This window comes from Desmodus rotundus, chromosome 10 (genome assembly GCF_022682495.2).
Source record: "Desmodus rotundus isolate HL8 chromosome 10, HLdesRot8A.1, whole genome shotgun sequence".
NCBI lineage: Eukaryota > Metazoa > Chordata > Mammalia > Chiroptera > Phyllostomidae > Desmodus > Desmodus rotundus.
The window spans coordinates 11,751,867-11,819,602 of NC_071396.1; the positions used below are offsets into that span (position 1 = coordinate 11,751,867).

Sequence of the window (67,736 nt, forward strand, 5' to 3'; positions counted from 1 at the left end):
AAGAGAGAGGGAAGGCGAGGAAGCCACGACACTTTTTAAGACCTGAGTACTGGAAGCAAGTCACTGAATACAGACAACACCGAAGGGGAGAGGAATTCACTTCCACTGTTTGAGGAGAGAATTATCAAAAATTGAGGACACGTTAAAATCACCACACCCACATGCAACAAAATTTTACATGTCAAAGTAGAGGTTTCACAGATTCCAGATGCCCTTTGTGGAATCACTAAGTTAAATACCTTTAAGATTCCTTCCATCTCCAAAAGATACAATCTAATAGCCCATGATTAGGGAAAATGCAAGGACAGGGAAAAACCGGCCAAGCAACAAAAGTCTTGATTCCACCCCAGCCATTGTTCAGGCCCTTGCTTTCACAGTTTACCTTTCTCTTCCTCCTTCTGGATTTTCCATCCACGGTCCTTGCAACTTACTTTGTCATTGTATTTCATCCCAGAGGAGAGCAGAGGTGCCCAGCCACCGGCATCGACAAATGGGGAACTCAGACTCCATTCAAGAGAGAGACTGGCTGAGGTTTCGAGACCTTGCGCACTTTGAGACGTAATACAAGCAGGACCATCAATATTGCAAGTAAGGGCTGGTTCTTATGGTCTAGTCAGAGAAGATGAGGGACAGCTGGGTAAGAGAGGCACTCCGATTCATTCACTGGGTCCCCGACACCTTAATTTGTCCATTTATGTGCTTTCTATTAAATATGAGTAATTTCCAAGGTTGTGATTCCACGACGGTTCCTTGCAATAAAAATAGATTTAATTTTTCTTCTTGGGTGTTTTTCAAGGCTTTCTACAAAATCATTTCTTGGTAATGATTTTGTTTTCAAACTGGGGAGGGAAGTATTTAAAGTATTCAAAGGCTTCTAGATGGAAAAAGGCTTTCTCGATCCAGTGCTGTGATGGATCCAAGGGGTAAAATCTAATCTATGTGTTCGCTGCCCTTGAAATGTCTCAGCTGAGCACTGGGGCAGAATACCAACAGAGCACAGGGCTTTTAATACAGGGTCCAGGCGTTTTTCCCGACCTGGAAACGCTGACTTTACTTCCGGTGGCCCTTCTGATCGCCTTTGGAACAAGCAGGGCTGTGAAGGGGACAGTCGCACTCAGCCATTGCCTTGGTTTCCTCGGAGATTTGAGTTTTAACGGGAGGTGCTGGCAAGATGGGGTCTGTCTGTGGGAGGGGCCTGCCATCACAGGTCCTCTTGGGATGGGAGCGGACGGGGTTTGTGGCATGAAGACACCGCAGAAGATGAACAACGAGCCAGCTCCTCGGGCGGCGGACACAACATACCACCTGTTGATATCTCACATGCAGGAATCAAGCCTCTGCGTGTCCTCACAGTGGGGGCTCCCCACTGCTCCTGAACAGCGGGCACCACTGATCCCTGAGCTTGAAGGAAGATGTAGCAGAGCAGGGCCTGGGGCGTTAACTGGACACACAGCACCCGAAGGGGGGAGATCCTTGGTGTTACCCCGGCCTCCTCCCCTCCGAGCGAGGCCTGGGCTGGCCTCTCCACCTCTTCCCCTTGGAGGGCTGAGGATGGGGGCCCAGACTCCCTTGCTTTCCTCTTTCTTGCTACTATTAAGACAAATAGACCCTTTCTCATTTCAAGAGTTTTCCCACCAATCATCATGGGAGCAGGTAACAAACATTTAACTGCTGGGGCCGATGTGGAAGAGTTCCCAAGGTTCCGGAACTTCACCAAGGTCTTACAGTGGGGACCCCCCCCCACCCGTCTGGTTTTCTCTTATCCTTACTTAGCCAGCAAAGCTCACTGAGTCCCTCCCCTTGGAGTCCACCTTTGACCTTGTGGAACTTTTTCTCTTTAAAAGCCAACTTCCCAGCTGGAAAAGGCAGTCGGTCCTTTGTGAGTGGTTGGGGAGGAAAATGAGTGCCCTTGCTTCCCTCTGGTGGGCCACACACCCCATGGGCCGGTGGAGACTGGACAGTTTTCTTAGAAAGGGAGGCCCACTGCAGTCTTTCAGTGCATTCTGGAAGTAAAGGCAGCAGCTGCTTGCAGATGACCAGCCCTGCCTGTGCTGAAGTGCCTAAGGAGCGAGCAGGTGGCTGCCTTGGTGAAGGGGCACCAGCAGAAAGCCACCCATAGGCCCTGTGTGCCTGGCCACAGTGCCTTCTGTCTGGGGCTGAGGGAACCCAGAGTTTGTCATGGGGAAAGCTGAAGAAGACTTCAAAATACAACAGGTGTGAGGACCCAGCCAGGTGGCTCACTTGGCTGGAGTGTTGTCCGGGTTCGATGCTCCGTCGGGGCACACACCTAGGTTGCAGGTTCAATCCCCAGTTGGGGTGTGTACGGGATGGATGTTTCTCACACTGATGTTTCTCTCTCTAAAATCAATAATCATATCCTAGGGTGAGGATTAAAAAAACACAACATGTATGAAAAGGAAGCAGTCTGTGAGAAGAGTGCTAGGACTGAGGGCCCTCAGCCGGGTTGGGATGGAAGGGGGTCAGCGTGTGGAGACAGCATTTCGTAAGAAGGCTGTTTTAGAAGAAACCTGTGCCACGAGCCCACCCCCTGCCTCTACCAAGGAGCAGTGGTGGCTGTCTCCTTGGAGGGCTTATCTGTAACTCTCAGCTGGGAACCTGGGGGGCCGGGGTCTGCCTTTCTCCTGGGAGAGACATGGGGCTGACCTGCTTGGCAGGAGAGGTTGGGAGTGCCATGGCACTGGGGAGTGGCCATGCCCCTGGAGGTGGTCAGAGCAGGGGATGTGTGGGTGACCCAGGGAGCCTGGAGGCAGGAAGCTGGAGGGGAATGCCTGGGCGTTAAGACCTGCACAGGTGACAAGACAGGCACCTGCCAGACTGAGGGGTCCAGTAGGGACCTCCTGAAAGGCTGATGAAAGCACCCTAAGGGCTTTACCTGCATGAGCCAGGGGTCAGTACAGGGAAGATCCTTCCTATTGCCCAGTCTTTGCCCCCCTCACCTCCCAGGGGCCCCCAAACTGCCTAGAAACTGGGGCAGGAAGTTGAGAGGCCGAGACACAGGAGAGCAACTGCCTCTTTCCCACCGCAGGCCTCCAGCCTGAAGCAGGTCCAGCTGCGCCAAGGGAGGGAGTCATGGTAATGCTAAATTAGGTTCAGAGATTTGTTTGTGATCTTGTGCTGGGCTGAAACCGTTTGAATCTTAGTCACCGTGGGTGTAAAAGACCATCTGCCTTCTACAGAGGGGAAGAGTCACAGGGCCTGCCTGCAGAATTTCCTGCCAGTGACAGGAGATTCCCTCACTGAACAATCTTAGAAGGGCAGTGGGAAAAAAATCAATGGTTTTGATCCAAAGTTGTGCTTGGTCAACGTAATGTAGATGAGACAGGTTTTGTCAAGCGTCCGTTAGTTTGGCAGGGATGTCCAATGTTTCCTCAGTTGCTGCCCCAAGCCAGGGCCTGCCCGGAGGTGGTCCCCGCAGTGGGGAGAGCGTGGGAGGTGCCTGAGACCAGGCTGCAGCCCTGGGAGATCTGATTGCCACAGCCAGCTGGAGCTGTTCCCCAGTGTTCTGGGCACCACCCCAAGGAGGAATGGAATCACCACCAGTACCACTGGAATCTGGCAAAGGATTTCGACTCCAGACAAGCAAGGCCGGGCTGTTCTCTGGGCAAGGACGCTAGGGTTCAAAGCAAAAAACCCCACAAAAACAGCCTAAGGAGAAAAAGCTGAGTTTGGTTGTCCCTGGGGCGCCTGATAATGGCCTCAGCAGTGTCATCGAAGCCTGTGAGATTAGCACTAAGCATTGCTATTGAAACTATTCTGGGTAACTGTTTCTCTTTCTGGGATGATTTACACCTTTCTTCATAAAAATCACAGAATGTGAGAGCACCTGAGGGAGTCGTAGTGACTCTCTATGGCTGCGTTTCTGGAAGTCTTTGCGCTCGTGGGGGTGACATGTACTCAGCCATTCTCGACGCTTTTGGTCCTTAATGGTAGACAGAGCCCACCTTCCCCTAAATAGGCTGAAAGTATCAGGTATTCCATGTCCAAGCTCCCTTGCAGCTGGGTCGCTGGCATGTGTCCCAATCCTCGCCAATGAGATTGGTCCACCGGGAGTGATGGAGACAGTTTTTCTCTCTGGAACAAAGAGAAGGAGGAGAGGCTCTTTCCTTCCCTGCCTTTGGATGTCGATGCTAGAAGTCCAGCTGTCATCTTGCAACCACGAAGGGTAGACCAAGAGAAATACTGAGCTGAATCAGCTAATCCTGCTGCCGTCCACTTCTTGACAAGAGATCACGTGTGTCTTCATGGTTGAGCTGTTGTTGGTTGGACTTCCCTTTTCTTGCAGCGGAAAGATTTCCTGATGCCCACACCAAGCATCTTCTGTGAGTTCACAGACCCAGCTTAGGAAGCTGTGAACTCGAGTCTGGTCTCCTCATCCTACTGATGTCTTCTCTGGTCCTCAGTTTTCTTCAGTGACTTGTCAGCGTAGAGAAAGGCAAGGGCAGCTGGAAAACAGATCTCCACCTTGCTGGGAAAGTTTCGTACACGGGGAGGTGGTGGTGATGAGTAAGAAACATCATTCTGGGAAATACAGGTTTTCAAGCTGCTCAATTCCCACCTGTACTGGGGCCCTGAATGGCCTCTTTCTCTGAGCCTCGTCTCCGTATCTCCCTACCTCATATAAGGTTGTCCTGAGGTTCTCATTGGCATCTCTAGTCCATTTCTTCCTGATCACGGTTCTTCCACAGCATCAAAAGGCAGCCCATCCTCCAGCAGTGAAAGTTTAGAGGTTGGAGTGGGAAGTTAATGGGCTGGCTTTCTTCTTTTGTGTTGACAAAGAGAACAATGAGGTCAGTGTACCCAGGACACTGAGGACCTGCCACCTGCCTGCCGTCAGTAACAGCAGGGCAGGAGCTGGAGTCACCATCTGCTCCTCGTGGTCCCCCTGGCTTGTCCTCAGAACCCCACAGCCTTCACTGCCTGCTGGTTCTATAGTTTTGGTTTTTGTTGGTTCAGAGAAACAAAATTCTTTAAAAATTACATTTCTGGAATGTCTGTAAAGTTCTAGGCAGACACACAGATCACAACAACTAGCTATATTATTGGCTCCAAACCAAAGTTGCACACTGGCTTATTCAAATCCAAAAAGTCCAGCCTGGTCCCTGGGTGAGTACCACATGGCTAAAATTAGCCTGGCCATCTGCTGAGACAGCAGCCAGGCTATTCTGAGCCCCAGAAGGCCTTCCTGGGAAGTGAGGCTGGGCCTGGGGGACAGTGTTAGAGAATTTGGTCCCTTCAGTCAAGGTAGATGACGGGGAGGATTGGGAGGATGAAGTCACACTGTGAGGGAAAACCAGTTTCATAGCGAGGTTTCGCAGGAAACTGGAAAGCCGGGCATAAGATCCCCCGGATGGCCAGCCTCATGCTTTCTCCCAAGACTGCCCAATAGCTCCCTACTAAGCACAGGATCGTTTCTTTGTTCCAGTTCCCGGTTTCTCCATTTTTATCTGGAGACTCGCACACTAGCAAAATCATCCCCTGGGATGTTAGCAGTAACGGCTGAGAATTACTGAGGGAACATCAAGGTCAGGAACCACAGGGATTAGCACTCACTCTCAAAACAGCTGAGAGGTAGGTACCAAAAGATTTCAGGGACTCGGAAAGGTCTGATTCATCTTCCTGCCGTCAGAAGCTTGGCCGAAAGGACGTGACGATGGGAGCCCTGGCTCAGATGACCCCTGGAATACAGGGCTCACTCCTTCGGGGCCTGACCTCTGCTTCACCCATCACTTGTATTTGGGGGTGGGGTAGGGGCACGTGACAGTACCCCTCACAGAATGGTCTCTTCTTATAACCTAGGTCACCTACTTCAGAGACTAGTGAACAAAGAAAACTGGCACTGCCCTATTAAGCCAGCAAAAGTGGTAAACACTGGCTGGTGTGGCTCAGTGATTAAGCGCTGGCCTGAGCACCAAAGAGTTCCTGGTTCAATTCCCAAGCAGGCACATGTCTAGACTGTGGGCCAGGTTCCCAGTAGGGGGCATGCAAGAGGCAACCACACACTGATGTTTCTCTCCCCCTCTCCCTCCTTCCCTTGTCTAAAAATAAATAAATAAAATCTTAAAAAGGGACAAACAGAAGCTGCTGTGTAATTCCAGGCAAAGATTAAATGACATAAGTGAGGCAGCAACGGGATGCTATTGCTGTACCAGACCTCATAAACTAGCCCCAAATGAGTCTCAGTGTGAAAGGCCCTACCTGAAGAAGTGGTAAAAAAACCATCATTCCTTAAAGTAAAACAAATGAGTAAATCAGTAAATCCCAATCTTTTGGGAGACGAAACAGAAAACTTAAGGGAAAGGAAGTGACACAGCTTTGGGAAATACAAAATCCTGAAGGTACCTGGGTAACATTGCAGGGTAACAAAACCAGCCCAACAGGTCGGAGGTAAACCATTCCTGATATTCAGGTTCCCACACTACGGAGAGTGTGGCTGCTGGAGGCCAAAGGCCAATGCACCTGGCAGGCTTTCAGTGTTAATACTTTACAGAGGATGTACTACGCATACCATCAGGGCCAGGCTACCCCTGGACTTCATTCAGGGGACTGCCTAAAAGCACAGTGCCAAGGGTTGGCCAAGGCGGGGATCCGGAGAGATCTCTCCCTAGCAGCTTCAGATGTGCCCCGGAAGGCTGAAGGAGCTTCTTTCCACCTCCAAAGGAGGGCCACGCTGCGTGCAGCGAGAGAACTGCCAATGCAAAGCCCATCTGTTAACAGCACGCTTAGAATATTTAAAACCATGCACGTGGTCCCTGCGAGGAATGGTGTGGTCTGAGCCACACGGCCTTGGGCAGCTACTGTCCACCACGGGCACTTCCAGGCACAGGTGGGAGGGAGGCAGATCACCAGGAGGTAGAGTGCGGCACCTCGTCTCATCCAAGCACACTACGTCTGGGGATTTTAAAAATTTTTTAAAAATCAAATTTTCATCTCAGGGTGCACACATTTCAGCCGTACCCAGATAGGACTTGAATTTTTAAAGTGAAAGAAAACCAAAATGTGCATACTGAAACATTATATGGTGGGTTACCTCTTTCAGAAGAAAAATATGAAGAAATGTTAATCTCTTTAAGAAATCAGTTATGATTACAGAGAACCCACCAAGCAATCACTCTAGCCTAAAAATACTTTGTTTAATCAGGTACTGTGAGGGTAATTGCCTCTCTGTGCTGATAAAAAAGGGGATACAGAATATTTGGGATCCAGGGAGCCTGACAGCCTTACCGAATGGCTGGCTGATCAGGATGGGGTGGGGGCAGGTATCTCAGGGTCAAAGGTGCTAAGGATTTTCATAAAAACTAAGGACACTGAAAAAGTTAGGAACTGCACTGTCATCAAGCTGACTTGCTGTGTTTCTGTATCTGTATCTAACACCTTAACTCAGGTTTGTGTGGCCCTCATACTAACTGCATACAGGCACAAACACGGCTTCTATAGGACAGAACCATAGTTCAGAAATGGCATGTGTTGTTATAATCACTTATATGTAGCTCAATTCAGAGAAAACACGGTTTTCTTCTTTCCTGTCTTGAAGGATATGCCATTTGTCTCCCTTGCCAAAAAATCCAGTGTAGCTTTTGGGCTTGAGACAATGGCTCACTTGTCCATAACCCTGCCTTCAGGCCCACACTTCCTATTTTCTTTCTTTAAAGAAAAAAACCCCCAAAACTTCCTATTTTATCCTCACCTGAAGACATTTCTTTTATCGCTTTCAGAGACAGAGAGAGAGGGAGAGGGAAAAAGAAACAGAGAGAGATGGACAGATAGACACATCAATGTGAGAGAGAAGCATCAACTGGCTGCCTTCTTGTGCGCACCCCTGCTGGGGATCGAACACGCGCTGTGGGCTACCCTGACTGGGAACCGAACCTGCGGCAGCCCTTCAATCCATGGGACGATGTTCTAACCAACTGAACCACACTGGCCAGGGCCCCATTCTCTTTCTGTAAAAGGTCAAAAATGTTGTAAGATACCACACCTCAGCTTTCAAGGAACTTAACATAAACATTTAACCATCACAGCCAAAGAAAGCAGTATATGGGGCAATCTGGAATATGTATGTAAATTACCGCTCCACAGAACAGAACAATATGCTGACCTGAGCTCACCACCATAACGTGTCCGATGCAATGAGGCAGAGTGCTCTCTGGGCTTTGGTTTTCCGCCACTCAGCTGGACAATGCCCTATCTGCTGCTTGGCACACTGGGGGTTTTCACACACATGGACACCATCTTCCCAAAGTCTTTGTGGACCTTGCACCGTGAAGACTAACCAGGTCCCCAGTCAGAATGAGACCAAACACATCACACAAATACAGAAGTCATTTTCCTATTAACTGAGAATTATTATCAGCCCTTACACATACCAGCAATATAGTTTTAATTTGGAAGACAAAACTACTCGTAGGGAAGTAGAGAATTTCAAATGCAACTTTTAATTTACTATACTACGTATTCTGAGAAATTCCACATTCAAGTGTCTCTAGAAAAGGAAGCACCTTTTGTTTCTAAGTAGGAGAAACTGTTAATGTTCCTTCTCTTGGTCTCCCACACCTCCCACCAAACAAACACCACCCCCCAAAGCTAAACAGGTGACAATAAATCAAAAGAAAAAAATCTAAATATTATGAAATTAGTTTTTATTTTTACCTTAAAATAAATGCTTAACATTTTTCCAAAACCAAAGCTAAGGATGAAAACTTAGAAGGGTGGAAGATTATTCTTTCCTTCCCTTACTGGGGAAACCAGTAAGTTGGAAGTTCTAATGTGGCTTAGCTCTTTCCTTAGGACTAGTCTAGACAAAACCCCCCATCTCTCCCCAATTTCTCCTCTACTGTTAGCTGTACCTACCAGGGTTACGGCTGGCAGGGAAAAAATAAAAATCCCCAAATAACCCACCCCAAGACCAACCTGAACAATGGATTTGAAAAGTTGGGAAAAACTGTTTAACATGTGACCAAGTGTTCCTTCCAATCTTTCTAAGGAGGTTCAGTGAAGGTGAGCCCTCGGCAACCCAGCTGAGGTCTCTGCCTGGTCAGCCAGTGCAAAGCACACCAGGCACAATCATACCAGAGTCACTGGGCTGCGACTCGGCCACCCGTCAGTTCACCACAGGGACGTCTTGAAATTAAACTTCAGCTTCAGCAGATACTTCAGGTTTACCTGAGCAGTATCGTAGACAATGTACCTGGAGGGGAAGTGTGTCAAGGAGCAAATGGTTTCATGACGCAGAGTGCGCATGCGCCCCCAAACTTGGCGGAATGTGTGGCTGGTCACGCCCTGTACGCTGGGTTTGTAGGACAGAGGGCATCAGGTTCTCACCCGGTAAAGGGAGAGACTAGTGAGGGGACTACTCACCATGAGACCCATTAAAGGACAGTCTCTCACCCATCTGCACAGGTTAGTCCCAGAACACCCCTCAGGCTCACGGAGACCACTTGTGAAAGGATACTCGTTATACAGCAGACAGGTGTCGTTGACGCCAGACGAAATCCCAGTCCCGAGAGGAACCTCTACACCATCCAGAGCAATACTAGCTGAAGGGTCGGGGGTGGTCTTGCCCAAACCTGCAAAGCAGAAGGCAGGAGTGAGATGAATTGTGAGAACAGGTGTTGAGAATGTTCCAGGGAGATGAGATCCATTTATTTTGGGTTTGTATGTTCACTTGAAAGATGTACAAATTCTATATTCTTTCTTCCAGATAAAAAAACTATGTTATAAATCAATTTCCCAGGGCACCAGCCTTAAGTGATTATTTCTGCTGAACAGAATTCCAAAGCAGTCACTTCAGTCATGCGGTTGGGGCTCCCAACTCATCAGGTGCTGTGTGCTCCACAATCCAAGATGCTGCAGGTGCCACTGGGTCCTGAGAGGTCCCAGTGCTAGAGCTGCAAGTCAGGTTAAAACACACCACCAGCGTCCCTGGTTACTGGTGCTCAGACCAAGGCTCTCCATGGCATTTGCGATGCTGGCTGCAGCCACAGAGAGTGTACAGAGAGTGAAACTTTTTAAATGAATCCCCAGCTGTTTAACAGCTAGCCACAGGAATGCAGTCTTTTGGGGAAAGAAAGCTCCCTCCTGTGCTGTCCAGGGTGTCTGGGGATATACCAGCAGCTTTGGAAACACATTACCTTTGACACTGTGCTTGCCCTTGGGTAACTTGTTGACATGCAAAGCATGCTTCAGTTCATACCTATTAAAGAGAGGACAGTCTCAGAAGAGCCCCCAGGGACACAGGGCTCTTCTGATTTGCAGAAAAGGTCAAGTGAGAGAAAGAGAAACTCCACAGAATCGAATCCAGCTTCACTGCTAGGAGCTCCCTCCTGCTCTGGCTTTAGAAACTGAAGGTGCTCTTCTTTCTTAACAGTTTTGTGCTGATGATCATCGCTCTGGAGGCACTTTTAAGGGAAGGTTCTGTTTAGAGTTGTGGCTACCCACTCTGGAGGGTTTTGTCCAGTCCATGATCCCCAGACCCCTGGTCTATCACATAACCTGCTTTTATGGCTTACGGCTGATGGAACCAAAGTGGACCAATCCAAGCTGGACCCATCAGACTTTCTCTATCAAAGTATTTAGAACTGGGCTTGATTCCAGTTCAGTCTGAGTTGGTCTCTAAACATCAGCAGGGGGAGGGGGCTGTGGGGTGACCATCCTTTGTGCAAGTCAACCTCTCTGTTTCCCAGTCCCCAGAAAAACAAAAAGGACACTGCCAGTTCCAAAGGCCTGGCTATACCCTGGTCTTTGGGTTTGGTGAGGCCTTCCTCTATCTCCCTCATTCATTTCACTTAAATGGTTTTCTGCTACCTACCGCCTAACTGGTGGGTCCTGTTGTTGTAGAGGGGAATTTCTGGGGTCACCTCCCAGCCAGGGGGGCTCTCCTAGAGCCCACCCCTTCCACCCCACCAAGGGCCACTGGCCCCAAAGCCAGGCATACTCACATGTTTCCAAGGGCAACTTCTCCCAACAGGATTAAGCCTATTGGGTCTCCCTGAGATGTGTGGCAGTAGTTGGCACTCTTGGAGACCATGTCGGCAAAATAGATCCCTTTGCCAAACATGTAGCCTGTCTGGAAGGTTGGAAAAGGGAAAGCTAAGAACCTTCCAAAGGGAAATGAGCAGCACCACCTATTCCCAAGTGCCAGTGAGCCAGGCGCCAGGCTGAGCACTGCAACAGCCACTTCCCATTTTGTCAACACCCCCAAGCAGGGCACCGAGGCCTGAATTCCAGGACAATCCGTCCAGGTCCCAGGCCTGCCAGGTACTGAGGGGCCGCAAGTACTACTTAATCTCCTGGACCCCACTTTCTTTCTCTCTGTCCCGGGGAAAAGAACCTCATGGGGCTGTTGCGAAAATTAAATGAGTTAATACATGCTAGTTAAACTGGAACCTGGCACATGTAAACACGCAATAAATGCTGGCTATTATCTTTAGTCCCTTTTGTGAGGGAAACCGGAGATTCAGAGCGATTAGGTCATCTGACCGAACCACGTGCTACCATGCAGCACTGGCGAGTCATTAAACCTCTTCCCTCCCCACTTCTTACAACCCTAAACTGAGGGGCTTGGAAGACCACCTCTAAGTAGCTGTCCGGTGACAACTGTCCAGCTGGCCACTCCTGTGGTGACCTAACAATCCTTTGTGTGTGCATAGCCCGGCAGGGCCTTACTCATTTGCTACCATGTTCTCATGAGGAAGACAATGGAGCTCATGGAGGTCATCTGGCTGGGAAGTGGTACAGGCAGGTGCAAACTCAGCTTGGCCCACGGCCAAAGTCTGTTCTTTGCATGCCAACACCCCAATAAGCAGGCATAGCAGGCCCTGAATACCTTACTTCTTTTGTTCCAGAAACTATGTCTGACACATGTGTAGTCGCCCCAACAGAGTCTGGGCCAGGAGAATGTGGTGAAGGCGCTACCTGGGGCTGTGCTCAGGACCTGGGGAGGGATGTCAGGCGGCAGCCACCCGTCAGCCACAGCCGAGCCAACACCTACCTCTTCAAACAAGGCCCGATGTACTGGGGCAGGTGATGTATCACCTTAGTATCCATAAAGCTCTTTATGGAACCAACTACTAGGGACAGGGACTGCCCACTCTCTCCAGGGCAGGCACGTACCACAGGCGCTTCAGGGGGGGCGATCCGGAGACCCTGAGACAGTATCCCCGCGAAGTTGGTAGTTCTGGACCCATGCCACAACAACCTCCGGTTATGCAGCTCCTTGAACGGCTTGTAGCGCTGGCCCTCCCCTTCACGCTCAATCTTAAAGATCTGGTTGGAGGATTAGGTAAAGGAGAGATGAAAGAAGCCATCTGTTACTCGGGTCAATCCAAGAACCTGACCAGATAGATACAGGAGAATCGAGCAGCTGTCCCTAGAACCAGAATATCTCACAGACCTTGGGGTGTGTAACGTGGTCCAGTCAGGCTGGATGGAACAGCCTGACTGGTCAAGGTCCCATCTAGCAGAGACGAGCTACGAAAATAAGTAACAGGTGCAGCGGATGTAGACCCGAGGCACTTCATTTTGGATCTCTAATAATAATTTACAATTCTAAGACCAGTTTTAGGATAGAAATGTCCTTTAAAACAGAATAAAGCCACCCCCAAACTGTGAGAGTAGACTAATTTTTCAGCTCAACAAATAAACGAGCCCCTTCCTCTGGTTATTTCAAGCAAAGTAAACTGCTCTTTCCCACCAGGTCCAGGTTGGAGGAAGGAGCAGGAAGAGCCGGCGGAGGGAGGAGGGAGAAGAGATTCTTACCTCGAGGACTTTCAAGTCGTATGCATTGTGTGTAGTCGCGTGAGTGTTCTTAACATACTTCCTGATGATCTTGGCTTCCTCGGAATCTTTGTCCACCACCTAGGGGGAAGGCGTCTTGGAATTAGAGCAAGAAGACCTTAGGAGAGCCACACAGAGGTAGGAAGAATGGCCACAAGCTCGGCTGACGTACACATCATACCACAGTGCTCAGAAAAGCCCAAATGGGACCAAGAGTCCATGTCTGAGGCCCCACAGCTGGGAGGTCCCAGGCCAGTGGTCCCACAGAGAGCCTCTAGAACTAGGCACCAGCTCCCAGGTAACAGTCAAGTTCATGGAGCTAAGACACATGGACCAGGAGACGTCCCACGGCCAAGACTTGCAATCAAAAGCAGCAAGGACCCATTCAACTACGGATTTTGAGGACGGGCTTGGAGGCTCCATCTCGATTCCTCAGGGCCATACACACTGGCTCAGAACACTGGCCCACCTACCTGTCAATCTGCTAATGTAATCTGCACTAAACCAACCAGAGTGTGTTATGAGAAAGGCTGTGTATCCTATTTTCATATTCTTATCCGAAGTTCAGAAAAATCTAGGAATTCTGCTCTTAATTAAAAGGCTTCAGAATTACAATTGGGGACAATAACAACCCCTTCACAAATAACTGATCCCAGAGCATTTCCATCACAAAGGTGCCCATAGGGGCAAAACAAATGCCATTTAGTGTCTCAGCCTGCTCAGACCCACAGACCTATGCTTTGTCCTAAGCAAGGAACAAAAGTTCTTTTTAGTGATGAAAACGGGCCCTATAGGCTCACCAGGCTCCAGTGACCTCACACCCTGAAGTGCCGCAGGGAAGGACACAGGGCCCGAGGTGCAGCACGTGGGCGATGAGACCAGGCCCACGCTAGGAGCTGAGGCAGAAGGTTCTCCTCCCGTCAGCCCAGGCAGGGTGGCTTCTGCCTGAGCCTCCAACGCAGAAGTTCAGGGACCCTGTGCGTCAACACAGCTACTTCAACTGGAGAACACGAACGCAGGCTTTGCGTCTTTATGACGCCCCATCAGGCGTTGCTACTTCTGAAACGGGACACCAGCAACAAACCTCCTAGGGTTCCTGCCACAAGTTTCCAAAAACAGTGATCCTCTCTAAGGTTAAGGAAAAAGAGACCTTTCTGTAAGTCCCCTCAAAACCCAGTCTCTATGCCAAACCGAGACGCAGCCTACCTTGTGAACAAGGTGCTTATTTGTAGGTAAGAGAGATACCTAAGGTTCTCAAAGGGCCACCAACAGCAACTGGGACTTGATAGAAAGGCTGATTTTGGACCCCAGTCATCAGTTTTAGGAAGCTCTCCGGGAGATTCTGATGCACATTTAAGTTTGGGGACCACAGCTCTTGGAATGAGCGGTTAGGATGCTTCAGAAAGGGTGGGCCCTCGTACCTTAATGTCAGTTTTGAGCTTCTCATAGTTGACATCGATGGGGTCCTTGCTGCTATCATCAGACCCACCCTTGAGCAGACTGTAGGCCACCTCGATGTCCAGCAGGTTGTCCAGCATTTCTACTTTGGCCTAGAGGAGCAAGCAAAAACGCCGAGTTGGGTACCAAAGTAAGGGAGAAAGATCTGCCTAGTTTTGGGACAGAAAATCTACATGTGGACAGCAGCTCAGATGGGCAGCGAAGGAGGGACCTCCTGGCTGGTCAGGAACAGCCTGCCATCCGTTCAGTGACACCACTGAGACTCTCTTGGAAGGCTACGGAGGGTCCTTGTGGAAGGAGAGAGGGAAAGCCGTGAGCCTATGGTAAGACTAGTCTTCCCTCTTGCACACACTGGTGACAAGGGGCCCCTAACCACAGGCTCCCTGGTGAGGCAGGGAAGGAGACCAGGGAGAAGAATAGGAGAGGCTCTCCCACTCCCATGGCTCTTCCCCCCAAGACTGATGAGGGGGAGCAAGGCAGGAAAAACCATCTGTTCTACCTGTGGTCCGGTGTCCGCCCATGTGGGTAGGAACCCCACTGCAAAGTGACGACATAGAAGTGGCCCTTCCAGAACTGACCCCTGCCCTTAGGGGCTGTGATGTGAAAAGGGAGTCGCAGGGGGCAACACTCTGAGCAGCACCACAGCCCAGCAGACTCGAGGGTCCCTCCTGGACCCCTGTGCTAACCTGCACACTGTCTGTGTTGTTCAGGAGTGGAGGCTTCTTCATCCCAAAGTCGTGGGGGATCAAGGTGTAGAAGCGATTTGAAAGATCCAGGATCTGGGAGTCGCTGTTGCCCTGGGACAATGCCTTTAAGGGAGGGGACAGATGGAACACAGGCTGAGGCAGGTGCTCTGAGCCCCCAGCATGTGGCTGGGCTCTCTCCTCTAGAAAGTGGGTGCTGGCGTGGAGTCCCAAGGTCGCACGCGGGGAGATTTCCAAGTCGGCCACCTTCCTGTTGCTGTCACACCAGCCTGCAGTGGCAGGCTCCCCATTCTCAAACTGTGAGATTCAGCACACAATCAGCTTCCCGTAAAATTTCATTTGTACAAAGAGCTGTGGAGTTACAGATCCGGTGGGCTCATAGGAAGTGCTGTTAAATTCTTTCAACTTTTTGTATGTTTGAAAACTTTCCATGATAGAATGTTAAAAGGGAAAAAAACTCACTGCTGTAAAATTCAGTCTGGCCCCCTTCACCCACTGAGCTTCATCTTTAAGGCAGGGAATTTATCTTCAGGAGGTGCAGGTGGCCAGGCACAGAAGGGCTAAGCTCCCCTTCCTGCCACAATGGCAATTAGTGCTCTATATGCAAAATGTGTCCAACAAATGCACAGAGATGGAGCGGCTGGACCCCAGAATGCTGCATACTCGGCAGACATAGTGGGTGGGCCAAGGCTGGGGGAGGCAGCGTGCTGGCACCCTGCAAGCTCAAAGCTGCACGTTTGCTTCTCACAGGGACATCAGCTTCTCCGGGTCATAAAACTCTGTCTGCTGCAGTATGCTCTGTGCAAATGGGTAAGGACACTGTACCAGCCCTTCCGCCTGGGGATTCTGGGACAGGAAAGAGCTTAGGCTGAGGAAAGCCTTTCACATCTCAGACGGTGGGTAGCACCTAGAGGACAGTGCTCCAGACCAGCTCTAAGTGGATTTAACTCCTACATTTCAGGGCCCCTATTCCAGCTCTAGCCAGAGAGGCCACTTCCCTGGCCCGACTTCAGCTTCCTGTGTGCTTTTCTTCTTCATAAGCCAGGCCTGCCCCACCACCCCTAAATGCAAGTGAAGCCCCCCAGGGCACAGCTTGAATGCTCTGTGGATGGGGGGAACATGAATGAAAGTAAGACATTACTTAGCTTTCCAACTGATGACTTTCAGTAATTGCAAAATAAATTCAGCCTAACTCTTAAGGGCACACGAAATAAAATAAGATTTTCATGAGGTAGGAGAACCAAATTCCTCATCAAGTTTACAGGAAGTTTATTACATATCTGATCACTGAAAACACTGATTAACTCGTAAGTTTTGTGATCCTCTTTCACAAGTGGCAGCACTTGTCATTCTTGTTGAACTAACAAAAATCTAAATTAACATGAATTGTATGTCCATTAACCTCCAGTAAATGTACTGCCGCACCCCCTAGGTGAGGGGTCAGCCAGGAGAGGGTGGCCCAGGAGACCCACTGGGCAGCTGAGACGGAGCAGGGGCCGGCCCCTCGCTTACCTGCTGGACCTCACTGAGGATTGAGTATGCGGCCTGGATCTGCCTTTTGCTCAGCTTCCCCAAGGGCATCTTCTGGAGGTCAATCTGAGGAGACAGGGTATTTCCCCTTTGAAAGCCACGCACTGTGCAGCATGGTGATGGGAGAGGCGGATGTTCACCTTCTCAGGCCTTGTGGGGCCCTGATGGAAGCAGTCAGAGCACTGCCTGGTCTTCCTGAAGATGCAGACTTCGCAGCCTGACCCCTACTACAGAGGCTGTGAGTCTGTGGGAAGATTCTTGCTACTTCATATATGGCACGGATAAGCCAACCAGCGCACCCCTACCCATGTTATAATATGAAACAGCCCAGCATTTCTGGGAGGTTACAGCGTAATTCCCAACTAACTTTGAAGTGAGATGCCGTGGGGTCCAGGAGCCACACCTGCAGCACAGGGAGGCCTCTAGAGCTGCAGGGCGGGCTCTGGATGTAGCACACCCCTCCCCCTGGCAGCACTTGGCTCTGGGCTCAGGATTCACCTCCTCACAGGGAGTGACAGGTCCCCGTATTGGGGATAAAGTTGCCAGGGTTCCGGCATTTACTCTCCACCTGGTCACCCCAACCTGTTCCAGCAGCAGGGCTCTGGCCCTTCTATCCCCAGGAAACTAGTTACTTGTCTGAGTGAAAAACAGCATTAAGACGTCATTTCAGAGACTTGGGTCTGATGAAAGTTGAGAACTTCTGAGTCACAGAAAAACCAGAACACAGGAAGCTGGAAATGACATGTAGGATATTCCGCCCTGGGTAGGAGAGTGGGATGAATCCCCCGACTGGCAACCCCATCCCACCCAACCTGGGAACCAACTCCTTCCTAAGAACAGCTGGTATGAACTTCATCTGATGAAGCAAGTGTCCGAAATCCCCTGCATTTCTGTTGGCGGTGGTCACAGCAGTTCTTTTACTGAAAGTGGGCTATGTCCTGGACTTGCCAGGACAACTCCAGATGGCCTGTTTGGTCTGGCCACAAAGAAGCTGGCTACAGACCCTACCGTGGTGACAAGAAAAGGGGGACCAGGAACCCAGGGGACAGCTCTCTGCAACACACTCTGCATTTCACAGCAAGTCCAACAATGCTTTGCAAGCGCCCCGAGTCTCAGCAACCTGCATGTGTCTCAGGCTTAAGGACAGGCAGGGCGGCCGAATCCAGCAAGAATAGCCGCCGAGCTCGTTACCAACTCAGCACTCTAATTGTGGACCCCAGCAGATGTTCGCAGATAGGACAATAAACCGCACCAACCTCATATTCCACCATGGCTTTCTTCATACTTTCCACATCAAAGATCATCTTAATGAGGTTCTGCACCGGCTTGGGGAGCTTGGACTTGGTGCCAGGGTTTACTGTCAGCTTCTTCACTGCCTCCTCATCCTTTGGGGGAAAAGATATGTTGCAAAGGAAAAGAAAATCAGTAAGAGACCCAATTAAACGATCCAAGGTGGTGGTGGTGTTTGGGCTGCAGATGGAGTGTCACTAGCAAAAGGGTCACATGTCAGTCAACAGGGTTTGGGCAGGTGCCAGGAGGAACGTGGGTTCACAGAGCGACCAGACACTTCCAGTGCACCCCCTAGTCCTCTTTGCTGCTCCAGATTTTTATTTCAGCGGCCACTGCAGCGCCCAGTCCTGTCCAGGCTACTCTGAAGGCACTTGCACTCCCCTCATACCCGCACCACTTCCTGCTCATTGTCTCCCACCCTCGGGTTGCTGGTGCCCTGCATGGGGATTTGCCCAGTGCCCACTTGTGCCCAACTTGGAAGTGCTGGGTAGCTATGGGGGCAAACCTTGGATGAAGGGGACACTGGGCAAATTCTCCCCCACTTCTCTTGCACTGCCTCATCCCAGAGCCGACTAAGTTCATATAAGCTTTCCTACAGTCCCAAAGGATCAAGCAACCAGTCCCAGTTCCTGCCAGGTAGCTTGACAGTGTTTAAGTGCATCCTAACATTAGCCCTTCCTCCCTGCTGCCCCATCCTCATCCCACACCCCACACCCCCCCTCCGAGTGACTGCACATCCTAATTACAATAGCATGAGACGCCCCCACTGTCTGGACAATCCAGGCTAAGTCAAGACCACACTGTATTGGAAATGCCTTAATTCTTCTCACTTTTGAACTGAGGACAGGGACTGTGCTGTCCATCAGTGTCCTTAGCAACTAATAGTGTTTGGTGTTTGCTTCAAGTGAAGGTAACTGGCGCTGGGCTTTGACCCTGGGATCTGCTTGGCTGAACCAAGCTGCAGAGAGAAGCCTGTGCTGCGCCAGTGCCCACGGCTGCTGCCACCAATGTCACAGTGGATCTGGACACTGGAACACCGAGCCTTAAATGCATCGATCTTTGGTTCCAACCCCACCAAGGACAAACTATTAATGTGTCAAAAAGACTTATTTAAATGCACTTACCCTGCGAGCCAGGAACTCCACCTTTAATGGTAACAACCACAGAGATATAGATATTTATGTGTGTATCAGTATTGTTGTATCAAATACCTAAAGCTAATCTAAATTGCTAATTGGAGGGGAATCCATGTAGTATTGTTTGGTAAATTATGAATTATGACTACCCACAGGATGGAATTCTACAGAGCCTAAGAAATGATTCTCTAGATCAATTAAATACAGTAGCCACTGGTTTTGAAATATGGCCAGTCTAAATTGAGATGTACTGTAAGGGTTAAAAATACACTAGATTTCAAAGAAAAAAATAAAAATAATTTTGTTGTTATCAACCACATGTTGAAATAGCATTTTGGATATATTGGGTTAAATAAATGATCAGTATTGACCTCACTGTTTCCTTTGCTTTTCAAAATGTAGCTACTAAAATACTGTAAACCGCACAACACAGTATGTAAGAAAAAACTCCCAATTTTATGGTGTGGAAACTACCTGTGAAGTAAAAGACATATACCATGTCTCTTTCATTGTGGTTCATTCTGGGCAATTTTTATTTTTTGACCCTTTGTTTTTCTCAAAAAATTTTAAAGCTTTTTTGAAATGGGAACTCAGTAGGGGGTGCTGTTGAGCCAGACCAAGTATGTCCAACCCTAAAGTTCAAGGTCTCAACTTCAACACTATACAAGTGTTAAATCCTGTGTTCAATGGTGAGGGCTCATGGCACTATAAACCAGGGAATTCTCCCTTCGAGACGTGCTAGCCCTCAAAGGTTTGGAATTAAAATCTGTACCTATCTACAAGTTTCTTTCCTTTTGCAAATAAACATGTACCACCCCATTATGAAATTAGTAGGTTTTCCGCCGACTGGCGCAGCCCCGCTGGCTGAGCATTGTCCTGTACAGTGAAAGGGTGCAGCTCAAATCCCAGTCAGGGCACATGCCCGGGCTGCAGGTTCAGTTCCTGGTCGGGGCACGTACAAGAGGCAATGGATTTATGTTTCTCTCCCTCCTTCTCCTTCCCTTCCCCGTCTCTAAAATAAAAATAAAAATCTAAAAAAAAAAAAAAGGTAATAGATTTTCAGTGTAGTGATTGTGGGGGCAGGGGAGGTGGAAGTGGTATAAGGGTGATAAATGGTAATGGGAAAAAATATACAATAAATAAATAAGTAAATAAAATAAAAAGCCAGCATTTTGTCAAAACAAATGGCTATAAAAATATCAGCCCAAATGATGTCTGGTAACACACAGAGGGAGATGGCCAAGCTTCAAATATAGATAATATAGATTTCAGGAAATTATCAGGAAATACTTTGGGACTAAAAGCTGTAACCTATCTGCACAGCAACGGAAACCAACAACAAAATGAAAGGTAATATAGCAAGTGGAAGAAAATACTGGCAAATATGTATCTGATAAGGGCTGACAACCAAAATATATAAAGAATTCATGCAACTAAATAGCAAAAACAAACACCTAAGCTAAACAATCTGATTAAAAAATGGGCAGAGGACTTGATTAGCCATTTTTCCAAAGACATAGATGGCCAACAGTTGTATGAAAAGATGCTCAACAGGACTAGTCATCAGGGAAATGCAGATCAAAACCACAATGAGGTATTAGCACACACCTGTTTGTTGGCAAGGATGTGGAGGAAAGGGAACCCTGGTGCACTGTGGATGGAAATGCAGATTGGTGCAGCCACATAGTAAACCGTATGAAGATTCCTCAAAAAATGAAAAATAAAACTATCTCATGACCCAGCAATTCTACTTCTGGGTCTTTATCTGAAGAAAATGAAAACACTAACTCAAAAAGATGTGTGTGTATATATATACACACACACACCTCCACATTCACTGAAGCATTACTTATAATAGTCAAGACATGAAGATGACCTAAGCATCCACTGGCAGATGAACAGATAAAGAAAATATGATTTATATACACATTTACTATTCAGCCATAACAAAGTCTTGCCATTTTCAACATTAAGGGTATAGGCTAAGTGAAATAACTCATTAGAGAAAGACTAATACTGCATAATCTCACTTAAACGTGGAATCTAAAAAACAAAAACAAAACCCCAAACAAGAAACAAAGAAAGTAAAGGGAAAAAACCCCCAAACTCTCAAACAAGCCAACAGACATAGAGAAGAAACTGGCAGTTGCCAGAGGCAGGAAGTAGGGGGTGGGGTGGGCAAATTGGATGAAGCAGTTCAAAAGGCGTAAGCTTCTGGCTATAAAATAATAAGCCGTGGGGTGTAACGTACATCTTGGTGACTACAGTTAATAATATAGCATTGTACATCTGAAAGCTGTTGAGAGTGGATCTCACAAATTCTCATCCCAAGAAAACAACTTTTTATAACTACATGTCAGATGATGGATGTTAACTAGACTTAATGTGCCGATCACTGCAATACATACAAATATGAATCAATGCATTGTACAGCTGAAACTAATGTCATATACCAATTATATCACAATAAAATCAAACAAGAAAACTGGGACCTAGCAGAGCATGTCACTATAATTCTATTCTGATGATAAACCCGGTCACATGATCCAGGATGAACATAGGCTCAGTTAAAAAAAACCTTACCTGGAATCTCAATCGCTCCCTGTTGTGTTTAAGGAAGGACTTCAAAGACTTCCTCTTTGAGGGTCTTAAAAACACACCAAGTTTCCATCTCATACTTCATGGTAGGGATCTTATTAATGAAGGGTATTGGGTTTTATTAAATGCTGTTTCCTTGCCTATTAGGATGATCATGTGGCTTTTGTTCTTTATTCTATTCATGTTACATTACACTGATTTTTGTACGTTGATCCACCCTTGTGTTCCTGGGATAAATTCCACGTGGTGTATAACCCTTGTGTGCTGCTATATTCAGTTCTAGTATTTTGTTGAGGGTTTTGCCATCTATATTCAAAGGGTGATTGATCTTTAGTTTTTTTTTTTTAAATCCTCACCCAAGGACAATTTTTCATTGCTTTTAGAGAGGAAGGGGGAGAAAGAAAGAAGGGAAGGGAGGGGGGAAGGGAGGGAGGAGAGAGAGGGCTGGGGAGAGGAGAGAGGAGAGAGGGGGGGGAGAGAGGGAGGGAGGGAGGGGGGGGAGAGAGAGAGAGAGAGAGAGAGAGAGAGAGAATGAATTGCCTTTTCATACATGCTCCAACCAGGGATCGAACCCACAACCTGGGTATGTGCCCTGACCGGGAATTGAACCCGTGACCTTTTCAGTCTACAGGGCAACACTTCAACCAACCAAGTCAAACAGGTTAGGGCTTTCCTGTGACGTCCTTATCCGTTCTGGTATTAGGGGGACACTGGCCTCATAGAATGAGTTGGGGGTGTCTCTTTCTCTCCTATTTTTTTGAAGAGTTTGTGAAGGACTTGTATTAATTCTCTAGATATTTGGTAGCACTCACCAGTGATGCTGTCTGATCTGCGGCATGTTTTGAATGGAGTGTGGTACCTCTTTTACTGTAACTAGATGGTGTGAGAGAATTAAGTGATCACCTGGCCGTAGTCGATCTCCAGGGGGTAGAACTTCTTGGGATGTTTTGTGAAATTTTCAGAGTGCCAGGCATTCCCGGTTTTTTCTTCATATAGTTTTGTAAAGTGCTCAATGGCATCCTCCTTGGACGGCATCTGCTCCAGTTTGTTACTGCCAATCATCGTGCCCACGCGGCCCCAGGATCTGAATATCCAATACCTAGGAGGGGGGCAGGGGAGGGAAAGGAGGAGCATCAGATGCACACTTGTGGGTTAGCTGGTCATATTCCAGGAGGAGCTTCCCTTCCCTGCCATTCCACTTGGTTGAGAGAGATGGCAAGCACTCCAAAACGATGGTGACTGACACAGAGGGACAAAGGAACTGACATTATAATAAAGGACCTTTATTTTACTTTTATTGAATTAAGGGTTGTAATAACCTTAAAGTAATTAAAGAATGTCCTTTCAAATGGACTGTATAAAGTGCCCAAGAATAGTTTAAGCTTGGACCTGGTAGCCAAGCTTGAGGACCAAACCCTGGGGGGGTCTACAGACATTTCCTTAAAATACCTAATTCACTCCCCAAAGAAAGTAACGATGGGAAGTCATGTGTTTAGAGAGACACGACCATTAACAACATACCCTAGAAAACAGGGAAGAACTGTTTCGGTGTGGTTCCGGTCAGAGGCTGAGGTGCGGGGAAATGAGAAGGGTGGGACAGTGGCACACAGAACTGGCCACTCTCCGGCCCGGGCTATCACTGTGTCGCCATCTCCACAGGGCACACCTCGTAGGTGGTCTCTGGCTCTTACGCTGCCCAGCTTTGGCTAAATTAATTTTTCTTAGTGGAACTACTGAGTAAGTGAAATTTTACATCACCACAAGTGTAATATTAGAAACCCAAATATAAGACTGTATGCATTTTTAAGGTAAAACCAGAGTTCAAAGAAAATTTGGGGTTTCCTGCTGTTTTCTTGGGCTCCTGCTCAAAGGTGTATAAACTTATTCTGTTGGGTTGTTTCCCTGGAAATGTTTGTAAAACACCACACTGACCTATCCTGAAAAACAGTTTCCGACCCTAATAGCCCACACTGCTCTTTCACTCTGAAGACCAATAAATCCAGGCCACCAGGAAAATGCCCACACAGGCAGTCACCACTAGAATTTCTTGCTAGCGGGGGAAAAGTGTATTCTCGTTGCCTGTCATGTAACAGACCGCAACACCCCACGTGTTTCTACACCCTATTCCTTCCTCTGCAGTACAATGTATATCTAGCTTCTGGACAGTGCATTTTACAAGCAAGAAGCCATTTCTGACTTAAATCTCTGACAAGAGTAGGTAATAAACTAAATGACAGGTAAGGGTTATTTCTTCAGAAATTCCTAGTAGCCTACCAAATACTCTGTACTCTTCACGGTCACCTCCAATGTTCACTTTTGAAAGGAAAGGTCTGACAAAAAGATGAGGGGGCGTGAAGAACCTCAGCCTTGCTGGTGGGAGCTTACACCCCGAGGCTGGGACTGACCAGGGGCTAACTAGTAGTACCTTGGGCTGTCATTACCATGGGGGTTTTTGCCTTTCCACCAGTAAACCTTTTTGGACCTTCTGGAGTTCCAGTAAGTAAATGGTTGTCCAGTGCTAAGAAGAAAAGTTCAAGTTTAACATATGAAAGTGATTTTTAAAAATGTCTTTTCACCATTAGAATTCAGCAAGAGTTCCTTTCACACACCTTCCCACCTACACATAGCTCCCATTTCAGGTTGGCTGCAATAAGGGACGATGAACCAGTGGAGATGTGGACGGTAAAAGCCAGCCCAGGCCCTCAGCACCCCAGAATTGGCCCTGCCTAGCTCTACCAGGTTAAAAAAAAAAACAGCAAAAAAGGAAAACCCAAAACATCTTTAAAGAGTTTGAAGTAACACTGAAGAGTAAGTTCAGTTCTCGCCAAACTTTACTCAGAGGTTTAAGAGCATGTATGTGTAAAGGTATCGGAAAATCTAGAATCTGCAAGCGGCTACAAGAGGAGAATTGGGAGATTGTGTTGTGTGACGCCGCACCCTGTGAAGATGGCCCGACGGGACACAAGAGCAAGGCTGTTTGGCAGCGATGGCTCATCCCTCGCTCACTAAAAGCCTCATTATTTGCCATCTTCTTTGTGAGGAGACCGAGTTCCCTCGGTCCTGAGAATACTGTGGGTTTTGTGAGGCTGACAGCCCAGCAAAACAGGCCCACACCGTTCATGCAGCACCGACATGCTCCCACCCCCAGAACACACCTGCTGCTTTTGTCATCCTCCAGGAGCTGCAGCTTGTAATAGGAATTGGTTCCTTTCACAATGTCCACCAGGCCAAGGGTGGCACTGAAGACCTTCCCGCCTTTCTCCAAGACATGCGCAGAGTGCTCCAGACCTGTCAAGGAGGCAGGGCTCCTACAGCTTCCTCCCCAACAGAGGGGCTGGTGTGCTCAGGGAGAGGGGTCTGCATGCAGGGGGTCGGCACCGGCCTGGGTACTCTACCAGCACCTTCAGGTTTCCCAGGAGATACGTGTATTCTCAGGGCAGGATGGGGGTCAGGGAAGGACTCTAAGGAGGCACGAGAGCAAAGGTAGGCCCCACTCCACTCACATCACTCCCATTTGCTTACCAGAATCAGGATCGACAGCAGCTCCTCCTTTAAGAGTTAATTTCATTGTCTTTTCAGACTTGTTGATTCCTTGGAAGGGGACAAAGAAATGTGAACATTAAATGAAAAATAAATTTTAAAGGGGAAGCTGGAAGGCAAGGCAAGTGGGTCATTTTTACTTGCATCGTGTGCCAACATGGCATCTGTGCGCCTCTCCCCACCCCAGGCTGTTTCGGGGCACAAAGGGTGAGGCTCTCACAGACAGACAAGGGACAGGCCATGACCCGTGACAGGACGGGCCCCAGGGACGGCAGCTCAGGGCCTCACCTTCCTCCTTGATGGGGCCCTTGCTCTTTTTAGAGACTGCAGCCCCCGACTTCCCACTTGGAGCCACAACTGCAACAGGCTCCGCCTTCACCTCGGCGCCCCAGGGGGACAAGACATGGGCTGAGATCAACTCTTGAAGGCTCTTGGTCGAGGCGGCAACGTCCTGGAGGAAATCCTCAGACACAACTCGAATGTTGCCCTCTTTTACTTCCTCCATCTTTTTATTCATCTTTTCCATCTCCTCTGTTCAAATTAGGAAGGAAAAAAAGAAAAGCTGAACAGTAAGTTTAAAGCTAATCTTAGATCTCAAATTACTAGAGTTATATTTACTGATTACTTCCAAACCCTCATAACCCACAGCTCTCCTTCCCTTCCAAATCTAGTGCTCTTAGGACATTTTCACAGCTCTCTCTTACCGGCCATATTCCCCTTTCTCTAAAGTATGGTAAGTTAATGCCACCTTCTCTAGAACATTCCACAGAATGAGATGTTAATAACCATTCCACAGAAGGACACTGAGGTCAAATATATTCGGAAAATGATGTATATTATTTTTCTGGTCTTGGAGAATTATTATAATGATTCCTCGTGTAATAATGTTGCAAAGAAACCTATTTACCTTTGTTTACTCCACTTCCCAAATATACTTAAATTGTCAACTTTTGTTTTGGCAGCAAACCTACCAACGTGTTGTGGCAGGGAGCCAGGGACGAGAATAGGAGCCTGCAGTCTGTAGCAGGGAACAGAAGGCGCATGGCCGTGGTGCAGTCAGGACCGCAGCACAAGGCACACACGCTGGCGGCCCCCTTGCAGACCCAGAGCAGCGGCGCTGCTTGGGAGACACCGTGGCAAGTAAGTGCTCCACCTCATCTAATGCTCATCAAGTGATGAGAGACAGAGAGCGTTATCTCGGGTTTACCAGTAAGATGAAACTCACTTTTGGTGCTAATGCACAGGGAGGCCTTGTTGGCAGTCCCTGTCAACTTCCCCCCGAGTTTCTCGACCGTGGCCTTCACTTCATCCTTGTTCCGAGAGAGTTTGCCAAGCGTCAGGATCTTCATGTTGGACAACGGCTTATCTGGGATGGGAGGGGGGACAGAACCGTGAAGCAGGGCTGCTCCCAGCAAGGGTGGCAGGCAGGGGGAGCGGGAGCAGGAAACCAGGCAGCAAGCTCCCGGGGGAAAGCCAGCACAGCCTGCGGGGCCCCACTCAGCCTCAGCACCCCTCTTTCATTAGCTTCTCCGGAGGGAAGTCTATGAAAATAGAAGTAAAGGGCTAGGGGGAAAGCAGAGGCCAGGGTAGCAAAGTGTCACCTGAGAACCTGCACTCATCCCTGGGCACAGAAAGGCTGTATTTAGGGACCAGGGATCAGGGACCAGGAGACTGGCAGTGGATGGGAAGCACAGAGGTAGGTCACGTTAACTCCCAATTACTTTTATTATTCTTCTCCCATTTCTCACCTAAAGACAAAGTGCAACTTCTCATGCAATGCTTAGCGAACAAAATTTTACTTGATAGTCACTGAAAGCTTTGATCACAATGACCTGAGCGACCCATTCCAGGCAAAAAGAAAACCCTAGCGTCTCATGTATCCAGCGGTAAACAAGGCCAGAAAGCCCCAGGACAGGAGCGCGCCATATGGCTGATGGGATGCAGTGCTGGTGAACATTCCGAGAACAAGAGCTGCCCTAGGGAAAAGTCCTGCAAGTCCTCCACATGTCCCTGAGTAAAAAGGGCAGTGGGTCTCTTTTCCTGACAAAAGCCCAAACTGATCTGTCTTTGTTGGTGTGGAGAACAACAATGGATCAGTAACTTCCTCTGCTGGCAATCTATACAGCAGCTCTCTGTATGCAAGAGACCCCAGCATCACATCAGGTTCAGGATGACTGATGGGTGCAGAGCCGCCCCGAGGCAGGCAAGTGAGACCTGGAGAGATGCTCTGTAGTACAGTTAGGCAGCGCACACTGCCATTCCAGGTAAGGCCACCTGCCTGGAGTTTCTTAGGAGCCTCCCTCCCAACCTTCCATCTACCGCTGGGGTAGCAGTACAGGGCTTCCTCACGGGATCAGCAGCAGTGAACCCAGAAAGACACCCTGTTCCCCCAAGGAACAGGACCCCAGCTCACCCTCCACCCCTGGTGCCCCCAGAGCTCTACCTGGCGGGGCAGAGGAGTTCACAGTAGCGGGCGCCGAGGCTCCAGAAGGTGGTGGGGCCGCCACCACTGGGGCGCTACTCTCTGGGGGGAATATACGGTCCTGTTTTTTGACCTTCAATTTCTTGAGGTATGAGATTTCTTGGAATTCCTAAAGAATTGAAGTTTCAGTTAAGAAACCAGTTCTCCCTTGAAATAACCACTTGATAAAGAGAATTTTTCTTGTCCAAATTAAAGAATCTGCTTTTTCTCTTCATAATAAAGAATAACATAAGATAATGTGAGGCTTCTAGTATGAAGTAATTACAAACATGGTACTTATTTCTAACGCTTCTGCATTTATCGTAGAGCTGGTACTGTGGATGCTTTAAAAAAACATATTGCTTGAAGAAAAATCAGTTACAACCCATGGACCACTGCTGAAACCTGGCCACCACCTCCAGGCCTCGTTCTGGAGTCGTTCCCCTCACATGTCCACCCCATTACCAAAAGCCCCCAGGACTGTAGACTGGGATATAGATCATCACTCAGATGGACATCAGGGCAACTCCCTACCCTCCTTAGATGGAAACACAGCTGCAGAGGCCATGAACAATCAGTATGCAACACAAATTCCGTCAGGAGCACAGCTCATCTCCCCGCTGGGGGATTTCTGAGCCACCCCAGCCAGGGCGGTGTGCGGTTCTTAGACACATGGAACCGATAACATGACTTCATACTCTGATCGAGCGTGGACCAGACGTGAAAAAGTCTGAGGAACACCGCCCTGCAGTCATGGTAACTGTCATGTTTTTCTGCCAACAGACCCCAGGGTCGTCCCCCCTTACCTTTGGGGTCACCCACTCCTTCCGGTTGGGTGTCTGTGTCTTAACCATGCACTTGGTCCAGGCAGTGACATCCCCAGTACAGTAATAAGCATCACTCTTGAAGACCAGCTGGCCCGAGCACTCCTTGCAGGGAAGGAGGGCACCGAACACCATGCCATCAGCTACACGGTCCAAGATCTGAGGCCAGAGAAGAGACACGTCAGAAAGAAGCGGCCACAGGAGATGACGCTAGCGATGTGGGATGAAGGATCTGCCCAGGCTCCACTCACTGACACAGAAGACAGGGCTTGCCTGAGACTCACTGACAACCCCCCGCCAGTGGGTTTACGAGTGGCGCTTCGATTTCTGTACTCTAATTCCACGCGTGTTCCTGCAGTTCCCGCTTCCCTCAGTGATTCAGAGAGCACCCGCTGCTTCTGCATAAGGAGCAGAGCTGACCTCGCCTCCAGAGGGAAATGGCAGGGCAGGGCCTGCTGGGGAAACTGGTCTCCCAAGGTGGTTTCGACTCCCTCCGCAGACCTCACAGCCCTCGGTCAGTTTGGGCAGAGGGTGGCAGAGAGGGCTCCTCAGGCCACTGTGGCATAAATATACAAGGCAAATGGAAGGCCCACCTCAGCCCTCACCAACACTCTAAACCGAGGGCTACCTTGTGGAAGATGTCTGGAAGGGCCTGGAGAACTTCCCCTTCGTGCCACTGGGAAATGGTGACCACGATGGCAATGACCATGCAACACAACTATGGAGTTGTCACTCCTCCCAATTAATACCAGCAGGTGTTCGATCAGACGGAGGGCCTCCCATAGTCCGAGAGGACAGTCACTCCACAGCGACCAGGCTGCCTCACACGCGTCTCACTTAACACAAAGGCAGCTCACCGCCGACTCCCCGGAGGGCACTTGCTGCTTGTTGAAGATGAGCATTTCTTTCAGGTCGTTCGTCGAGCACACTTTCTTTAGCTCGTCCTTGATGTTCCAGATCAGGTCATTCTGGGCCTACGGACAAGACCCAGCTGCTGAGAAACCAGCTCTTTTCAGAGAAAGAAGCCCAACAACCGGAAGAGATCCCAGTGGTCCTGTCTCCCACCACATGCTTAGCTGAGCTGCCCTCCAGAGTCAGCCCCATCAACAGGGAAGTGCGTTCCCAGTCCCGCTCCTGGGGATGCCAGCGCAAACTCAGAGCGCGGTCTCTCAGGGGACACACTGTGGAAGGTGGGGAAGAGACCACTGAGGGATGGGCGGAGGGCTGCAGTCCAGGAACAAGGGTCCCTGGAACCAACCCCGCAGAAACAAACTCCAGGAGACACAGGAAAGAGCTTGGAAGCACCCAGGTTACTGGCCCGACATCTGGTACCTAAGGGAGGCAGGCATGGCTGCTCTCCACCAATCTGAGAGTGTGTAGGGGGGATGTCCACGCGCCTATTTCCTCAGTGCAAAACAGCGCCCAGCTCTATGGCAGCCAGATTCGGACCATAACAGACACATTTTTTACAAAGGGCAACCACACCAAATCTGTCATTCTTATCAAACAACTGGAACCACCAGAAATTGCTTCGAATTTTTATACCACTGGGAGAAACTGAACGCTCACATAAGAGAGCCAAGCAGATGGCTCACAGAAATCAAGTTCCCAAAAGAAAGAAAATGTTCTCCCCCAGTTCCCCAAACACCTAGCATTTTCTGATTAATAATCTGTACTTTGCTTCAATGTATGTGTGATCAACAGTGATGAATCTGTTGATCATCTGATGAATCAGTGACTACTGATTAATGGGTAGTTTTCCCTTCTTCACTGTATTGCCTTCTATTCCTTTTTTTCCCCCTTTGAACTAGAGACCTTCATGTAAAAAATACGAAACTTTGTCTCTTCAAGGCATTTGCCTATGCTAAGAACCTTCTGCCTCCTTAAATTTAATAGTTCCCAATGTTTTCAAACTGCCCTGCAGGTCCAGGTGCAGTGATGTACTGTGCGGCTGCTGCAGGAACCCACCAGCTCAGTGGGAAGCTGGTGGGTGGGGACTGACCTCTCGGCTCCTGCCTGAGCCTGGCTGCCGGTCTGGCACCTGGAGTCTAATGTGGGTTCTCCTCCAAATAACTGTTTCTTTGGGAGGAGGGAAGAAAACCATCTGGGGAAAAAACCATGCTTTTCAACAACAGCTATCAATCTGGGAATTCCTAAAGGTCTTGGTAAGTGGGACATGGACACCTTCTTGACCTTTCTGCCCAGAATGACGGAAAAGAACTGAGACAGAGTAGCAGGAGACACATAGTTCAGAACTCACCTTGAGGGCCTTTTCAAGCTTACTATCCTTGTCTTTCTCTTTTTTAGATTTCTTCTTGGGCACTCGGTCTATTCCATCTACCTCGTCGCTTTTCCTCTTTCTGAAAGAGACACAGGATATAAAAGAAAGAATCAGAGCCACAAAAACTCTGAAATCCAGTGGCTTGGGTGCCACAGTATTTTATCTCAACTCTTCTCTGCAGGCTCTGCTTCCTGTCTGCTCAGGCAGTGTTTGCACTGACTTCATCCACTTTGGAACACACTCTGCTGCCAAGGAGGGGGCTTGGCGTTGCTCCAGGGCCTTGGAACAACACTGCACAGGATCCAAGGCTCAGGTTCCATCTGATGCCAAAACCCCCCTGTACCTCCTGACACTAACGAGACAGCCTGGAGGGTTCCTGGTAGGAAGAAAGTCCGCAGCTAAGGGGCAGAAAGACAAAGCAGAAGGGTCAGGGGCTGAGCCTTTCAAGCTAAAACACAGGGCTGCTCCAAAGGCCAAGAGGCTGTTCTGGGGTGAGACTGTAGTGCTATTAAAAGCCCAAATAAGTGACAGTCTGCCTCAGCTGGGTCAGCAAACATGGCCGACCAAGTTCAGCAGTGTCATCCCTGCCTGGAGGAGGGCACTGAGGGTCATCAGCAGCCCTTAAAAAAACAGGGCAGGAGAGCCACGGTGGCCAAACTCCATTTCAGCTGTGTAAGCTCCACAGACCTGGGCCAAACCCTCGCGTTTTTTCCTTATCCTTGAAAACAGAGACAAGAATACCATCTACCCAGCAGGACTGTGGTGACGGTTAAATGACACATCCCACTGTAAGTGTTATGCACAGTGCCTCACGTGCCCCAACAGTTCTGGTGGCTGTTCCGGCACACACGAGAGCTCACACATCACGTGCTGCAGTGCCCTGACGATTTAATCCATGGCCCGATTTCCCGGTTTTCTCAGAGGCCCGAGCCACCCGTGCTTTGCAGTGAACTCAAACAATGTGGGATAGCTGCTTGATGTCAGGGTCGCCCTGACCCTAACACAGTGCAGTCACCGTCCCAGGGGCACAGTGCACTTCACGGCCCTGCCATATCTCCCCTGGTGTGCTTGTCTGGACCAGCAAAAGAAAAACTGGAACGAGAAAGAAGTGCTCCTGGACTCCAGACAAGCCACTGGTAGGGCTTCCCATCCTAAACCGTATGAAATCCACAACAATCTAAACTCTAAACCAGGGACTACCTTATTGACTGCCCCCCCACCCCGTTAAAAAACTGTCATTATCTTCCTAAGCACCGTTTCTCAGAGACATCCAATCACAAAGGAACATACCCACACAGGAGGCGGCCATGGGGACGGGGAAGTGGGTCATGCAGGGGTCACAGGATCAGACCACTAGGAGTACCCTGCAGTCCTCTGCTACCATGGCTAGGGAAGGGCAGAGGTCAGCTTTCACTGTCCCCCCATCGGCATGCCTGGCTTTCTCAAGGTCAGCAAGGAGGAAACACAGGAGTGGTATGTAGTCTGTGGGGTCTCTGGGCCCCTCACTGAACTCCCCTCAGAACCCACAGAGCCTTCCACCCACCCTTCGCTCTTGACTCCCGGGAGCTGCTTCTTCAGGTCTTCCTTATCCTCGGGAGCAAGTAGGCTGAAGCCCTTGAGCTGGCTTGCACTGTACTCGGGCCGAAAGTTCAGCTCCTCCCTGTTCTCAACAAAACAGTGTGGGTGGTACCAGCGATCGATCATGCCCAGCTGCGGCTTCTCAGGGTCCAGCATCTTCTTGGAGAGGCGCACCTGGCCCTGTGGGAGAGAGACAAGAAAGGATGATGACACACGAAGGCCTGGGGGTGACCAAGTCCACCTGTCCAGAGAGGGGCCTCAGGTCCACCCCAAGGGCAATGCAAGGACTGCTGGGAGATTTTGGCTCTTTGATGTCACCAGGAACTGTGTGTTACCTTCAAGTCCCAGCACCCGCCTTGTAAATGGGCTCAACTTCAACTAGCTAGCTAGCTAGCTACCTACCTACCTGCCTGGACAAGTCAAAGAAGTGGTAACTACGAACCCTGAGAAAGAAGACACCTATTAGAAGGGCTCTTGGTGGCTAACTAGGCTCAAATTAAAATAACAAAACAAACACCCCAGAGCCTTGCAGCTCTTTCTACAGAGGGGCCTCTCACACAAGTTTCACTTTAGAGACAAGCCGGCACTGAACTGCCTGCCTGTACTGTTTCTGCCACCTGAGTCAGCCCTTTTAAAAGAATTCCTGCAGTTCTATTTCAACCAATAGAAATGAGGCTTTCCCCATCCAATCAGAGCGGCTCTATTTTGACCAATCAGGACAGTGCCTTTTGGACCAAACTGTGAGAATTTGGAGTCTTCACTTGCATGAGGATGCAACAATCATGGAGCAGGGGCAAGGATTTCTGTCCATTCGAGCCCCCTCTGGCTGGGAGACCACCGAAGATGGAATGTATTTCCCCAGCTCTACAGTGCTGTTTTCACAGCCGTGCTGTATCACCATTGAGCTGTTTGCACTGAATGAAGTTTCCTTTTTCACCGCACCCCAAATTGGGATTCCTACTGGTGTTGAATTGGCACCAACAACCATTGGTTAACATAACATTTTCCTGAGGATGTTCTTCTGACCTGGAACAGGCAGAAGAACACCCAATACAGTAGGCTGGGGCAGAGCTGCGGCCTGGAGCTGCACTGGGACACTACACTGCAGGCCCCTCCCCCCAGCAGGGATTTTCTGCCCCCACCCCCCTCTGTTCCCTCGAACCTCATCCTGCCACCCTGCCCCGGTCCACAGTCCCACGCCTGACATTCCTAGGAGAGCTCCGTGCCTATGAGTCTTAGACCCGGACAACTCTGCATGAGGGGTGCCCATGCTACGCAAAACTCCATTTCTGTCCAAGCAACAGCACATAGCTTCTGATATTCCCCTGGGAACCTAAAGTTTTGCCTTAAATTTGTAGTGGCTGACGGTAGCTGAAGAAGATCTAGCAATGTCATGATTTCCTTTCTAAATCCCACCGGCTCCCCTCCAATTTCTGGTACCATACTCCAAGGAGGCAGGAACCTGAAACTAAGAGCAGCGGAGAGTGATGAGGCTGGAGGGCACAGGCCCATCTTGCCACCCTTGTCCCCTTGCTACTCAGATAGCAGCCACTCCACCCAGCTGGCTCTCATCCCTCAGGGATGACAATTGGTAGGAAAGAGCAGTGAATGACGTTCCTCTGGTGAAGGAGAAGAAACCCGGAGGCTTACTCTAGGGAAGAAACTCACTCCTTAAACTTCACCCTGCTGTAAAACAGACCATCAGCCTCTCTCAGCCACTGCTGAGCCCAGAAGAGACCTTCGTGTAAATGCTGTCCAATCCCATCTCCCCAGCCCCGTCTCCTAGGAGTGGATACAGTTAAAGTCACGAAGACTGGACCATGAGTAATTAGGGCCAGACCTGACTGGAAGAAAAGTCAGTGTCACCTCCTGTCTCTACTAAGATCTTCCCTTTATTTTTAACCAGTGGTGTTGAGCTCACACTTAAAACTCGTTTTTCTTTTCTTCTGAGATATCCAGTGACATCCAAGGCGAGCAATCCAGAGTCAGATCTTTGCGCTAAGCTCTCACCTTATCTATCTTCTCCATACAGCCCTTGCACGTGCTTCTGTTGGACTTGGCATACTCTACTGCAAAGTCACCCAGCGTCTTCTCCGTCTTGCTCCCAACTGCACCTTGGCCTTTGCCTGAAGAATCAGACACATCGCAGTTCATCTCAAGGGCATCGGTGTAGCTCCAGTGTCCCTGTCCTCCCCACTTCTACCTCCCTGAGGTTCATCTACCAGGACACTTTGTGTTCTGGGTGGTCACGGTTGGTTCATCTTATCTACGCCATTTCTAACCTTGTGATTGGTTAACAGAGCTTCTTTTCTGACAATAAAATAAAAACCTTTCTCAGACAGGCTCTTTGAAACAACACAATGTCTGGAGGCCTCACTTTCCACCTCTCTCCTCTTCCTCTGGAGCCCCCTCGCTTGCTGCAGAAAGTTCTTAAGTAAGTCCCAAGGCTGACTGTTTCTCCTCTGGTCAGGAATAAGACAAACCCCCACTCTGGTGAAGGATGCTGACGCGGGGAAGGCCATGCTTCTGTGGGGGCAGAGCATATAAGGGAACTCTCTTCACTTTCTGTTTAATTTTGCTGTGAACCTAAAACTGCTCTGAAGAAAACAGTCTATTAAAATAACAACAACTTTAAAGGCCACGTTTCAGGCATCTGGAAAGATAAAATATCCTGCAATAGGACGGAGCTGGATTGATGAGGTGCAGCCTAAGTAACACAGGCCTGTTCCCTGTATGCACATGCGTGAAACAGGGAGGGGCAAGCTGAAGAACTTTTTCTTTGCTCTCTTGGCAAAGGTTCCCTGTGAGCTCTGGGGTTGGTGGTAACACCTGCTGCCTCCCTGCTGTGTACGTACCTGTCACCCCTCCAGCCTCCGCAGTCTTTTTGACTTTCTGTTGGTCGTCCCACCGGAGCTCAGAGAACCCGTCCACCTCGACGTCAGGCTGCCAGATGGTGTGGCCGACCTTCCAGAAGCAGGAGAAGTGGTACCAGTGTGGCACTTTGCCATCGAACATGGGTGACTAGAAGGATGAGAATCAGAGGGAGGTAAACGAACATTGAGTTGATCTCCAATGCGGCCTCAAGCCCAGCCTACAACAGCAAAACACAGCCCGTTTTCTTCTCTGTGAAACAAGGGCAGCTTGCCCGTGTCCCCACGCGGCTGGGGAGAAGTTGCAAACGGACAAGAAACAGCAGCCCCTGCTCCACATTTCTCTTCAGGTTCTTCCCTCACAGCTAAGAAAGCTGCTGCCCGCTAAAGCCCACACTCTCAGGACGTGGGACGCCCCTGGGAACGGTGGCGTTTTTGAACAGGATTCTGCCTGTGCACCTTTTTAACCACACACCACTACATTTCAGTGACAGGCTCTACCTCCGAGCACAGTACAGTGCACACGGGATGCCTGTCCTGTGTCCTGACTCCACTGTGTCTGCCGGGAGAGGCAGGGCCGGGCTCAGAGGGCCTGCGTGGCCCCAAAGGGGCCCCGGAAGTGCCTCTGCATTTAGGATAATGAGGAGCTAGTTCCAGATAATGAGCAAGGCCGAGAAAATGTGTCAGACAAGTGGCAGGCACGCAGCAGCCACACAGATGTGGATGGAATGAATTCACTTCTGAGAGAGAGAGAGAGAGAGAGAGAGAGAGAGAGAGAGAAGGAGAGAGAACGGGTCAGGGAAGCAGGCCAGCCAGGGCAGAGGGCAGAACTCCCGAGTCAGTAGCTGGACTGCCAGCCTGCTCACTTCCTGCTGTAGGTCCTGGGGAGTTGGGCCACGTGGGGAAGGGGGGCACCTCTCACGGCAGCCTTACTACCCTTTGAAGCTTCGTGTTTGGGTTGGTACCGCCTTGACAGTACCAGGCCGTTCACTGTCACAGTGCCAGTCACTCCCAGGCTGTACAGAGCGGAGGTGACAGTGACTGGCCAAGTGGGATGAACAGTGGCACCCACCACTGCTTCTGGGTGGGTACTGACACCTCAGTTCTTTCCACTACACTGCTGGGTAGGAAGGGCTACTTAAAAATACACAAACGGTTCTGATGGAACCAAGGGAGGCCTCAAACACCTGCTTTTACAAAACAGAAAGCCCAGTGTTACACACCTGACACGAAAATATTGAAACACTGTTAAAAGTAAGCAGCATACAGAACTTTCAGGACAGAGTTGTGGGGACAGGGGAAATAGCGGGGGGAAAAGCAGTGACAAGGTCTCCGACCTAGCCCTCACCCACTATGTGAGCAGCCTCTTTCTAGAGTTAATTAGATTAAAATGGAAGGTCAAGGCCGGGCATGTCAAGGACTCTCCGCATCAGGCAGCCTGGTTTGCAGCAGCACCCCCCCAGCCCAGAACTCTCCCAGCCCTAGTCAGAGCAAACAGCAGTGTCCCCTAAGGCCCCTCCTACGCTTCCCAGTTAAGAACAATCCCTTTGGGTGATTATTTAACCAAGGCTCGTCTTACACTGGGTTAGAAGCTCCCCGAAAGGCACGATGCCCACCTTGCTGGCATCTGGCAAAGCCTGCTCACTGTGGGCACTCAGGGTGTTTGTAGAATGCCCTAAGTCTGGAGGGAAGAAAGGGGAAAGGAAGGAGGGGGGTGGTCCCTGCTGTGGAAAAGAGATCCCCAAACTAGACAACAAATGGCATTCCAAAGCAGACTTCTGTTCTGGTCCTTAAACTTTCACCAAGGCAGCAGACACATCCTTCAGCATCAGGCCATCTTGTACAACACCTGCGGTGGCCTCCGCCTGCCTTGGTACCCCTGTCTACCCCTCCTCTGCCATGTTCTGGTTACGCTCATGCAAAGGAGGACACGTGGCTCAGTGGCTCTGTCCCCACTCTGAAACGCATGACTGTGCCGTATCTTCTCAGCTCCGCCAGGCCTCACACCTGCCCCCCAACCTCGGTCTGGCCGCTGTGTTCCCGCACATGGGTGATCGGGGGCCCCATCCTCCTCAAGAGGAAGAACGTGTGACCAAAGCAAGGCTTTACCGTGGACCTTAGGATCTAGAATGATGTGGCAGGAAGGGAACTAGACCAAGGTCGAAAGACTATGGCTATCGCTTGGCAGACACATGGCTCTCGTAGCACCTACCCCATCCCAGGGTCCTCACCCAGCCACTCCACTGCCCGCCCACCCCAGGAAGGGGATGGACGGTGATCACCCCCTCTCTGAGGACTTCTCGTGCCCTAACCCTCTCCAGACAGGAGAGCTCAGGCTCGCCACAACCTCGGCCCAGTTCATCCCCTCAAGGCTGCTCCAGGGCATATCAGCTAAAGTTTCAGGGATTCGATACTCCCAGAACAGTCCTCCCATACAAATGTAAAAGAAGGTTTTAAAATCCAAGTGGAAGAAGAATGGCTTCTTTTTTGTGGCCTCCACCCATGCAGTCTAGATAACCAACTTTATCTTCTGAATTAAAACTCCCCTCCCTAATTACAATTACCGACAACCAAACTTACTTTTAATAATAAAGAATCTCCTTCACTATCAAGTATGTCAAAAGAGGGCCCAGAATATTAGAATTTAGTAGGTCCAGGACTTGGTTACTCAGTGGAGCCATCCCACATTCCCCCAGACAGACCCATGTTTCCTCTTTATCCTCAGTGTCCTTGCTCATCACACTGGCTACACTTTGGTTTTCTGTCTGTCCTCAATAGAACAGGATCCTCTTTGGCTGCCTAGTGAAGCCTACAGATGTCCCTTTCTCTGAATTATATTTAAAAATGCAGGACAAAAGACAAAGGCTCACAAAGGGAACCAACTATACTGACATAGTTAACAAAACATTTAAAAAGCTTACTGGAATACAGTAACCCATGCGCTAACTACAGTAATCTTGAAGCAGTGATGAGCGTAAATGATATGTAGGACAATTCCCAACAAATGTAAGTGATAGGAAAATACCTGTAATAACCGATGGTGACAAAAACCACAAGTCCTGCTAATATGCCTTTGGGGCTTATGCTTGTAACTGAAGGCAATGACTTCTATCGAGAGGTTAGTTCTCATCTACACTCAGGGACCTGCTACCCACGACCCACAGACCCCAGGTTCAGAGCCCCTGCAGCAGGAGAGAGCTTCGTAACACCAGCCTGCCCATACATTCTGGGTAAGGTTCCAAGACGCCGAGGGGGCGGGGAGGGAAATGTGGCTCTTGGGGCAGCAGATCTGCCAATCCACCCTCAACTTCCTGCACTTTCGTGAACAAGGACTCCTAACCAAGCTCCCATCCTGGGCACACAATGCGTAGGGCACAGCTCCATCAGGTGGCATCCATCCCTGGACAGCAATGTTTACCTGTCACCTGCCTTTTAACCAAAGTTCAGCTTCGAAGGGCCGACTCTCTCTTTGTGCCCCTAGGAGCCTGGAACCCACCAGGCGCTCAGCAAGTGTGTACTGAATGAGAAAATACTGTGTCAGGTACTGAGCTAGGTAAGCCCTGAGGATACCCAGATAACAGCCCCAGTCCCTGCTGGGTCACGAAAGTACTTAGAGCCACTCCCCTCCACCCGTTGAGTATTGGAAACCCAGTAAGGGCTCTCCCGTCATTTAAAACACATCAGTGCCTCCCTGCAGGGAGGAAAAATCAAGTTGCCCTGACCATGAGTACTAAGCTTGGATAACAGATGGCTTTACGTTGAAGGTGGGGAGACAGGGCAGGAGAGAACCCAGATTGCACGGGCACACAGGAGCCAAATGGAAGCTGGAGAAGGCAGGAACCCCCTTGGCAGGGGCCTTCAGTCCCACCAGCCCCGGGGAACACCAACAGCCACGGGCATCTCCGAAGCCTAAGGGAACGCAGAAGGGGGATCCTCAATCTGTCAACAAGTGCCCGCGAGGAACCCCCAAAGCCACTCTTACTTAAACCCGAGAGCAGCAAATTGCATCAAGAGAACTCGGCTAGGAACCTGAAAAGTTTGGGGAAATGTTATTTTAAACCACAAATCAGGCTAAAAGGGAATGCACAGTACAAAAATGACACCGACGTGCAGTTTTGCATAATTAAAAAAAATGAAAGTGAGCGGGTGTTGAAATGATAGCCAAAAATAGATTTAAAAAAAATCCTCTCATGCCAGCCGTCACCATCAATGGAGAACAAAAAAATCTAGAACAAATTAGGCAAAAATCAGACGAGCCTCAAAAGACCACGCACACGTTCCGTGCCGCGCCCCCCGCCCCCGGGGCGAATGTTAACAGAAACGGTTCCTTATTTTTACAAAGCAAAAAGCACCCCCAGCTCCCAACTCTATTTCCCGGGCTTTCCGTTCAAGATCAATAAAGCCTTCCGGAAGGTCCGGAGCAGCAGCGCCCACAGGCCCCGAGTGGGCTCCGCGGGGCCGGGTCGTCCCGCTCCTCCAGGCGAGCCCTCCCCCCACACTTCCCGGACACGAAGCTCCGCCGCGCACAAAGCGGCCCTCTCGCTCGCACCTGCACCATGATGGCCATCCGGAGCGAGTCCTTGGGGATGCTCTCGCTGCATTTCTTGCAAGAAGCGCGCCCGCTCTTCGCGTACTCGACCCGGTAGAGCTTATCCGAGGACTCCGCCATCCTCCCACTCGTCCCGCTGCAGCACGGAGAACCGACGCCGCCACCTGAGGACACGCTGCCACCGCCTCACCGCCCCTCGCGTGCGTGCGTCGTCCGTCAGCCCGCCCCCGCTCAGGAGCCGGAGCACGTCACGTCGACCACCCGCCGCTCCCGGATAGATTGTTGATGCCTGGCGGCCGGAACGCCTCCGGCGCACGCGTTTAAGGGGCGGGGCCTCTGGCGCGCGCGCCGGAGGCCGGCGGCGGGGGGCGGTGCTTCCGCGGCGCCTGCGGCTGCGTGAGTTAGGCGGGCGGCTGCTGCTGCTGCTGCTGCCTGCAGAGCCTGGGCTTGCTCTGAGCCTGTATCTCTTAGGAGGATTCGGCACCACCCCTTTAACCATTTTGTTCCCTGGAAGGCTTTATTGCTCTCCCAGTTAATTCTACCCTCACTCCTTTTTAACAAGCGTGTCCTCTGTCCCCCGAGGGCACCAGATTTGGAAGGCGCTGGGCCGACTCGGGAATGTGGTTGATCTGCCCAAGGGAGGTCAACCCGGCTGGCCCTCGGCGGGGTGCAGTCTGCAGACCGTGGGGACCAAATACTGAAATCTAGCATCGCCTTTATTGTGAATTTAAGTGCATGAATACAAACCCCGGGAGTATGAACAGTACCTGTGACTTTGGCAGCCAGTCATCCCAGATGTTTTCATATCACTCCACAGGTGTGGGAGACAACTCGGTATTTATTGTTAAGCTTATCACTACTTGGAAGTTGCAGTAGTTAAAAGACCTGCTGCTACCAGATCTTATTATTTAATGTAGAACTCTATTTTTATAACTGGTTTCTTTTCAATCCTATGCATTCATTTTATTCTATTTGTTGAAAACATTATTATAACGGCGTGTGCTGTGTTTGAGAATATTCAACTCTGCTATAGAAGACAAGAAAAATAAATAGGGTGAATGGAACTCATAAAACTTGCTAAAGCGTAGAGAGGAAGAAGGCTAGTCACTTAAGAGACGTGGACGTTGAGTAGGCAAGCAGATTATGAGACATAGGCAAGAATCTGAAATTAGTGCCTGTTAGATACATTGAAGGTAAATAGAGTGAGTGGATTATATCATGGAACAAATAAGAGAATTTACTTGCAGAGTAACCAAACCACGCACAATCATTTGGCCTCTGGGTTGACAACTGTCATCCCTAAATGGCCACTTGGTGATAACATTCTGGCTCCCATATACTCTGTCCAAAAGTTGCAGATAAAACCCATGTCTGTTCCACAGGCTGACTAGTGAGCTACAGCTGTGGCCAGCGTACTTGCTCCTGTGTCTGACAGGTGATTGTGAGTTGGCTCCAGGAACTACTCTTAGGGACTTGGCTGATCTTATTTTAGTCCTTTTTCTTTTTTAACATATAAAGGAAGAAAGGGAAGAAAGTAAAGCTACAGACAGCTCACCAGTTCAAGAGGGAAATTGCTTCACCAGGCCCCAGTGCCATGATGATCCAGCTGAGCGTCTTGCTGCTAGTGACAGAGTGGCTTTGTAAATTGTTACATAATTCTAATCAGAGTGCGGATTTACTAACCATATTCCCACAGAGGAACTTCTCAACTGTTATGATTTGTTTTTCAAACATTCTTCTTTTAAAAAAAAAAATAGCATCAACTTTCTGTGCTTCTCCCTTCTCTACAATTTTAGAGGGCAGGAAATTTTGTTAGAACTAAATGCACACAATTTATTGTTTTCAGATTTGATTATTTGAATGATAGTAGAACCCTATTGTGCTGTGATTTGTTATTTGACTTATTGAGAAATAATGGAGGTGAATTTAATTCCCTGGAATATAATAACATGCAGCAAAAACTCCAGACTTTCTAAAGGGGAAGAGATCTTGGGGCCGTGTCCTGGATTTACAACTGAGGCCAGAGGTAATGAGATTTTCCAAAGGTCTCACAGCTGCCCGGTGGCAGAGTGGGAGAGAGTGCAGCTGGCCTCGTCCATGCCTTTCCCCATGCTGTCCCTATAGGAGCATAATTACTTTATGTGAGTTCAAGGCTAATATTCTGGAAAGAGGCATTCTCTAATTGGGAGATGAAGGCATGGGCAGGGGTGTCAGGAAGTGGCAGTGAGCGGGTCGGTGATGATTCAGACACAGGGAGCCAGATTTCAGTCACCTGGATTAACCGCAGATGGGGCATGGAGGGCAGGGCCCTCTCCAAAATCAGGGACTGTACCCTGGGATCATAACGGAAGGAGCCTTCTCTCAAAGCTGTGCAGAGCCTAGTCTAATCTCATGGACTCTCCTCAGCTCTATGCCAAATCCTGTATTGTAATAATCTACTCACATAGCTGGTTTATCCATCTAACCTGGGAATCCTTGAGGTCAAAGGCCATCTGGCTCATTGTTGAAACTCTCTACTTAGCACAGTGATAGGCAGGGTGCCTGTAGGCTATAAATCTCCTTTGCCACTTTGACCTAATTGTGGGGTCAAGAGTAATCTTTAATTTTTAAATCTTGCTCTGTACTAAACCTGGGATATTAGGAAGCTGGCCTAGGACTTGGGGAGTTTATTCATAGCCTGGAAAAAAGTTGCCCCATTGTCCACTAGGTGGTGTCCAATACACACACACCCTGCACACGCATCACGAACCGCACCACACTAGGCGTGAGGTTAATGAAAGAAAGCCACCAGATCTGGTCATCCCATTTGCTTCTCTTGTTTTGTTGGCTGGCAGCATGCTCTAGGAGAGGTTTGGGAACTGGCAGGAGAAGAGGAGGAAGAGGTGCCTTTAGGCAATCCCCCTGTAACTCTGTTGCAAGACTGGAGGCAGAGAAAACCAGGGAACCATCCTGGCAAGAAGGGATGATGGTCTGGACCAGGGCTGCAGGCAATGAGGATGGAGAGAAGTAGATGGATTTAGGGGGCAGGAAAGACAGACCTTGATGGTGGATGGGATATAGCACTCTTTGAATCCACTAGTTTTAACCTCTCCCTTTACAAGTTGTCTACTCCAAGAGGGCAGTGGTATTGGCTTATCAGTATTGATATTTCCAGTGCTGCACAGAGTAGATATTCAATATATACTTTTTGGATAATAATAAACAAGGAGTTAACATTTATTGAATGCTTATGTGAGCCCTTGTAAGCACTTTGCATATATTAATTTTCTTTATTTCCAACAATGCACCCCCCCCCCCTCAAAAACCCCCATACATCTCAAGGCCCCTTCCTGCCCAGATCAAAATCTCTGGGACAGGTGGGCCTGAGCCACTGTATTTGGGAGAAAATCACAGGTGGGTCCTTGACCACCCCCCGCCCTGGTGGGATAAGCATTAAGGCCTAAGCGGGCTTGTCCGGTGAGGGGTACCTGGCCCCATGCTGGCCATTCAAGGTTTCCCAGTGGCCTCGGGCCATGTTTCTCTTCCACATTGACCTTCTAATCACTCACATCAGTCACACACCAGTGAGCTGTCTTTTCTCCTACCCCCCTTTCTTCTTTAAGAACACCCCCAGAAGCCCTGTCCACTAAGTGTGCTCCAGAGAAGCTGTCCTTGCAGGCTTCTAGCTTCTGGCCCTCCTCGCGGGGAGGGCACCTGCATTGCCTCTCACCCTGCCTGTAGGCCTCGCAGCCCTCCTCATTCCTTCTCGCTGTCGGCTTTCTTCAAGGCCTCACAGCTGCCCCAGCTTCAGAAACCTCAGCTGCCCCGTCTTCTCCTCACTGGTGCTTGGAGTGAACACAGGTCCTGACAGCAGGGAGATGCAGGGCCTGGGCCCACGGAGGCCTAAGTATGTGGTCACATGGAGGGCCCTGGCTTTGCTGCTCCCTCCCCAATGAAAGCGAGACCCATAATTGTATTTAGTTCAACAACCATTCTTTGAGCACTTACTGTGCACCAGGCACTGTGCGAGGCCTGGGATTACCCAGGTGAGTGAGACACCCTCCTTGAACCCAAGGGCCTCCCCTCTGTTTGCAGATGCAGCCGTGTACACACTGTTGCCCGACACCTCGTAGAGAAATGGGGCAGCATGCCGTGGTCACAGGGAAAAGGGTATTGTTAATTGAGGCTGTGAGGGACTGAGAAAACATCCAGGGAATCCCAGTGCCCCGTAAAGCTTGGCTCATGTGTCCCATCCTACCAGAAAAACGCAAGCCCCCTTGGGCAGACCTTGGTTGATTTCAGAGCCCTGCCTCTGGGCTCCCAGGACCCCCATGGCACGTTCCACACAGTCTGTGATTCCCAGGGTCCCTCTGCTTGTGAGCAGCTTCAGGCAGGAAGCATGTCTCCACTTCCTGCTGTAGAAACCTGGGCCAGGTGCACAGTAGGTGTGATGCATTTGCTTGTTGAATGAATAGGAGGTGCCATCTGACCTGGGAGGATTTAGACAGTGAGGATGGTGGTGCAGGCATGGGGTGGGGGTGGAGGGGAGGCGATCAGGAAGAAGGGAGACAAAATCAAGAGGCCCAGGCTGCTTTGGAGCCCCTCTGGGGTGTCTGAGCAGCTGGAGTCCCCACTCTACCTCCAGAACCACCAAACTGAGCAGGGCCACCTTTAGAGCCAGGTGCATGTACTGCCCCCTGTCCTCTGGCATTGAACACTTGCATGGCCTTAAAGGGGAGGTGAGGAGTGGGCCTGACACCTCTTTGACTCAGGGTGCACCCAATTTCTCTCTCCCTCCCCACTCTCTGGGTGAACTTTAGAATCACCAAGGATGCTTTTTAAAAAATCCTGATGCTTTGTTTAACTGGGCTGGGCTGGGCCTCAGGGAGCATCTGTTTTGAAAGCTCCCCTGGTGATTCTAACTCACAGCAGCAGGGCAGGGCCCTGCCTCCCACCCCGCTTCTCCCCAGCCTGCTTTGATCTGCTCTAAGCCTCCTTAATGGCATTTTTTTCTTTTAATCTCAAACAGCACATCCCAGAGCCCTCTCAACACTGAATTATACACATCCCAGTAGACCACTGGCACGTGAATTACTGAGGCCAGAGCTGCAGAGACAGCTCCTAGCAAATAAATTAGAGTGTTCAATCATTCACCCAAGAGCCAAGGTAGAGAGACTCTCAGGCCCTGGAGAGAAGATGGGGGTGGAGGGTTTTGGGGGAGGTATTTGGGGAAGTGTGAGTGAGTGAGCACAGGGTCAGGGAGAGATGGAAAGATCTAGAGACTGAGAGGGTTGCACAAGCTTCCAAGGGCTGTCTCTGCAAGAGACATTTCTGGGGCAGAGAAAGAGAGGAAAGAAGTGTACGGGGGTGTGTGCAACAGCAAGCGAAGAGAGCCCCCCTTGGAAGGCTAGGACAGAAGACACCTGTGTGAGGTGTGGAGGCTAGAGGTATGTAGGGAGGCAACAGGCAGGCAGCCCCCGGAGGTTGCCACTGGGGGTTGGGCTGATGGGGATAGAGACCTCTCAGCACAGGTGCATCCTTAGAGAAAAGTGGGGTGTTTGAGTGCCCCTCCTGTGTCAGCCCTTCAGAGCCTGAGGCAGACTTTTCTGTCCTGAGGATCGAAGATCCCAGCCCTGAGGACACAGACAACAAAAACCTCTGCAGGCAGGGGCTCCTGGGAGCTCTCTGTCATTCTGCTTTTGTGCACAGTCTGAGTGTGCCCCCAACAGCAGCCTTGGCTTTGGGTGGAGGATGGGACCTGGTGGGGAGGCCTTGGGCCCTCAGCCTGGGGCCCAAGCTGCAGTCCCTGGCTGGGGGCTTGACACTTCTGTCTTGACCCTTGTGGAGTCACAGCTCACGACAGAGGAGCAGGGGTCCCTGCGGGGCCATGGCAGAGCAGGGAGTGTTCGCTGTCATGGGGACCCATCTTGAAAGCTGACTCTTTCTCCATCAGCAGGTATCTGGGCCTTTGTCCAGGAACTGCCAGTAGGGACACCAGCTAGGACCACAGATTCCCCCCACATGGCCGTCCTGTCCATGAAGTCTCGCAGGCAGTGTGGTGGAAAAGCTGGTTAGGGGTGGTGACAGTGAGCTGGGCCTGTGGACCGCTGCCTAGGGCATGCTCGGCTCTCTTCTACCACCATGGAGGGTGCCTTGGGCTGGGGCCTCAGGCAGCCCTTTCCCATTTCCCAGGCAGTCAGATGCCCAAACACAGATGCATCATCCTAACTCCCCAGGGGCACCCCCTTTTGGGGTCCCCAGTTCTGCTTCCAGATGGCTCTGAGAGGGCAGAGGTTATCCCAACATGAACCAGAAACACCTCTTGGTTGGGGGATGTCTGTGATGCCCCTAATAGAACAACTGCTTGGTTAGGTAGCCCTTGCTTGACATACTTAAAATTTATAGTTCGCATGCCGGAGTTTGGATTGGCTCACTGTTAAATTGAGTCACTCCTCTGATTGGACCATAGTTAAAAGGGTTTTTGTGTTGTTGATGTTTAAATGAGTAAAAAAATAAACCTGCGTATAGTGAGGAAAGGGGCTGTCCAGGTCATCTTGTTAAGAATTTAATGCTGCCTTGCACACCTGGGACTGTACAGGACAGTGGGGCCTGGAGCGAGAGCTGGGCTGCTCCCTGTTGGGGCCCATGCACCCCCTGAGGGAGTATCCATGTGTCCCCAGAAGGGTGGCTGGAAAGACGAACATGGTGTCTATCAGGGGAGGTTGCAGGACCAGTGGAGCGCAGCCCAGGGTGAGGCCCTGGGGCCCTCGGGCTGCTAGAGAAGCTTATTTATCCCTTACCCAGAGGCCGGCATCAATTTCCAATTAGCTGGAGGCTTGGCAGGCAGTGGCGGGCTCCAGACTCTACCATATTAATGGAGGCACCGTCCCTGCTGGAGACAGTGCTGAACCAGAAAGCAAGTCAAATTAGGTTATCCTAGGGAGGGACGCGTTGGCTTACCTCTGGCAGGGCCAGGCATTCCTCTTGGCCGGGGTACTGGGGATGGGAGACGTTTTTACCCCTGGAGCTGAGCTTCACGGCTCTGAGTTTTCTTTACAGAAGGGCAAACAGGAGCTGAGATCAGAGGGGGGGGGCGGGGGGATGTTTCTGTCATTTTGGGCTTGTAGCGGAGAGAAACACTGGGGTCAGAGAGCCAGGGAGGGCACTGGGCAGGGGGCTGCATTGTCCACCCTCCTGCAGATGGGGTGGGGAGGCAGGGTGGGAGCTAGGAATGGCTGGCCCTTCAGAGTGATGGATGTGGCCCAGACTCCTTGATGGAAATCTTACCAAGCCTTAGGCCCTGGCTCTAAGACAAAACTGAGAAAGGAGGGGCTGGGAACACCCATCTCTCCAGTCACAGCACCGAATACCACCAACATGCTCCTGGGCAGTTGCCAAGGGGTCCTGGGGAGCAGCCCACACTCCCTTCTTCTGAGGCAAAGCCCCCAGGGAGTGTCAGCCTTCCTTATTGATCTGCCCTATCCTATCAGACGCAAACAGGCTTGCATAAAACTCCGGGAGACATCTAAGGACAAAATTACTTCATGGGCCACAAGTGTCCTCTGGGGACTCCCCATGCTCATTCTTCCCTCCTTCCTCTTTGGCTGCTCAGAGGGCTCTAAAGTATGGATGGAGACCAGTCAGAGGTCGCCCCTGGCTAACCCCAGGCTGCCTGAGGGTCAGGACCAGCCCTTTGCCTTGTTGCCTGGATCCTCAGGAAGATGGAGATCAGTAGCGGCCTCAACAGGCCGGGCACCTAGCGGAGGGAGATGGGCACCCATGCCATGATGAACCCTATTTGCTGAGAGTGTCCAGCTCTAGGCAAGGAGATCTGGGAGGAAGGGGAGAATGGAAATAACACTTCTTCAGTGGAGCCTCCAGGCTGCAGGGCTGAGGACCTGGGCTGCATTGCAGGATGGGGTAGCCTGAGGGACCAGGTCCCCCTGGCTTGGCATGAAAATCGCAAGAGGAGCTGGGTCTGTCCACAGACACAATCTCATACGGTCCTGGCTTGGTCGTCTGGCCAGCCACCATACCCAACCACGGACGGGAAGGGTGCTGCCAAGGGAAGTGTACAGCAGCATGGGGACCGAGGAGGCCGGTTGCAGCACCACACCCTGTGCTTTCTGCACTCAGTGCCCGTGGCAGGACTTCTCAGTCTTTAGGTTCTAGAAGACTCTTGAGGGTGAGGTGTAAAAATAGAGATTCCTGGGCCTCACTCCCATAATTCTGATTCCAGAGATCCAGGATGGGGCCCTTCTTAGTAATTTTATGAATTTGTGCTTTTGTAAGGAAGAGTAAAGGGACAATGGAGCAGGTGTGGGGTCTTGGCGCCTGCCTCTCCTCTGGAGGGCGGGGTCTCAGCCTGGAAGACCCCGCCCTGCCCCAGGACCTCTGCTGCCAGTCTTCCTTGAACAGGTCTGGGCAGAGATGGAGACAGTTAGGGTCTGGCAGCTGTCTCTCAGGGTCTTGGGGCAGGGCATGGTGGTAGCTGTCCCCACCACAGGATGGCAGCACCCCCTGGTGTCTGGAAGCTGCAGGATGGCGGTGCCCAGCCTCCTACCACTTCCACTCCCTGGGTACCAATCTGTCCTGTTGTTCTGGGGCTCACCCCTCTGCTGTGGGTTGTGGTAGTTGGCTCATGAGAACCAGAGATGGCTGTCTTGCCTTTTCCAGACCTGACTTCCTGACCTCCAGGAGGTTGTAGTTCCTTGACTTGAATGAACACACCTTTTCCTCCAAGTGCCATTGAATTTTCACTGAATAAAGCAGCTATAAACATTCATGGAGAGCCTTGACCAGTGTGGCTCAGTGGATTGGGTGTTGTCCTACAAACTAAAAGGTCACCGGTTTGATTCCCAGTCAGGGCACAGGCCTGGGTTGTAGGCCAAGTCCCCATTAGGGGGTGTGTGAGAGGCAACCACTGATGTTTCTCTCCATCTCTTTTCTCCCTCCCTTTCCTCTCTCTAAAAATAAATAAATAAAATCTTAAAAAATACTCATGTACAAATAAATCTCTTTGTGTTCATATGTTCTCATTTCTTTTCAGTAAATACCAAGAAGTGGAATTTCTGAGTTACATACAACATGCATGTTTAACTTGCTAAGAAGCTACCCAGTTGCTTTCCAAAGTAGCTGCATCATTTCCCACTCCCATCAACAAAGTGTAAGAGTGCCAGTAGCTTTACATTTTCACCAACACTGTGGACTGTCTTTTAAGTTTTAGCCATTCTGGCGACTATATCGTGATATCTAATCGTAGATTTGATTTGCATTTCCCTGATGATTAATGACGTTGAGCATCTTTTCATGTGCTTGGCCATTTGTAAACTTTTGTAAAGTGTCTTTTCAAATCTGTTTCCCATTTTTTTATTGAGTTGTTTTTCTTCTTCATATTGAGTTATGAGAGTTCTTTATATATTTCTCCATGAGGATTTAATTTGCATTCCTTTTTAAAAAATATTTTATTTATTTATTTTTAGAGAGAGGGGAAAGGAGGAGAAAGAGAGGGAGAGAAACATCAATGTGCGGTTGCCTCTGTCACATCCCTTACTAGGGAACCTGGCCTGCAACCCAGGCATGTGCCCTGACTGGGAATCACACCTGCCATCTTTTGGTCCACAGGCCAGCACTCAATCCACTGAGCCGCACCAGTCAGGGCTTAATTTACATTATTTTGTGATGTGTGAAGTTGGGCATCTTTCACCTGCCTAAGAGCCATTCATACTGCCCTTTTCTGTGAAATGTCTATTAATATTTGCCTACTTTTCTTTTGAGTTGTGTTTTTGTTTTATTGATTTTTAGGAGGTCTTTACACATTAGGGAGATTAACCCTCTGTCTGAGATAGGAATTGCGATGACTTCCCCTAGCTGGTGCGTTTGAATTTCTAGGCACCAATAGTTTCTTCTATGACTTCTGAATTTTGTTAGAAGACACTTACTCATCCAAGATTACAAAGGAAGTCTACCAGGCTTCCTTCTCTCATGTCTTAGCCCAGATGACCTTTCCTTCTCTTTTTCTCAGAACCTCCTCTCTGCTCAGCCAAGCTCCTCTCCCTTCACTGTGGGAAGGTGCAGGCACGGGCCCTCATTGGACTTGCTCTGGAACCCGCCTTTGCTATCTGTGCAACACCATGTGAACCAAGAACTTTGCCTGTTGGGTGTCTATCACAAAGATGCTGTTTTTCCAGCCAGAGTGTTAGTTGGTGATCTGGTGGGGAGAGGGCAGGAGGCAGAGAGAAGAAAGCGTGGTAGGACTAACTCCTGCCCTCTAGGGCCACACAGCAAGTCAACTATTAGTCCCCAAGGCCATCATTCACATGTGACCTCTCTCTATGTCTTCTCTTTTCCAGGCCAGATGCTGTGGTAGAATCAGGGGAAGCTCTCTGCCTGAAGTTCATGGATAATGTCTCATTTAATGTCTTTAAGAAATGAAACAGAAGTTCCTTCCCAGAATTGGTTTATGTACACTGTTGAGCCAGTTTTGTTTTACCCTGTTGCCCAGTTTTATTCTATATTACAGCATTTTAAAGATATTTGGGGAGATATTAACAGCTTATATTTTGTGCTTCAAAAAAGGAAGGCTGAGGCAGGAATCCAGGAGACAGAGAAATGAGGCTCTGGGTGCCTTGGGGGCTGACTTTGGCCAGTTTTTAAGAATGCTGTAATTCTTGTTTCCTCTCCTTCCCACTCCCCCCGCTGCCCCATCTCACTCCACACAGAGCAGCAGCAGCCCAGCCCAGGCCTGGAGACACCCACCCCACCCCACCAGCTCTGAATCTGCCATTTGGGGAGCTGCTGGTAGGCTGGTGTGACAATCCCACCCGCATGGCCAAGCTCTCTTATGTAAAACTCTCAACCTCTCCCCAGTACTAGCCTTATTATCTCATCTTTCCCTCCTTTTCTCTTTCTCTTGGCTTATGAGTGGGAGGAAATAAAGTTTGTGAGTTAGGTAATTAGAATCTGGTAGCGAGGGTCCTGGTTCCACCTGCATTGGTTTGGAGTCTAATCAAATAAATTTGCTAAAGGAGATGAGCATATTATGCTCTGCCCTAGGATACCAAACACGCCTGTCTCTCCCAATATTCCTCAAATGAGGGAACGCTTCAGCCAGGCTGCCCGTGGCTGCAAGGAATAAGAAACACAGCTCGACTCATTTAAGCCATAAGGACAGCTACGGTGCCACATACTCAAGTCCTAGGATGGGTGCCTGTCTGGGTGGATGTCATCCGGAGTCTCTGGCTGTGTCTCTCACTCAGCCCCTCCTCTGGGTGCTGGCTTCATCTTCAGGCTGGTACAAGTTGGCAGCCCCAATTCAGCTTCATGGTCAGGTAGGAGAACGTCTGCCGGAAGAACGTCAGGTGAATTTCCAGAAGCCATGCATCTCATTGGCACAAATTAGGTCACATGCTCTTTTTGGAACCAATTACTTCAAAGGATGTGAGAGTTACCTGAGACTCATCAGACCTACTCCTAATGCTGGTGGAAACTTGACTTTCTCTGAAGCACATGATAGCTGAACTAAATTGGAGCTTTGTCAGGAGGGAGAAGAAATGGATGTTGGGTAGACAACTAGGAGTGTCTACCAGAGATGGGTTCCACCTCCTTCTTATTCTTGGTTACCCATTTTTGAGGCTTTTGTTGAAATTGGCCTTGAACGATGAGAACAAGTTGAGTACACGAAGGAGGTGAGAAGGGAACTGGTATGTGAATGTGTAAAGATTTCTTAAGACTGTGGCGGCCTGTTGGAGAGGGTGCTTTGGCCATCTGACCACTGGACAAGCATGAGTCATCTGCTTACTCCAGCGTGATGAAAATAAAGAATGTGGCTATCCAAGACCATTCGCCTTGTTTCATAGTTACCCAGTGACCCTTTCAATTCAATTTCTCAAGTAGATTTTCTTACCAGGAAGACCATGTTCAGAGTGGACAACGTAAGTTCTCTGTTCTTCCTGTCATTTAAATAGCAAGTGCCATATTTCTCATTCTAAGTTAATACATATAAATAGTCATTCTGGTTTCCTGAGTCATTTCTTTGGAATTTCGGGTAAATCAATTGGCTGAGGCCTGATCACCCCTGGTGAATTCAGGATGCTTGGACCTCCTGACCTGAGCAATCAGACGATGTGTTAAAATACCTAGAGAAGTGTAAATGAGTGACATTAGTATGCTATGATTGTGACTGCTGGTGTTGGGCTCTAGAAGACAGTGGCAGAGTGATAACAAGCTGGGTGGACCCATCCTGCAAACTATTTCCTTTTTTTCAATCTGACTGCACAGCGGTGGGTGGCCAAGGTGGCAACTGATAAGTGAGCAGGTAATAAGACTGTCCAGGCAACCTCTGGACACTTTCTAGGCACACATGTCAAAAGAGTGGAATGGGAGCTGCGGTAACCTGCAGACTGTGAAGCTCTGTCCTGTAGACTGGGCCCCCAGCGATTAGCTTAGCTGCCTTGTGAGGGCAACATAGGTGTAGAAGAACTTTAGCTACTATATGTCATCCTTAATTAGCGAGTCAGCCCACACTTATCAATCACTGGCTCTGTGAACACCATAAGGAGATAGGAAAATAAAAGCACGAATACACAACCATATTATCAGAACTTCTGCAAACCAAACTGTCTTGTAAATACAAACTCTATTTGCTTACATGACAGGGTTGCTGTTGCTTTAAGCATAACTAGATCCAACTGCTCACACAAGGTTCTCAAGGTCTCTCTCTCTTTCCCTCTGGCCTAGCCCACCCCTGCTTGTGTTGTTTGCATGCATGCCCTAGGGCTGCGGATTGCCCTGCGCTCCTACCTTCCTGACTTGGCCACTACAGATGAAGGAGATTCTCTCCCAGTTAATCTCAGGGAAGCCTATGTTTGGCCACAATTTGGTCACATGTCCCTTTGTAAACCAATCCCGATGGCAGGAGGATAAGGTACAATGATTGGCCCGTTCTAGGCCAGCTTTTCCCAGACCATGTGGGACTCTGGTAGCAGACATGGGGTTCCACTGTCATCCAGAACCGTTTTGCATCCCTGTGCAGTTGTTTGCAGGGGATGTCATGCTAGGGATGCCGGAGCCAGGCAGACTTGGTCCCTGCACGCCAGATGTTTACAAGCTCTGTCTTCAGCTGGGGGAAACTGATTAGGGTCTGGTTGCATTCCCCACTCACTAAGGGGCTTGTTGGGAAGGGGCAGTCTGAGAAGAACTAGGAGAAACAGAAGTGCCCTTGGAAGTTTGATTCTGCTCTGAGGGAGACTAACGCATTTGTGTAGAAGGTACGGATTATGCCTCAAAACCAACCCACGAGGGCTGCCTGCATCCTAATGAACGCCACCTCATCCTACGTGCGTTAACGTATTTGTCAGGCTAATGTGCATGTCCACGAAACTGCAACCAGTGGGTGGGAGTGACAGAGCCAGCATGTCCCGCTATCAAACCTAGGATCACTGTGGCTGAGGTTGCTATTTTGTATATAATCCATAGTCCCTATGAAAATCTCCACACTGGATCCAACACACAGGCGGGCCTGGGCCGCTGCTAGGGAAAGGAGATAATTGTTTTGCAAGGTGACTAAGGAACTGTCCCAGACACCCACCTAGAGGTTAAGTAAGGCACAAGTGGCCTTTTCCTCTGAGTCCAAAGGAATGTATGCATTTTAAATAAGATTTAGTTTAGATTGTTTAGACTAGTTTAGTTTAGTTTAGATTAGATTATTTAGTCCTGGGTAATCTTTTGAGTTGAACAATCTTGTAACAATTATAAGTAATTTGAAAAGGCTGCCTCTGGTTGGTTTCCATGATTTACACCAAGGTGGGTGACTGACTAGGATTCCTGGAGGTTGACCCCCTACCAGGCCCACCCCGCTTTGACTGATTGGGGGCCCAACCTCATGCCCACTTTGCAGAATGAGGGGGTGAAGAGAGGATCTTTGAACTCTGACGGCACTTGCTGGAGAGAACAAAGGCCCGCTAGCTGCTGGTGCCCCTGCCCCGGCCCAGGAGGCGCAGCTGCATGAAGGCCAGGGTTACCTCCTCCAGTTTTCCTGCAGGGCCGAGGGCAGAGCTCACACTCCCACACCTGCTTCCACAAAACTGGCTGAGGACAGGCTAGAAACCCAACTGCTTTGTAAATGACTTTTTGCAGATGTTGCTCAGGAGAGCTGGTGGCACTTAGAACCCCTGTCCTAGGTCTTAGAGGAGGGGGGAGGGGCTGCACGGCAGATCGAAGGCGCTGAGGGTGGGGTCTGGGCCGTAGTCCCACATCAAGCCTGCAGGCAGTGGCTGAATGGGACCACTGAGCCCTCCAAGGCTCCAACAAGCAGGGAAAGAGAAATTCCATCTGCAGCAGGCAGCCTTCTGCATCCTGCTCTCAGCACAGGCCCCCCCGCGAGGGTGTTGCCTGAGCCCATGAGAGCCCTTCTCTGCCCTGGAGCCTGTTATTTCACGCGTGCTTACAGACAGACGAACTGCAGACGGCAAATTGCAGAGGCAAGTATGTAGACTCCAGCTCTGTAGCTTCGCCTTTTCCGTTTCTCATGGTATGAGGACTTCGGGAAGAGGACAGCACACTTTAAGCCTTGTTGGATTGGCTGTTTTTCCTTCTCCCTTGTTAGCTTTTAGGCCTGCAGAGCACTTTACCTTAGCAATAGTAATAATTGTCCCAACGCCAGCAGCTCACCTGTGCCGGGCGCTGTTCTTTTTGGCAGCCTCCATCCATCATCTCATTTTAACGATCCTGGGAACCCTCTCAGGGGCCTCTCTGGGATCAGAACCAGCACTTCTGTGGCGCTTGGAGGCCCAGGAACCTGGGGGTCGGATGGAGGCAGATGTGGAGTTGGCCAAGGGCAGGATCTTCCCTGGGACCCTCATGTCCAGCCCGAGCAGGCCCTTCTGGCTGATGGATGGCCCCTTAACGAGCCAAGAGGTGTCTTTCTTCTGATGCCCGGAACTCCTTCAGGGGAAGGGCTGGACGGTTTCTGCCTCACATATTGTTAGATGTTATCCGGCCTGGGCAGCACTGTGCATGTTTGCATGTGAGGATGGCTGTGCAGTCAGTGCCCACTGGGACGGTGTCTCGGACAGGAGTCCCCAGCTGATGGGAAAGAGAGGGGGCAGGGCAGGGCTCCCCACCTGCCCACCTGCTACCACTCTCCACTGTGGACGTGGGCAATGTGTGGACACTGGTGGGCAGAGAAGCACCAAGTGGAATATTGACGAGCAGGGCCTGGGCCAGGCCCTGATTCCAGGCCCATCAGGCTCTTAAGGAAAAGTCAAATAAGTTCAATTAAAAGAAGTAGAACAAATTGATGGAAACAAACCGGGAATTCTTTCAGTGCAGTTTTAGAAGCAGGTGAGTGTAGGTGGCTAGGGAGGCAGGAAATAGTGACAGGTTCAACTAAGGCTGCATGGCCCCAGGTGACAGTTCGAATTCGTGCTCAGGAATCACAAAAGGAGCTGGCGGGCACGTGGGACGAAGCAAGCTTTTCCTGGGCTGGAGGAAGAACAAGATTCCAGGGTGGGTGGGAAGGAATAGAAGTGACTCTCAAAGGCTGTGCAGAAATATGCCAGTCCTGTGCAGATCCGGTGCAGATGAACTTGAGACCTCACTTCACATGTGTCTTTGACCCTGAGGAAACAGGGCAGTTAGGGGGTGGCTTGCCTCTGTGTCTTTCCAGGGGGCTCTGGAGGTTCCAGCAACTGGCTCTGTGAGCTGCAACGGGACTGTCAGCTGGGCAGAGGTTTCCCAGAAAGCTCCCTGGCTGGGTCAGTGGAAGCCCTACCCAAGTTCTGTTCTGGTTCCCCATTTGACAGAGCAGTCCCCGCAGGTGGAGAGGCAGACCTGGCCATAGGATCGTTTTATTATTAACAGTGCAGCCTGGTAGCCACAGCTCCGGGGTCCTGATTGTCGCACCACGCGGAGTGGTGCAGGAAGCACTTGCTCAGGGATCCAGCACGTGGGCCGATGCCCCAGCTTGTCACTTCTGAGCCAGGGAACCCAGCTGGTCCCCCCTTTCCGAGCCTGGGTGGCTCCGGTAGAGGTGGAGAACATTGAGTCCTTTCTTCCTCTCTCTGCCAATGTCTTGAAGGGACAGGGACTAAAAATGCCTCCCTGCCCACCTTTCTTTCCCCCCCATCCCAGCCATTAGAGCTTTGGAAAAGGCGTAAAGTACCTGAAATTTCTCGGAAAGCTGTTATTACAAGTTATTTCCTTTGTGAACTGCATGTCTGCAAAGCACATTAAAGTAATAATAAAGACGGCAGTAATCACTTGCATTCACAGAGGGCTTTTGCTTCTAGGGCACTTCTACACCTATTATTTCATTTTAAACAGCCATATAATCCCACTAAACAACAACATGTATTTATGGAGGAAGGGAACCCGCTGCTCTGGAGCTTTGCTTGGCCCCAGGTGCTGTGCTGGCCCTCCACCTGGATTCCCGTTTCATCTTCCCTCCTCACACCTGGTCACCTGGCCGCCTGCACACTTGGCATCAGGAGCCCACTTTGTCAGATGAAGAAAATGAGATTCAGAGAGATTAGGAGTTGCTCCACCTCAGGTCATTTTTTTTTTTTTTCAAAGAGGCAGACATAAATTAATTACTACTAAATAAAAGCCACTTACCCAAGGCAACCCTGTAGAAGCCTCGACTCCTACAGTTCTGACCTGCAGCTCGGTCACATCTGAAGGAGCCCTTACAAAAACAGGGAGTAAATAATTGAAGAATAGTGGCACCCTGTACTCAAATCTCTCAAAGGGCAAATCGGAGGTGTAATCTCCTGCTGTACCTCTAGTGCCTCCTTTTCTGCTCCCTCATTCTGTCTCTGGTGTCCTCCCGAGAGCCAGTTCATCACCCACTCTCAGACCTCTGCCCACTCGGCCCAGCTGGCTTGGCACCCCCCTTCTGCCCTCTCTTTGGTATGCTTCCTGTCACTTCGATGTTCTTATTTTACACTTGTTGAAAGAGGTCTTTAAGACTTAAATTTATGTCATGTGTCATTCTGCTCATGCATCAGAAGGAAAATCTAAGTGAAAAAATTGGTGAAAGCATTTTTCAGGCAATGACAACTACATCGTCACTGCGGACAGCAATTTTAAGACCATTCTGAGGACAGGGCTGTTGAACATCCAGGTCTCACCACCTTGCTTAAGAAGCAAAATAATTCCCAGCACTGTTGGAGGGTTCTGTTCTCCTCCGTGACCACATCTTTGTCCTTCCTGCCCTAGAAGGAGCCATTCTCCTGGATTTGGTGTTTTGCCAAGTAGGTATCCTACATAATACATTGGTCTTGTTTTTCAATTGCTCCATCCAGGAACTACCACTAACCCTTGAACAATACGGGTTTGACCTGCATGGGTCCACTTATACATAGATTTTTTTTTCTTGATTGGATGTGGGGGTCTCAGGTACAGCTGATGTCACAAAATCCACTCTGAGGTCGTACAAGGCTGTGGCATGTGACCATTCAAACAGAAGATAGCATTCCACTCTGAGATGGCATGCTTTTCTTTTTTATTTATTTAATATGAGATCGAGAAAGTGGGAATAGGTTCTCTAGGGATACTTCCTCGAGCCCTGGACCCCTCTGCAGCTTCCTGCTCTGGTGTCAGACATGTTGGCATGGACATAAGTTTTAATTCTTGGGGTAAATACCAAGAAATGCGATTGCTCATGTGGTAAGAGTGTGTTCAGTTTTACAGGGAACCAGCCAGCTGTCTTCCAAAGTGGCTGCCCCATTTGGTATTCCCGCCAGCAAAGAGTGTTCCTGTTTCTCCACATCCTTGCCAGCATTTGGTGTTGCCAGGGTTCCAGATTTTGGCCATTCCAATAGGGGCGTAGGAGTGTCTTATCATTGCTTTACTTTGCATTTCCCTGTGGACATGTGATGTGGGGTATCTTTTCACATGCTTATTTGCCATCTGCATATCTTCTTTGATAAAGTGTAGTTACCTGTGTTTCAATGAGTCCAGATCTACACCCACTCAATGTAGAGCAAGAAGGGATGTTCTGAGAACTCTCCCTTGGAGCTGCCTGGAAACTGCCTGATACAGTGGCGTTGCTACTGATGTTTGCTTTACCTGTTCTGTTTCACTTATCACATCAAGTCTCTCCATCCCCGAAGTGCCTCTGATTCACCATGTAGAGAGTAGAAGCTCAGGTGGAACAAAGCCCTTTGGTCAATATGAAGTGCTAAGCAAAAAGATACAACGAATATAAGGTATTGCTATATTAAAGCACTCAGAGTTAAAGTACAGCTAGATTCGGGATTTCATTTGAATAGCTAGGATGAGGACACGAAGGGTCCTCTGTGGGGCACTGACCCTGGTGCTGCACCTGTGCTGGGCACTCAGGTTCGTTGTCCAGTGAGTCAGAGTCGCGTGGAAATGCAGACAGGAAAACGTGCACAAGTGCTCACAGGACCACGGGCTAAGGGTGCTGACAGCAGAGGTACGGGGCGCTTGCCATGCCTCTGGGGAAGTAGGGAGCCCCATTCTGGGAGGCCGTGTTAACCGAGATCTGGTTTGACTGTGTAGAACCATAATACCCCAAATCACAGGGGCTCAAAAGAGTTTATTTCTCTCTTATTGCAAAAGCAGGCCTGCGCTAGGCAGCCCCGGGGGCAGGATGCACTACGCAGTGGTTAAACTCTAGTCCAGAGCAGCAGGAAACAGAAAGGGATGGAGAGAGGTGCATGGGCTCCTTTCAGGCATGTGCTAGAAGTCTCACCCACCACTCCGCTCCCTTGTCAAGGACCAGGAGGTGGTCACAGGCGACACCCAGCTGTGACGGACTCGGGTGATGGAGTGTTCAGCTGGGAGCATGGCTAGAAACCCAAAATGAAATCAGGATTTTGTTACCGTGAAGAAGGGGAGAATGGATGTTAGGGTAGCAGGACTTGCCACAAGGAATTGGGTAAGTTTTTCAAGGAATGTAAAATTTCCACTACTAAACCCTGTGATTTTACAGAGGAATTCTAAAGTCTAAAGCTGTAAGCCAAAAAAGATAGGTCTACGAGATAACTGGGGAGGAAGAGGAGGAGAAAGTAAGGCTTTTCAGCTCCTTCACCTCCCCTTTAGAAGTTGTTTTCCTTCCACCAGCCTCAGGCCATGATCAGATTAACACTCTATGCAAGTGGCCCATCCCTAACATTAATCCTAACACCAATGGTAGCTTTAACACTAACCCTGAATTTAACCTTAAGTCTACTTGATCCCTATTCTAAAATTAATCCTAATCCTAATTCTAACTGGACCAGAACCCTGACTTCAACTCAACCCTAATTCTTACCCAGATTCTAACATGCACTCAAACCCTAGCTAGCCCAATCTGCTATCTCAACTTCATTGTCAATACCTACCCAAACCTCAGTTCCAACCCTAACTCATGCCCTTCCTCTAATTTTAACACTAGTCCCAGCCCTAACTGTAATCCCTGCCCTAACCCTTCATGCATTCCCAACCACAACCGTGCATTAGTCAGGTTCTTCAGAGAAACCGAATGAACTGGATGTGCGTATATAAAGAAAGATGCATTTTGACGAGCTGGCTCTCAGGACTACGGAGGCTGGCAGGTCCAACGCTGGCAGGGTGAGCTGCCCAGCCGGAGACCCAGGAGGAGCCAATGTCGTGGCTCTAGTCTGCAGGCCATCCCCTGGCAGAGTTTCCTCTTGCTGAGGGAAGGTCCGTCTTTTGTTCTATTCAGACTGTCAGCTAATTGGACGAGGCCCACCCACGTTATGGGGAGCAAGCCTCGTTACCCTAAGTCTCTGATTCAAATGTCAATATCATCCAAAAACACCCTCAGAAAAACATTCAGATTAATGTTTGACCACATATTTGGGCACCATGGTCCAGCCACGTTGACACATAAAATTGAGCACCACAAACCTCAGTCCAGCTCCCAACCCGCATCCTGATCTTCTCCAGAAAGAATCCGTTCTCTCCACCAAGCCAACTTTCCCTCGGCAGGTGGGCTGGTTGACAGGACCCCAGGGGCCCACGTGAGTGGTGGGGTGAGTGTGGGCACCTCATGGAGACAGCCGGCTTCGGCACAGTGGGTCAACAGCCTGGGTGGGGGCAGAACCACGGCAGGAATGTCATCTCCTCAGACCCTGGCCAACCAGGCTGCAGGGATACTGGTGGTATTCACGTGACAAGGTGGTGAAACTTCAGAACGCTGTGTCACCACTTTGGCCTTCACCTTGAGTTTAAGTACAATTGTGCTGATTTCTAGTTCATAGGCTAGGATTTAGTGGCTTTTAAATTCTTCTTCTACATGTATGTAAATTAACCACTCTGGTCCAAAATCCAGCAATTTTCATACGTGGACTGTGGTTTTTTGTTTTGTTTTGGTTTTTTGACTATAAGTTTTTAGGAGGACTTTATATCAGCTCCTGCCGGCACTAGCTCACTGGGCATGGGCCCAACAGAAGATTCAAATGGTGAGTGAAAGAGCACTTTTTAGAGAGAAGAAAATAAATAGTCTTATCTGCACAACTCAACAAATGAGTCTTGGACATGTGCAAGACATGAGAGAGACGGTTTGCAGGCCTGGGGGTGGGGGCCCTGGAGAGGGGGTGGCAGGCCGACATGCCAGTCACTTCTCACTCCCCCGTCCTCTGCTTCACTGTTACAGGGCCAGAAAGGCGTCCCTGTGCACTCTGTAAAAAGGAGCAACCCTCCTTCACGAGTCCAGGTCCCAGTGGAAACAGAAGGTATATTCCACAGGGATTTTAAAGAGCATTAATGAAGAACTGGGAAAGGAAACTAGTGAGGCAAGCAGGGACTATCAGCATCATTGAGAAGCCATTCCCAACCCGAAGAGGTAGGAGGAGAGGGCGTGGTAGGCAGATGGGCACCTGCGGGCTGGAGCTGGGCTCCCAGGGGGATGCAGCCCCTGCCGGACAGAGGGTGGGAAAAAGTGGAACAGACCTTCCCCTCCTCCCACCAAAGGTGTTGAAACTGGCTCAGGCTGGCTCACGAGGGCCGACAGTATGCCTCTCTTCCAACTCCAGCCTCAAGTTGGTAGTTTGAAATCTGTCAAGGTGGTGTGTTTACACCACAGAAGTGGGCAAAGGTACAAATCAGGATGTTTTTCTTGGAGAGCTGGCTGATAAACACCGGCTAGCACACCACCAGCCCCACTCTCTCATCTCCTCTTTCTGCCTACGCCAATTGCACTCTATGTGAGTTACCTATCAACGAGGCTGTTATTTAAAATTTCACTATGACATGTTTTTACTTACAGATACATACCCTGCATTTCATCTACTCTAAGGCATCATCGGTTGATAGAAGCCTTGATTGACAGACATTATTTTATGTCCCACAGAGAAAGAGAAAATCTTACCAAAATACACCATGGCACAGGGTATTCTTTTCTCATCCCATTGATTGTGAGATGCGTCCCTATGTCAGAGAGATTACATTTCTAAAATGCGTGCTTTAGAACTCACGGAATAAGATACACAGCAGGCATACGCCGTAGTAGAGGAAGCAGGGGGGGCTGGATATAGGCAATGGTCTATGTAAGTGGAATAGAATGTGTACCCGCAAACTGACCACCAGTGCAGTTGTAGCCTCCATGTGTCCCTGCCCCCTCCTCCCCCCCGTGGTGGTCGCCACCTGTGTTTTGTAAATGTGGCACAACACACACACCATGAAACATACCATCGCCGCCATTTTTAACTGCACGGTTCCGGGGCATTAAGTGCATTCACACTGGGATGCTCCATCCCCACCATCCATCTCCCGAGCTTTATCATTATCCCAAACTGAAGCTCATATGCCAAGTTCAATATTAACTCTTCATTCCTCTCTTCCTCAGCCACCAGTAGCCTCTATTCTACTTCCTGCCTCTACGAATGTGACTACTCTGGGCCTCAGGTAGGTGGATTCATATCATCTGTCCCTTTGTGTCTGGCTTGTTTACTCATCATAATGTCTTCCAGGTTCATCCATGCTGGAGCCTGGGTCAGAATTTCCGTCCTTTTGAAGGCCCGGTGACATTTAATTGCATGCATACACCACATGTTGGTCATCTGTTCATCTGCCGATAGACACTTGGGTGGCTTCCACCTTTTTGCGATTGTAAAGAATGATGCTGTGACCATCGGCGTGCATATATCTGAGTTCCTGCTTTTGATTCTTCTGTGCAAACACATACCCAGAAGGAGAATTGCCGGATCACGTGTAACTTTATGTGTAACATTTTGAGGAACTGCTGTCTGTTTTCCCACAGCGGCTGCGTCATTTTACATTCCCGCCCGCAACGCACAGGAGTCCCAGTTTCCCCACATCCTCAGCAACACTTGCTATCTCCTGTTTGCTCCGCTGTGTCGTGTGACAGCCCTCCTCATGTGCGTGATCACCGTCCTGATTTTCAGGGCACGATTCTTTTGCCTTTCCTTATGGTTTACTAACTACACAGACCTCTAAACAACGCGTTGTTTAATTTTGCGAGTTTTAAAACTTCATTTCAAGAAATCAATGATTCACCATGCAGCTGCTGGACACAGGCATAGTGCTGGGTGCTGGGGGAATGACAAGGAATGGAGTGGGCGAGGCCCTGTCCTGTGGGGCTGGCGGCCTCATGGGCACGATACTTTTCTGATGGGGAATTATGCGATGCCCACTCCGTGGGACCCGTGGGAGAGGACTTTCGGAGAGGCTCACCCAGTTCCTGGGGGCAGGGGGGGCTTCTGAGGAAATAACTGAGGGAGTTTGGTAATAAAGAAGAGGCCTTGTGGAGGGGAAGCAGATCTAGAGGCTTTTGTTCTGGGAAAAGAAAATCTTCCCCCAAAGAAGGAGCAAGGAGAGAAGGGCAGGTGGAAGATGCCAGGCCTGCGTGCCACATGGTTCTGGTGGAGGCAGATGGGTTGGAGTGGAAGTCACTGAACACTGGCCTTGGGTGACAGTAATCCCTGCCTTTCTGCTGGCCCCTTGGAGGAGGCACCTGAGGCTGGAGTTTGCTCTCTGGGATTCCCAGGTGGAGGCCCGAGGCACAAAGGCATAAGCTTCCTTGTGCTCATAAACCCTGCAGCTTCAGTCCCAGAGGCCTCTGCAGGATCTCTGGGAAGAGGGAACAGGCAGATTGTGAATGAAGAAGCTCAGTTCAAGTGGGCTGAGGGGACGGAGGGGAAGAGGGAGCGATGGCGCCCACAGCAGCCGAGTCTCTCACCACCACCCAAAGCACGGCTGAGGAGCCGCTCCGCCCACCCCTGCAATCTGCCGCCTGGTCACCCTTCTGCCTCGTTCTATTGATAGGCTCAGGCTGCGTGTTCCACCTCAGCACAGAAACGAGCTGAGTCTATTAAAAGTCTTCTGCAAACAGTGGGCATGGGGCGGGGTTGCGGGGCAACAAGGGTTCAAGCCTCTGGGTGCTCCTGCCCCTTTCCTTTGACCTCTTTACCTCCACATCCAGTGTGCAAAGAGTTTCGTGCCAAGGTGGCCAGACCCTTTCCACTGTGCTCCAGAGCCTGTGGGGTGGGGCTGGAAGTGAAGGTCAAAGGCATCTTGCCACCAAACAGCCTGGGACACCTGGGATGGCCGGGGCCTCGTAGGGAAAGGCACACATGGCAGGGAAGCCTAGTGGAGTGAGGTGTAAGTTCAAGTCCTGAAGTGAAAGCTGAGTGACCTGTGGGAATTCACTTCACTAGGCTCGCTTTGCTCGCCTCAACTACAAAGTGGAGAGCACAGTTATCTTTGTGAATGGATCTGAGGATTAAGAGATTATGTAGGTGAAGTAATGCTACAGTGTCTGGCATATAGGAAGTACTTTATACAAAGTTACTATGTTTATGTAATGGGGTAACCATTCAGCAATTAAAAGGAGTAGACCACTGATACAGGAAGCAATGTGGACCCATCTCAAAGTTATTCCAAGTGGGAGAAGTCAGACAAGAAAATGTTTCATTTATATAAAACTCTGGAAAATGCAAACCAATCTCTGGTGACAGCGGTTGCCTATGGGTGGGGGAATGGAGGGAACCCCGTTACCAAGGGCCATAGAACTTCTGTCTTGGGTTCCAGGGCAGAGCGTGCAAGTCTGAGGGGACCAGGTAAAATCCACACATGCCTTTGTTTTTGTTCTAACTGCATTAGTTGCCAATATGGAAAAATTGGGAGATTCCAAACAAAAATGCAGGCTCCCAGCTTCTTTGACAGTATACACCTCGCCAAAGGACAAGTCACAGCTGCTCCTCCAACAATACTAAGTATGATAAGAGCTGACACTTAGGGAGCGCTGACGTGTGCCAAGGTGAGCTTTATACTCCCTTTCCCTATTAAGGGCCTTGCTCCGACACTTGAGGCTCTAGTGTGCAAGCCCGGCTCTGTAGCAGGGTGAAGGGCCAGAACCCTGTCTGCTGCTGCCCAGGGCTGTTGAAAAAAACACACCTCCCCATCCTGCCAGCTACCTTCCAGATCCCTTTAAATCTTCCCACTTCTGCCCCTTGGCTGCAGCCGGCACATTCACCCTCGGCCTCCCCTCACTGCCCACAGCCCCTTCCTGACACCACTGCCTTTTTGATCAGACTTTCAGGGGGGCAGAAGGCCCAGGCCCACCTGCCGGTATGACAGCACCCGCAGGACTTGGGGCGTGGGGGGCAGTGTGAAGGGCTCCTGTGGGTTTGTCCGTCACCTTGGGGCCCCTGGGAGGTAAAGCCTTGATGAAATCTCATGTCGAAACACAGCCTTGATTTTAGCCCAGCATTTGATGCAACCTCTCATGTCCTTGCAGCCAAGCTGAAGAAACGTGGGCCAGCTGATAGCAGGGTTGTGTGGGTTTTTCACTAATGGAAACACTGCACCCAGACCAATGTGATTATCGGATGCATATCTGTGTGGGCTGTTGATGAAGCCACTGCTGGCTAGAAAGGAAACAGAAAATGTGTTTGTCACATGGTTGGAGGCTGCACCCCACAACACAGAGAAGAAGAGCCGTGGTCTTAGAAACAAGCAGGTACTGGTTTAAATACTGGCTTTCCACTCAGAAGTGGTGTGGCCGCAGGCAGATTGTTCGTGTCTCTTAGAGGCTTGGTTTCCTCATTCATAAAGCAGGGGTGATAGCAATACCGTCTTCTAGGTTGTTATGAGGGGGACATGGTCTACCACTCAGGAGATGCTCAGTGAACGCCACTCCGATGACAATCAAGTTCATCATTATGTACTGCTGTGGGGAAACCGAGGCAGCACAAAGGCCTAATTTTGCACCCCCACCCCGCCCCATTTAGCCTAGGGGTGTGCCTACCTCGCTGCCACAAACACTAGACTCCATCGTCCATGGGCCAAATGAAGAGCCACAGGGTCTTGCCCCACCTTGGGACACAGCTAAAGCCGAGAAGCGATTATAATGAAGGAAAAACAATCGCAGTGAGAGTTGGAAGAGGGCAGAGCAAGGGGAGGGTGAGAAAAGAAGGAAACACAGAGAGTTTCTCTAGTTCTGCCCTTTCTTGGGGGAAAGCCTTATAGTTTGACAAATGGGGACCTCCGGGGGCTGGCTGTGTCCCAGAAGGGGCTGATGAGGGTCTGAAGGAGTGAGGAAGCTGCCGGAGGCTGCTCCTCAGGCCCACTGGAGAACAGAACCTTAACACTAAACAAATCCCACCTCCCCAGAATTCAGATGTGTGTACTTCCTGCTCTTGGTGGCTGGGGCGCCAGGCAATGGGGCCAGAAGCCCATTCCTCCCCTGAAACCCAGGAGAAACTGTGTTCACATTTGGTCTCATCCATTAAGTGGGACAAATGGGATATTTTGCCTGAAGTGAGAAGTGTCATCTTTCTCTGAAGTCTCACCCTCCAAGTGCCTGGCACATAACAGATGCTCAATAAATCCTGAGAAATAAAAAGAAGAAAGTCTGAGTGGGAGCGGCACTGGCAGCTCAGACGGGACTTGGAAGCCTGCTCTAGTGGGGGTGAGGACAAGAGGGGTTCCCCACTGAGCCAGCCTCACCCCCTGGAGAGATCACACAGCCCTTTTTTGTAGTTATAAATGTAATGTGTGCATGTAGTTAAAAAAAAATCAGGTGGGTCTACAGGACTTATGATGAAAACTTATGATGAAAAGCTTATGCCTTTGTACCTCGGGCCTCCACCTGGGAATCCCAGAGAGCAAACTCCAGCCTCAGGTGCCTCCTCCAAGGGGCCAGCAGAAAGGCAGGGATCACTGTCACCCAAGGCCAGTGTTCGGTGACTTCCACCCCAACCCATCTGCCTCCACCAGAACCATGTGGCACGCAGGCCTGGCATCTTCCACCTGCCCTTCTGAAAACACTAGCTCCCTGCCCTTTCCTGCCCCGCCTCCCAGAAGCAACACTGAGCAAACTGACCTCCCTCAGAGATGTTCATCACAGCATTGCTTGCAGTAGAAAAAGATTGCAAATGACCTCAATGTCCATCACTGGTCAGTGAATGCTGCGCAGCAGTGGACGACAGTGGAGAATCTCTTTATATACTGATATAAAATGATCTCAAGGTATATTAAGTGCAAAAAGTGAGGTGCAGGTGAGTTCACTAGCATGATACCTGTTCTGCCAGAAAAAGGGGGAAAAGATATACGTGTGTTGCGAGTTTTATAGCGTGCTCAGGGAGCGCCTGGTGCACTCGAGCAGAGAACTGAGGGAGTGGGGGGTGAGGCGAGTACCTGCATTTGTGCACAGACTCATTGCTTAAGTTATGGGAGAAAGTGGCTACATTTATTGTCTTCCAGGGAAGAGACTGTTGGTTAGCAAATGGGTGTATACGTGCATTTTGCATTTCTTTCTTATCAAAAAAAATTTTTTAAATAACCTCTTAGTGCCGGATGGGATTTAAGGTGACCCTAGGGGTCCTGGCCTCCTGGCGCTCACAGCCCGTGAGAGCAGGACTCCCTGGCAATGGTGGGGATATTTCCCTGGCAATGGTGAGTGCCATGGTCATGCTGTGTTACAGAGGACTCCGTCTTAGCAGGCGGGGTGGAGAGGCTCTCCTGGTGAGCTGGATAAAGTCAATGGCCATGACGGGGAAGCCCATAAGGCAAGGAACTGTGGGTGGCTTCTAGGGACTTCTGGTGGCCTATAAGCCTGAGGGTGGCCCCTTGCTAACAGCTGATAGGAAGCTGGGGCTCTAGTCATATAACCACAAGGAAATGAATTCTGCCAGCAACCTGAATGAGTTCAGAAGATGATTCTTCCTCAGTCCAGCTTTCTGGATCGAGAACACAGTCCCAGCTGATGTCTCGATCTTGCCCAGCAGAGATGCTGCCGAGGCCCATGCCTAGATCACTGACCCGTGGCCACTGTGAGATAATAAATATGTGTTGTTTTGAGGTGCTCCGTTTGTGGTTGTTACACAGCCATAGGAAACAAAGACTCTTCGAGCTGCATCTTCTGGTATTTTCCTCCATATTTCTCAGTAATGTGCTCATGTTGCTTTTCTCAGTGAACTGCATTTAGAAATTATCTGTTCATGTCCTATCGTGGCAGGGAAGGGTTTGTTCTATTCACATTCCCTGACCGCCTCTTACCCTCCCACGATAATGGCTTCAGGATTTTGAGTTCATATCAGTAGGCAATGTTTAATTATTATAACTGTAAATATTTGTTTGTGGCCAAGCAAGTGGCATGCAGTGATTAGATTTCCTTACTTCCTTTGTTTATCTTGGGGTTAATAATTACCTCATTTTAAATTTACCCAGTTTCCTATGTACCTTGCCTTATTTCTTCCCCAGTTGCTCTTTTAGCTCTTGCAAATGCCGAACAATATGATTTCTGAATGGAGAGATGAGACCTACCATTTAAAATATCCATCCCATTTTCTCCCCTGGTGTCTCCTTCCTGAGCAGACCTCCCCGCTCTACTCCACACTGTCTGCTTGTTCTCCAGGCCTGCTGCACAGCTGCCATCCAGAGACTTGCATTCACTGCTCTGCTCATCCCTAGTGCTGCTTTTCCTGAATCAGTATCTTCTAAAGTGGTTTATAGCCTAGTTTTCGTGGAGCACATCCTTCAGCAGTTCTGTAAGACAGGATGCATGGGGGGTCAATTTGTTTGAGTCCCTTCACATATGGAAAAATGCAACACTTATTGATGGGGGCTGGATATAGAATCCCAAGTTGAAAAATAACTTTTTTTTTCCTCCTGAGAATGTTAAAGCCACGGTTTGCTTGTCTTTGTGCTGCT

The 67,736-nt window shown here is 49.7% G+C and overlaps 1 protein-coding gene across 1 annotated transcript; it reads right to left on the minus strand.

Moving 5' to 3' along the window:
• Positions 1-8,640: 8,640 nt before the first annotated feature.
• Positions 8,641-39,897, minus strand: PARP1 (poly(ADP-ribose) polymerase 1). The gene is made up of 23 exons (XM_024576061.3): positions 39,612-39,897; positions 35,048-35,213; positions 34,203-34,318; positions 32,158-32,372; positions 30,594-30,693; positions 29,191-29,307; positions 28,316-28,492; positions 27,492-27,639; positions 26,274-26,414; positions 25,337-25,579; positions 25,031-25,099; positions 24,664-24,796; positions 22,412-22,607; positions 17,741-17,869; positions 16,467-16,550; positions 14,937-15,059; positions 14,214-14,342; positions 12,775-12,873; positions 12,130-12,282; positions 10,956-11,083; positions 10,149-10,210; positions 9,470-9,584; positions 8,641-9,205 (listed from the first exon to the last, which is right to left on the minus strand). Exons 1-23 carry the CDS (start codon positions 39,729-39,731, stop codon positions 9,124-9,126), a joined length of 3,045 nt encoding a protein of 1,014 aa, XP_024431829.1. The 5' UTR covers positions 39,732-39,897; the 3' UTR covers positions 8,641-9,123.
• Positions 39,898-67,736: the final 27,839 nt, after the last annotated feature.

Coding starts and splice junctions, on each gene's coding strand:
- PARP1 (XM_024576061.3), bottom strand. CDS start 39,731: ATGGCGGAGTCCTCGGATAAGCTCTACCGGGTCGAGTACGCGAAGAGC. Junction 34,319..35,047: donor GGAGGCTGGAGGGGTGACAG/GTACGTACACAG, acceptor CTGATTCTTCAG/GCAAAGGCCAAGGTGCAGTT. Junction 11,084..12,129: donor CCCCCCCTGAAGCGCCTGTG/GTACGTGCCTGC, acceptor CCAACCTTCCAG/ACAGGCTACATGTTTGGCAA.